General features: G+C 43.8%; 1 protein-coding gene and 1 pseudogene across 1 annotated transcript; one reads left to right on the top strand and one right to left on the bottom strand.

Annotated features, from left to right (window-relative positions):
• Positions 1-30,764: 30,764 nt before the first annotated feature.
• LOC124555973 (vegetative cell wall protein gp1-like) lies at positions 30,765-55,810 on the top strand. The gene is made up of 3 exons (XM_047130019.1): positions 30,765-30,861; positions 54,262-54,677; positions 55,685-55,810. The coding sequence occupies exons 1-3, from the start codon at positions 30,765-30,767 to the stop codon at positions 55,808-55,810; spliced, it is 639 nt and encodes a 212-aa protein (XP_046985975.1).
• LOC124557520 lies at positions 33,998-34,115 on the bottom strand (annotated as a pseudogene).
• Positions 55,811-72,089: the final 16,279 nt, after the last annotated feature.

The raw sequence follows: 72,089 nt of genomic DNA on the forward strand, positions 1-72,089 counted from the left end.
CAGGATTTGTGTCCTGAAAAGTAATAATTCCTTTGCTCTCTGTTATACAGCATACTATGAGAAGTGGAAAAACCTTTGCAAAACCAGTAGAAATTTCTATTGAGTGAACTTCTCACAAAACTCAGTGTGAGATCGGTTTCATTCCGCAAGTAGGTTTCTGGAAATAGTGAAATTACGGAGTAATTTTCACAATTTACACATACTGTCGATAGAGGTCCTAATCTATCACGTTAAAGGCAATTTGTGTGGGGGCTCAGAGACTAAATAAGTTCAGTGCGGAGAACAGTAGCGGCTAGCGCTTATAACGGACAGCGATATCGGAAACGGTTGGAACACGCGGTAACTGGCAGCAGCTACTACTTCAGGCGACTTCTTCGTTAGCGAACGCAGTGCAACAGCAGTGTCTTCGAGTACTCCAGGGTAGTCTTCGGTGTCGACTTCCACTACAACCGAAGGCATCACCATGGCAGAGGCAACCATCTCAGATAAGATACCTGCCTGCGCAAATAATGAAAAAGTGTTTGTCTGTGAAGTTCACGCTCCACTTCTACATCTCGCGAATATAAAACAGTCACCTAGTATGTGTAGTTCTGAAAACGGAAGTCAGCCAGTTAGTCCGAAATCAGAGTGCGAAAGTGTTACTGGTAGGAATTCAGGAAAGGGGAATGAATTTCGGGGAGATAGGATGTCTCAGCTAATGCAAATGAGCCAGGGAATGGCAAATAATAACAGTACAATTCGAACAGATATGGGTACAATGCGAACTGGAATAGGTTCCTTTGTGAAAGACGAAGCTGAAAAAATCATGGGTAACCTTGAAAAAGCAATTGATGAAAATTAAAATGTGTCAAAAAAAAAAAGGTTCAAATGGCTCTGAGCACTATGGGACTTAACATCTATGGTCATCAGTCCCCTAGACTTAGAACTACTTAAACCTAACTAAGCTAAGGACATCACACAACACCCAGTCATCACGAGGCAGAGAAAATCCCTGACCTCGCCGGGAATCGAAAAAATGTGTCCGAGTGGATATGGGAAAAATTACAGACGAAGTTGTAATAGTAAAATATAAAATCAAATCAGCGGAAAAAGATCTTGGGGAAAAATGGATAAGATACAGATAGAACTTAGGGGCAAGGTAAGCGACTGTATAAAAGCGCAAGATGCTCATAAAAGCGATGTAAATTTAGCTGTTAGTGACATTGTCAATCGTGTAGGAGGAGGAGGAGGAGGAGATTACTGTTTAACGTCCCGTCGACAACGAGGTCATTAGAGACGGAGCGCAAGCTCGGGGTAAGGGAAGGATGGGGAAGGAAATCGGCCGTGCCCTTTCAAAGGAACCATCCCGGCATTTGCCTGAAGCGATTTAGGGAAATCACGGAAAACCTAAATCAGGATGGCCGGAGACGGGATTGTCCTCCCGAATACGAGTCCAGTGTGCTAACCACTGCGCCACCTCGCTCGGTATAATCGTGTAGGTGAGGGGGAGAAAGAAATGGGCAAAATTAAAGATAAAATAGAGACCAGTATTACTAGGGAAAATGAAATTAAAAACCAAATGCAACAGATAGAAAGTGATTTAAATTCGTTAGCCTCCCAACAGGCCACGCCGGTTATAAATGTCCCTTGGGCAAATACCGAATCTGTGAAATGTTACACAGATGACGGAAGACACCCAGTAAATTTCTTGGCTGCATGTAGGGTCGCTTTTGTTCAGGGCATGTCGGACAAAGCGAAAATAAAATACGTTAAGCAGCATTTGGAGGGAGACCCACAGTCTTCGGCAAATATTAAATGTAGTTCGTGTGAATCGTAGGAAGAGTTCGAAAGTGATTTTTGAATAAATTTAGGACCAACGCCAAACAGACATGGATCCAAAATGAATTCTTAAATGGGCCAAGTTACAGGTACGGTAATGGGACGATGAGAGATTTTTGCAAGCCCGAACTTGGAAAGATTATGCATGTGAAAAATCCCTTGGGGGTTTTAACGGAAACCACATTAAAAAGGCGATTACCCAAAGATTTGCAGTGGGATCTTCTCCATAGTCCATGTGATTCCGTGGACGAATTTCTGGAATTTGCAGAAAAATTAGAGAGGGCTTTGAAGTTCAAACATCAGAGGAAACCGGGTGGTAGTTATCAAAATGGGAATCCAAATAATCACCCCCAAAATAATGATCGTGAGAGAAACCAAAGGAATTCTCAGGGAGGTAGTAGCTGAAATGACCAGAATGATCAGAGAACGAACAGGAGCGATAACTTCCGTGAACGGGATCCAAGTAAAGAATGCAGATTTAACAGGGGAAATTAGCGGCAAGTGCAATCGAATAGCAGCGCTTCGGGAAAATGATGTTCGCCACATCTCAGGTCCAGGGATGGCGATCCAAACAGGCGATGAAAAGAACTGTAGTTAATGGTGATGCTAGAAATGATAGGTTTGGAGACAGACAACAAATATGTAATATGGAGTATGTTAAAGAGGATGGCTATATAGGTGGCTCTTTCAATCAAAGCCGGCCGCGGTGGTTTAGCGGTTCTAGGCGCGCAGTCCGGAGCCGCACGATTGCTACGGTCGCAGGTTCGAATCCTGCCTAGGGCATGGATGTGTGTGATGTCCTTAGGTTAGTTAGGTTTAAGTAGTTCTAAGTTCTAGGGGACTGATGACCACAGATGTTAAGTCCCATAGTGCTCAGAGCCATTTGAGCCATTTTCAATAATAGCAGGCGCAAACAGAGGAAGCATAGCTTTGTAAGAGATTTAATTAAAGGTAAAGGGAACAAATTTGCAGGGAATGATGTAAGTTATGAATATGTTATGAATGAGTGTGTGAATGGTGATGAATGGAAAGATTCAGTGGTTCAAAAAGAAGTTAAAAAGGAGATGAATTTTGTGAAAGTAAATTGTGTGGAGAGTTCTGAATAGGCGTTAGCAAATAGTAGCAATGGCAGTAAGGAGGATATTGTAGCAGCAAGTATTTGTGAGTCGGCGAAAGGCGTAGTTTTGGTCTCGCCAGCTTCAAGTGAGGATGATTGTGTTTCGGCTGGAAGCGTCGATGTTACTAAGGGAGGCTTAGCGTTGGTCTCGCCAGCATTGAAGTTAAAAATGTATCGGAGGAGGTAGATGATTTCTGTTCAAAGCAACAGGGTAATGGTAATTTGCGTAATGACGTAAAAGCTACTGGTATTGATACTTCGGAGGAAGAATTTACGCGTTTCTAGTCACAAATGAGGGCGAAACGAAACTTATTGATGAATGTGTGGATCTAAAACGTTTGTCAGAGTGTGAATCTGAGAGTGTATGTGAAGTAGGAACGGAGGCTAATCTGGATGAAAAGTGTGTAGATATGGCAGTGTTTGCAATTTTTTGTCCGATCACAGCGGAATGTTGCAAGTCTGGAAGTCCCAAAATTGTACGACAAGGTAGCAGTAATTTGTGTATTGTAGTGGCGGAGGATAAAGTTGTATACGATTCACGTAAAGCTAATTTGTCGACGGAGGAAAGTAGGGTTTCTGAGGTGAATTTACGTAGTGATTCAAATAGTATATCAGCAGATAATGTTGCTGAGATGAATATTTTTGGTAATGATGGCTTAGGCATCGATGTATTATTTCAGGAAGATAAAGTGTTTAACAGCGAATTAATGTGTAATTTTGTTGAAGCTGCAAGTGTCGATATTTTTTGGGGGGGGGGGAGGGAGGGAACAGTAAAGTTGTGCATGCTGTGGGTAGTGAATCGGCGAAAGATGTGGAAACAGAAAACTTAGAGAGGGCTGAAGTAAATAGTGTGAATGGGGATAGTTTGTATAATGAATTCGTACGAATTGGTATATGAAGATGTGATTCTAGTGAGACTGATTGCCGTTGGTACGGTAGAACGTTATGATCGTTGCTACTGCGTATGTGGAAATGAGAGCAGTTTAAAATTGGTTAGGGTATATAGAGAAAGGGCAGAAGTGAAAAGCTGTTGTAATCTGTAATTAGTGTTAGTAATTTGGAGGGATAATTTATATGGTTATTTGGGGATTCATTAGTAATTTGTTACTTTATTGTGGCACTGTACATGCGTGGAGGTGCGATGGATTGATTAAAGTCAATTAAATAGAACTTGTGGGAATTTGAGCTTACTGGGATTCAGCCGTTTGCTTGTGACTTTGTTCCTACAGTATCGTTTTCCACTGGGGAGAATCTTTAGCGAGGATCTTGATTGGTTTTGTGAAGTGGTTTGTTGAGGGGTTTCCACTTTTGGTTTTCATTGTAGACAGAATTGTCACGATATACGGTGGAACTCGGAATTCCTAGGCAGACACGATTTCTGCGAGGCACTTGGTCAAAAGACTGATGTGAGTTGATCAATACTTCGTGCTAAAATCCGTGTGAGCATGTGAAGCGCAAAAAATAAAAAAAAAACTGATTCAGAGGGTGCGTAGTTGAGGGCCACACCACATTATTTCATTTAATGTTTTTGAAAGCCTGCAGACAGAAAACACTTTTTTCAATAAGTTGGCTTAACCTCCACATAGGGATCTCTCAGTCAATCATGGCGTACGCCATCACTAGAGTTTACTTCAGAACTCGCAGGTGTATTGGTGAGAAGGCCAAAATAACCTGAACAGCATGGGATTCGACGGGATCAAGGGCTACTGCATCTGGCCTGAGGCGTTGTCTTTAGCCCCTTCAACATGAAAGTCTCTTCAATCCTTATGACAGCATACTGGTGGTCCGACTGCTGAGTCGTGACAAAAGTGTCACTGCTTCCCTGGAAGTGAACTTCGTCGGAGTGAAAATTTCTGCCATCAGCGCATGCCAAATACGAAACCCTAGAACGGGTCTCTTCCCCCGAAGGTTACACTATCCTGAGAACTACATGACAGCAGTGCCGCTGCGTAGGTGTAATATTCCTTCATCAACGCATCATACTTCTCGGTGAAGAGACCCAGGTACTACTTCGAGCATTCCTAGTCGACCCATTAGTGTATGCCTCCACACCTCTCGACTGGGAATAAGTCCTACATGAGGCGTTCTGAGCTTACCAGCCTAGGCTCCATCGGATTGACTGTTCACACTACAGGTCGCCAAATTCCCCTTATTGATCCTTCCAGACATTCCAGCCCGCTCTGTGTATGTGAGGCCACGCTGCAGTGCCTTCAACATCTCCTGGGAGCCTTTACATTTACTTTCTTCAAATAGCCGACTAAACTCTAGTGTTCTTGGCCATCATTTCTTACTTACGCACTCACTGCTTATAAACCTTTGAAATATTTCAGACTGAAGGCTACAGGACATAGCTCCGTCATATACACTGGCCCCTGACGTATTCATAAGAAAAGAGCACAGGAACAAGTATCTGTCAGTTCAGCTGAAATATTTTATTTCATTTCTCAGTTTATGTTCGCCAGTAGGCACATCGATGACTACAAAGATGCTGCCACTGATGCATGCAGTACATGAGATTGCGTCCAACCAAATAGAAGTGTTCATGAACGGATAATTAGGAAGTGTCACTCCTCGCTCGTTTCTGGGGAAATGATGTGGAAACCTGAGTTTCTCACATTTCCGCGAAATAGAACCAGCAACATCAAGCACGAACTTTCTCAGCAGCAGCATAGTATTTGCACCTGGTAAGCTCTGATTGAAGTTTCCAAAACTTTAACTAGATGCGAAGTGTTTCTCAACTTTAGCATGATATTAGACAATCACGCCCTACAAAAAATTACTCACCCCCAGGACACATAACGCGAATACTAACATTGCCTGCTGCCTTATTAAAGGACCCTATCTGGCGACTAAGGGAGTCTATAATTTTCTTGAGGTGCGTCATATTTAGCTGTAGCCATTCCCACATGATATGGTCCCAAAGAGCTACCAAATTTTTGGGATCTGAACTGCCAAGTTTCACCCAGTGTTCCAAAAAGTTTCAGATGGTTGCTACAGGATTACTTTCAGGTTATCAATAAGACCTGGTGAAGTGCGCTAGTGAGTCTGATAGTTCTTCAAATCAGGAACGTCAAATTTCGGAGTGGCTGCTCCTCAGTCTGCTTACGACCTCAAAAAGTAGATGTCTTGCCAAGTGCTGAGAAGGGCAGAGGCCCAGTTCTGCCTACTAGGACATGGAAAACAGACAATGCTTTAGATCCTCAAAGGTTTTTTCATCCTGTCTTGACCCCAAACGACGCCAGGGTGATCTTTTTACATATCAAGGCGCCTCTTTGCAGATGAAGGTATCCTTGTCCAAATTTTTATCAGTTTCTAACGGTTGCCACTATTTTTATGAAAACAGTAACTGCTCACACAATGATCATAAGAAAGATTACAATCCAGAATTCTTCTCTCCAGCACATAAGGAATCTGGCTGTCATTCTTTTCTGTCTCTACACGTTCTTTGGAAGTTATTAATCAACATGCACAGTTATGCAGAGATAGAAACAACATTAATATCAAAACTTGAAATATACCAGCCTATTAGCTGCAGAGACAGGACCCATATTCCATAGAAATGTGAATACAATGTTAGATGGTTCAAAAGGCTCTGAGGGACTTGACATCTGAGGTCATCAGTCCCCTAGAACTTAAACTACTTAAACCTAACTAACCTAAGGACGTCACACACATCCATGCCCGAGTCAGGATTCGAACCTGAGACCGTAGCGGTCGCGCGGTTTCAGACTGAAGCACCTAGAATCGCACGGCTACAATGTTAGACCATTGGATCATGTGACGTGGCTGACTAAAGTGGTAGCATCGTATTTTGTAGAAAGGAATAGCTGGGATGAAAGGAAAGGAAACTAAACGGCACTGAAAGGAGATAGCAAGGAAATAATGACTTACAGCCGCTCATATCATTGCAGTAATGGGACGGCGAGAGTTGAAAATTCGTGCAGTACCTGGCCACGAATCTGTATGCCCTGATTCTCTACAATGGATGCCTTAATCGCCTTTCCCAATTTCTATTTTTCTCTTTTTGTCTCTTTTCTGCTCTAGTTTTTTCACCTTTCTGTTAATTTTTATTTTTTTCACTTGTGCTGTTCAGCACTGACTCAGCTAATTTGGTTTCTCAGTGTTAGTCGTGTTATAGACGTTAGCAGCGTGCCACAGTTGCCTTCTTTCTGCTACCCTTTTCGGCTTTTTTTCTTTTTCTTTTACCAAGGAAAGGCACAAAAATTGTCAGGAGGCAGGGGGCAATGTCTGCAGGCTTTGGAACCTGAGGCCTGGCCATGACATCCCAATCATCTGTGTCAATCCCTCTGTCAAGCTACGGATGTACAGAACCGGTCTAAAATGGGGAACATTACTTTTCTTATTTTTTAAATTCCTTTTTTTTGCTGTTCTCAGTAGGGGTAGGCTTCTGTAATGTCTGAAGACACACAAATTCTGGGGTTATTACAAGCAACAGAAACAGAATAGGAGGAATAAGGGAGAAGGAAAACAATGGTAAGGTGGAAGGCGTAGTGCACACTTCTTCGAGCACGCCTCCTGCTCATTGGTTCAGTATGTGCTGATACATCATATCATTCCAAGAACGTTCGTCATGATGTGTCAAGTTCATTGAATAAAAGGTACATGTAAATTAAGGGGGTGGGGGGTTCCATGTAAATAACTGGTAAATTACGGCAGACATTCGAGTGTGGAGTGAGCATCAGAAAGTAGTACCGAAAATCGACCTTGGATTGCACCCCATCACTGAAGGTGAAGGCAATGGTCAGGACCTTGAACTACCTTGGTGACTTGGAAAATGGGTGTACGGTGGCCATTATTAGCAGGGAACAGAAGAAACATGTCAGTAGCCATTGCACTAGTTGCCAGACACTGTGCACTGTCAATCACGTAAGACAATGCTCATCAGTATCATCACCACAGTGGCGAGTACATAATGGTGATTTGGACAGTAAAATATGGTGATATCACTGGTTGTTGAGTTTTTACTATTGGTGATGTGGTTCCATAGGCCTTGTGCACCACTTGTAAGGAAGGGCACATGAATTCAAAGGATACCTGGGAAGAGGATCTCCAATGTATTGGAGCATGTGCAGCAGAAGCAGCTTGTGAAAATCTTTCGCTTGTGGTGCATGTGTGATTCCAAGGGCATAGCTGAGTTCGACAAGGCGTTTTGACGTGTGGGACAATCTTGGAGGTATGTGGGCTGTGCTGACCGACGAGACAGGGGAGGCTGGTACAAGAACTACAAAGAGGCTGCGTGTAAGTGATGTGTAAGACCCACTCCAACATCCTGTCATACTAATTAAACATAAAGCAAATGTCCTGGTGTAACACTTATATCGATTAGAAGTAGGTTTATATTATGTAACTGTGTACCTGCAATTATGCAGTGTGTATTCTTTGTTCTTTAAAGTCCGTAATTTGTGGCAGGATGGTTAGAGTTTTGTAATGTGTATATGAATAAAGCAAAATGATTTGTTAAAAGATAAATTACTATAGTGTGGGTATGTGCATAAAAAGAAAATGTTTATTGAAAGCTGGTTCATGCTTAGGGCACTTGTACTTGTAATATATAAAAGATGTAGGAAAGTCCCTCCGCAACGGAAGTGGGCATGGCGCGATGTAAAAGGTGGTTTTAGCGGTCTAACTGAGCGCCTCCTTATTGTGAAACCAAGCAAGGTGGCGCAGTGGTTAGACACTGGACTCGCATTCGGGAGGACGACGGTTCGATACCGCGTCCGGCCATCCTGATTTAGGTTTTCCGTGATTTCCCTAAATCCTTTCAGGCAAATGCCGGGATGGTTCCTTTGAAAGGGCACGGCCGACTTACTTCCCCGTCCTTCCCTAATCCGATGAGACCGATGACCTCGCTGTCTGGTCTCCTTCCCCAAACAACCCAACCCCCTTATTGTGAACGGTACGCAGTATATGGCTAGCCGTATCACGGTACACTTTGTCGGGGCTAAGAGAGGCAATTGGAAGCTGCATTACAGTGGATTTGCCTCGCATGTGAATCTGGCTGTTATTTGGTATTCTCCTCTATCCATCTGAGCGTCTACCATGTAAGCAGGAGATCCGTGGTTCGAGCCCCGGTCGGGGTACACATTTTCAACTGTCCCCGTTGATGTATATCAACGCCTGTCGACAGCTTAAGGTCTTTATTTAATTATCATTTCATTCTAAGAGAGCTGCATGGCCATCGATGGTATCTGTTCTTTCGGACATGTCCGAAAGAAAATATACCATCTTCATATATTCGTTACACGAGGTCCACATGGTCCTGGTATATTTGTGGTTGTTCCTTCGTGCTTCCACACCACCGTCACATCACTAGCAGTCGACTTCAGCAGGTTTAGAAGGGCTGAATTGTCCTTGATGGATACTTTACACAGGTGACTTCCAATGTCTAGTTAAAGTTAGAAGTTACTGATCTCTCCTGTAAGATCCATTCTTATGTTACTTCTTCTGTACTGACAACAAAGTATTGCGTGCCTCCTTTCACCCTGTCAGGACCACCTCTCATTATATGATGTAGTCAATTCCGCACTACATATGGGTGCCAGGGTACTTTTGATTAGATAGTGTATATGTTGAAAAACCGTACTACAAATCGATTCAATGGTATGGATCAATGATATAGCGGATTACCTCCATTTCCTTTCTCGTGCATTGCTGTGACTTGTGCAACGTTCCAGTGTTTAGATACAGATCTCAGATCTTTCGTCGAGTGACCAGTTAAATACGGTTGCTAAAACTAGAGACAATTCATAAGCACACTCTGGGAGGAACGTAACTGCTGTACTTTCTGGACTGGAAGTCGGGCATATTCGAGAATACAACCGGCAACTTGTTATGATCCTTAATAGATTCGCAAATAAACGAAGTCGCCAATACTACCGCCGCTGATCAGAAAGCGGTAACACATCCATATGAGGATTGATTTACAATAGCACGAAACATTAATTTAAATCCTGCTTTAGCCTCACCTAAGTGTTTACGGTTGGAGGACACTGGCGATTTAATTATTACGGTGGAATAAATACTTGAATCGAAGATTTTGATTTGCTAATAACATTCATTTATTAGTTAATGAATAACACATGGAAAATATATTTTTTAGACATTGACTTTATAACAGAAACCAAGCAGAAAATTATTCGTTAATACGAACTAATATCGCCACCAGCGTATTGCTGCACAGTGCTGGCTGAATTAATGTTCTGTTACTTTCAGAGCTAGCAAATTAGTTCAATTATGGTTCGCTTTAACAAATTAAAACAGACAAGAACATGACCTGAGTGCATAACGTATCTATGAACGTAAGAAGAAGGAAATAACGATTTTAGCATGATATCAAAAAAATTATTCATAATTTCAAAGGCGATACACGAGTGGTGCTTACTTATACGAGGGTTGGAACTTAAATAGTGGCAACTATTTATTCACAACCGATACAAAAGAGTTACATGTTTGCGCCTGTTACTGTCCTGCAAAGTAGTCACCTGCATTGTGTAGAACCCATTGCCAGCGATGTGGAAAGCGTAGTATACCGTAACAGAGCCTGTTCTGTTGATGGTGCGAATGGAGCGGTCTACTGCCTGTCGAATCTCTGGAAAACTTCTGTACCGAATACCACGAAGTGGTTCCTTCATCTTCGGAAACAAGTCAAAGTAACAAGGACTTAAGTCCGGGGAGTATGGTGGATGGTACAGTACTTACCAGTCCCATCGACCGAACAGAGCAGCCAAGGCTTGCGCTGTATGCGCCCTCGCATTGTCGTGCAGAATGATGGGTGGGTTGCGCAGAAAGTGTCGCCGTTTCTTTCGTAAAGCTGGTCGCAGGTGATGCTCCAAAAACGAACAGTAATATTGTGCGTTGACGATCTGCCGTGGAGCAACATAATGCGTTAGGATAACACCATCACAGTCGTACACGAGAATCACCATAACTTTCACCATACTGGGGCTGTGACGCACTTTCGACTATCGCGGCGCCCCATAATGACCCCATTCGTTGGATTGGCGTTTCAGTTTTGGCTCGTACGATGTGGCCCATGCCTCATCCAGTGTTAGGATACGGCATAAGAAAGCCTCTCCTTCGCGCTCATAGCGCTCCAAGTGCGTCTGGGCAGCGTCGTAACGCATCCATTTCTGCATTTCCGTCAAGTTGGCTCTGAGCACTATGGGACTTAACATCTATGGTCATCAGTCCCCTATAACTTAGAACTACCTAAACCTAACTAGCCTAAGGACATCACACAACACCCAGTCATCAGGAGGCAGAGAAAATCTCTGACCCCGCCGGGAATCGAACCCGGGAAGCCGGGCGCGGGAATCGAGAACGCTACCGCACGACCACGAGCTGCGGACATCCGTCAAGTCATGTGGAACCCATCGTGATGCAATTTTTCGCGTGTCCAGGCGTTCCTTCGGGATTTGAATCACAGTAGTATGCCCTAATCCGGTTTCGTGGGCGAGCTCACGAATAGTATGGCGTCGACCACTCCACTACCGCGGCAACAGCATGCACTTCTACAGACACACTAGGACGACCTGCCCGATGCCTGTCTTCCGCAGTTTGCAGACCTTCGTTGAAGGCTTTTACCCAACGTGCCACTGTTCTGTACGGCAATGGCGATTCCCCGCACGCCTCTTGTAGTCCTTGATGACACTGTCGTGCCGTACGACCTCTGGCACATTCAATCTTGATCGAAATCCGTTGTTCCTGCTTCGAAAACATAGTGACACCGTTACGTTAGACCGCTCTCTCAAAAGTGATTGTGTTCCCCTCGATTGTGCGCACGCCGGTGACGTGGGACGGGCGAGTCCATTTGCTCGGAGGTAAGGTAGGTATGTCAACAACGTGTGCTATCAGCGACAATAGTGGATTCCATTGTATAGTGCCTCCACAGCAGTGTTGCCAGCATTTAAGTTCCAACGTACGTAGTTTCCACCAAATCAACAAGACAGGAAAAGAAGTATGCAAACAGTTGCATGAAGCGCATGTTACAGTAATCGATTATTGGAAGCTACTCATTCAAATTAAACCCTCTGTACTCAAACAGATGAAATTCCTGTCGCCGATTGATCGCATTGCATTGCGGGATAACTGTGTCTGCAATGAATCTGCGTGACGTCGTGACGTCGCCATACGTGGTGCTGCTGCAAGTAATAGTGCTACCTGGCGTAGGGCAGGCTGCTGTGGCTATGGCCATGGGGCTCAGTTGTCCTCTCAGACACCATCGCGAGTAAGCTAGTGAACTGTTAAACGAAAGTCTGGCCACTTGTCATAAGGCTGAAATCCAAATCTGGTCATCAAAGTCGCGGCGATCCTGGAATAGCGCACAGGGAAAAGTCTCCATTGAGTCCCATAGGAAGATCTCTCACTCGACACCACAGTGACGCTGCTCAGCGCACGGTCCAACGACAGGAGAAAACGGTAGTTCCCGCAACTGGTCACTCAGACCCCTTGGGACAGGTTAGGATCCTAGGAAGTTTCTACCTTTCCATATTCCTGTGCTTTCCTTCGGTATTATCTGAACTGGACACTGAGCTCACCTGTCCTCCGGAACGCTTTCGAAATGCCCGAACGTCGGACTGGGATGGCAGGGATGACTTGTGTTTACTTCTGCCGGTGCGGTTAACTCTATTTCTGAACTGCCGTTAGCGTGCCTTGTCCCTGTGAAAGGCTGATTCTTTGTCGAAATCTGGAGACTGCTGCAAACTGAAGGTAAAAGATACATATAGCCTTGTAAACTCAAGTAATGACAGCTTTCCCCAGTCCCAGAACTGTGTTGAAATAAAGTGATTTGCCGCCCCTGATTGCTCGCTTAGTTCAGCGCGAAAAAGAAAAATTGGTCATCTGAATCGAAAGAGAGAATAAAGGTGATAGGCAAGACGTATGCAAAACATTATTGAAATAGGAGTAAAGAATGTGAGAGGACTACCTGACACAAGCCAACGACTCAGAACTAGACTTTATTAACGGACTAAGATGTTCACTATCCCAAGGGAATGTACTTACAAAGTACTCAAGTTGGCCATATTGTAGATTGTAATGCATTTCACATCTTTTCAGAACACTATGGCAACACCAAACAATGAACTTTGTTTAACATCACGTCAACGTCGAAGTCGTTAGAGATAAAACTGAATCTCGGAATGGACGCGGATAAGGTTGGATCTTTGTCGTGGTGTTGTTTGTGGAAACTTCCTGGAATTTGCCTTACGTGAATTAGAGTAATCATAGATAAACTAAATGAGGAATTGGGAAATCGAGATTCTCTCTTCCCAGTGTCCTGTGTCGTATCTGGAAACACAGGTACCCTAAAAACCCTGTGAACGATGTTACTGTGGGAGAAATATAGCTCAGTTGGGAAACAGGAAAATTTTATTGAGTTTGATGAAGTTATTAGAGATGTAGTTCATATATGACGGCATGTGAAACGACCATACACAAAAGTAAGGAAAATAGGTTAGGGATTTATAGACAAGCGCTTATGTCTGACGCTAGGAGATTCTTGTGTAGTAAGCCGGCCACTGTGTCCGAGCGGTTCTAGGCGCTTCAGTCTGGAACCGCGCTGCTGCTACTGTCGCAGGTTCGAATCCAGCCTCGGGCATGGATGTGTGTGATGTCCTTAAGTTAGTTAGGTTTAAGTAGTTCTGAGTCTAGGGTACTGATGACCTCAGACGTTAAGTCCTATAGTGCTCAGAGCCATATGAACCATTTTTTTTTTTTTGAGTAAATACTGAATCCAAGCCCTAACAACAACAAAACTTGCAGCATTTTATATCGATACTTCGAACGTAGGGGACCAAAGCAAAAATTACCAATTGGACACTAAAAAAGGTCGTTACTATTTGAAGCCAGTATCATTAGTGATTGTGAAGCAGAAAAGTTGTCTGTTTGCTACTTGCGTAAACATAACCTGGGGATTGCAAAGATTAGCTTCTACTTTCGTGTCATTCAACTGTTCTGCTAAGAGAGCTACCTGTTTCACCACAACGAAGGAATTTTGTTTGATTATCCAGGTTACTCAGGCAATCGTGATAAAATGTTTTGCTTCTGTCATTGCAGGGAATGCTAGATATTTTTACAGATTCGTCGGAGTTTTCAGAAAAAGATATATATCACGGATGTATGGCATTAAAGATCAAAGTGGCAATACAGTTCTGGAAGGATCAAAAAGTATGGAAATTTGGAGGGGATATTTGATGAGCTTCTAAATGTTGGAGACAGAAGTGCAGAAATGGAACAGACTCAATCAAAATACAAAAAACAACAAAATTTCAGGGAGAAATGGCATAACACCTGAATTGTTTAAGAAGGGAGGAATAAAAATTGCAAAATCTGTGTGAGCAAATCATTCGATCGAATTTTCCAGAATGTTCTTCAAACCAGTCGTGAGTAATTATGGCCGAGTGACATCGTTATTTAGGAAAATGTAGTTCATGAATGCATATGGTCTCCAGACAGTCGGACATAACCATGCAGTCAATGATCAGTTCAGTTGGACAGAGGATTCGGTCTATTCCATATAAGTTGAGCTCACATCGTAATGCAGCCACCACCATTTTGCAGAGTGATTTGTTCAAAACGTGGTTCCATGCCTTCGTGAGATGTACACCACACTCGGACCCTACCATAAACTCTTACCAGCTGAAACCGAGACTCATGCGTCATGCCACTGTTTTCAGTCGTCTACGGTCCAGCTCACATTGTCACAAGCCAAGAAAGGCGCTGCAGGCGATGTCGTGCTGTAAGCAAAGGCACTCATGTTGGTCGTCTGCTGCCATAGCCCATTAACGTCAATTTTCGCCGCATTGTCCTAACGGATACATTCGTTTTACGTCCGACTTGATTTCTGCAGTTGTTTCACGTAGTGTTGCTCGTCTGTTAGCAGTGAAAACGCTGAGAAAATGCCGCTGCTCACGGTTGTTAAGTGAAGGCTGTCGGCGACTTTGTCGTCTGAGGTCAGAGGTGATGCCTGACGTGTGGTATTCTCGCCACACTTTTCACACTGTGTATCTCGGAATATTGACTTTATTAACGATTTCCGAAATTTAAAGTTCCACGCGTCTAGTTCCAAATACCATTTCGCGTCAGGGTCTAATGATTCTTGTTGTGCGGCCATAACCTCGACGGGCATCTTTTCAGATGAATCATATGAGTACAAAGGCAACCCTCCCCATGCACTGTCCTTTTGTACTTTGTGTACACGATACTACCACCATCTGTATATGTGCATATCGCTATACCATGACTTTTGTCACTTCGCTGTAAAACACTATAGGGAAATTTATTAAGAAGTGGTAGACATCTACGTTAGTGGAGATAAATGGAAATACACTCCTGGAAATGGAAAAAAGAACACATTGACACCGGTGTGTCAGACCCACCATACTTGCTCCGGACACTGCGAGAGGGCTGTACAAGCAATGATCACACGCACGGCACAGCGGACACAGCAGGAACCGCGGTGTTGGCCGTCGAATGGCGCTAGCTGCACAGCATTTGTGCACCGCCGCCGTCAGTGTCAGCCAGTTTGCCGTGGCATACGGAGCTCCATCGCAGTCTTTAATACTGGTAGCATGCCGCGACAGCGTGGACGTGAACCGTATGTGCAGTTGACGGACTTTGAGCGAGGGCGTATAGTGGGCATGCGGGAGGCCGGGTGGACGTGCCGCCGAATTGCTCAACACGTGGGGCGTGAGGTCTCCACAGTACATCGATGTTGTCGCCAGTGGTCGGCGGAAGGTGCACGTGCCCGTCGACCTGGTACCGGACCGCAGCGATGCACGGATGCACGCCAAGACCGTAGGACCCTACGCAGTGCCGTAGGGGACCGCACCGCCACTTCCCAGTAAATTAGGGACACTGTTGCTCCTGGGGTATCGGCGAGGACCATTCGCAACCGTCTCCATGAAGCTGGGCTACGGTCCCGCACACCGTTAGGCCGTCTTCCGCTCACGCCCCAACATCGTGCAGCCCGCCTCCAGTGGTGTCGCGACAGGCGTGAATGGAGGGACGAATGGAGACGTGTCGTCTTCAGCGATGAGAGTCGCTTCTGCCTTGGTGCCAATGATGGTCGTATGCGTGTTTGGCGCCGTGCAGGTGAGCGCCACAATCAGGACTGCATACGACCGAGGCACACAGGGCCAACACCCGGCATCATGGTGTGGGGAGCGATCTCCTACACTGGCCGTACACCACTGGTGATCGTCGAGGGGACACTGAATAGTGCACGGTACATCCAAACCGTCATCGAACCCATCGTTCTACCATTCCTAGACCGGCAAGGGAACTTGCTGTTCCAACAGGACAATGCACGTCCGCATGTATCCCGCGCCACCCAACGTGCTCTAGAAGGTGTAAGTCAACTACCCTGGCCAGCAAGATCTCCGGATTTGTCCCCCATTGAGCATGTTTGGGACTGGATGAAGCGTCGTCTCACGCGGTCTGCACGTCCAGCACGAACGCTGGTCTAACTGAGGCGCCAGGTGGAAATGGCATGGCAAGCCGTTCCACAGGACTACATCCAGCATCTCTACGATCGTCTCCATGGGAGAATAGCAGCCTGCATTGCTGCGAAAGGTGGATATACACTGTACTAGTGCCGACATTGTGCATGCTCTGTTGCCTGTGTCTATGTGCCTGTGGTTCTGTCAGTGTGATCATGTGATGTATCTGACCCCAGGAATGTGTCAATAAAGTTTCCCCTTCCTGGGACAATGAATTCACGGTGTTCTTATTTCAATTTCCAGGAGTGTATATAGCGTCTCACTCAAATATTATATTTTAACGTTTTTTTAAGTGATAGGCTGTTATCAACTGAGACATATAGGTCCGTTTCATATCTTAGCTTAAAACTTCCGTCTGTCAGTTTGTTTTTCCTCCTTTGCAGAGTACCAAGGGACAAGTAAGCGTATTGCAGAAATTTCTTCCCCAGAAATACTGGCTTTTTGGTAGAAAGAATTGTTGATACCACAACGTTTCGTAAATTCGGATAAATGGTTCACAATTTCCTACTACTTAATTATAATTCTACGGGTTAGAACTTCGTATGCTGGGTGTCCCAGGAGGAATTGTGCTTATTCCGGGATATGACACGAGCGATCACATCAAGCAAAAAAACGTAGTAAACGTGGGCTCTAAAATACATAACTTAACATCAATCAGTGCTTAGTTAGACGCAGACTTTTGTTTCACAGCGTCGAAGAAGAAGAAGTGCACATGACATTTAAGGTATGCATTTTAGAATGCATTATTACCAGACGTTTTTGAATCCAATGATAGTTCTTGTTATAGTACTGAATGTTAACAATTCCTCCTGGGACACCCATAGCTGTTTATATGACACTACAGTTTATTTACCAAATTCGACCTAGAAGGGCCGTATTTATAAAGCCAAACCGATCTGCACTTATACTCGTTTAATGGAGAGCTTTGTATAGATGGAAAGTTATTGCCACCGTTTGCGGGTTGTGTTATGAATCATCGTCACCGTTCCTGATTGATTACGTTTGTCATATTACAGACGGCACCGGACCTTCCGCCATATTGCTTTCACTTACGAATATTTATAGTTCGTCGGGAGTGTTCGAGCTGTATGTGAGAACAAACATTATCCAACATGGTCCTGCGATTGTTTAAAGGCCAGTCACTGAAATAATGTATCGATCACAGTGGTTGTGTGCAAAAAATTTAAGTGTAATTGCTGTGTCATACTTCATTACGCTTTCCAGAAGCAAAAAGTTGGGGCAAGACGCCATGAACTAACAAGCTTAAACTGTCTAGTAACAGACTGCATTGTCCCACATGATTGGATTGACAGAAGAATCGAAATACAACGTAGACACTATCCATCTGTCTGACAGTATAAATTGTGTTAACTCATACTTCAGAATTGTCTGAATAGTAGACACTAACTATGCTCTGTGCTATGGGACCACTCGTAACTCTGACTGAATTTGGCTAGAATTCTGCGCGTAGCATTCTATATACGTGACATCCGTTACTCCGTAAATAAATGCATCATTTCCATAACAGATCGCTACAGCTTTCGCGACTACTACGATCCGCGTATTTGACTGTGTCCAGCCCTTGCGTGAGGATTCACAGGTGACATTTATTTATTTTCTGTCACTTAAGTCTGACCTGTCGTCTAGTGGCTAGGACACAGCGTGTATTCACAAGATTATCTTGCACATGAACTTGAAATTAAGGTAATTTAGTATTAGTGTTTGTAGAGGGTTGAAATTTTATATATCTGAAAACCTAATCAGTAAACAGAAATTATTGGAGTTAACAATCAATGTATTAAGAAGAAAAAATAGGAAATGGTTTATGTTTGTAGACTGCGATCGTTGGTGCTCTGCATAATGGTGTACCTCATAAAATGATCGACATATCACTCCTGGGCAGATACACCCGGTCTACTACTAGTCCCCATCCGAGGCCTAGGACCTCAACAATACTTTGCGCCACTCACTCTCATCTACTTTATGTTTTATTTATCATCTATCCTACAGTGTAGAGTTTTCTGTCATTACTTCCACATCTGTCTTAAAATCTAATCTTACTGTCTAATGTACACTTCTCTCGTTATCCTACGGTAACTATCACCACACACATTCACTTAAAACCCTAGTTAGAGTTTTACTATTCAAAGTTAATTAGGATACCACGACTTGTGTATGTTGTGCTCTTGACAATGTGGTAGTAGTACTGTTTCGCGTCTGAGATACAGGTTTCACAAGCACTAGTGTTAGCAATTCTAGTGTACTACGTTGCCAATGTAAGTACATTACCCTTATATAAACACCTCCTGATCAAGAACATCTGGACACTCCTATTTAATGCGGCGTTGAGCACTAGATGCCTGAAAGGCGAATCTGCCCGATTAAAGGGAGGCGTGGAGTGTTACTTTGCAAGTAGAGAAGCAGTAACAGGAGAATGGGTCAATCAAGAGAACTCAGTGACTTTGAACGTAGACTAATCGTTGGACGTCACTTGAGTAACGCACCCATTAGGCACATTTATACCCTCCTAAAGCTGCCAAACATGACTGTTGGTGATGTGACTGTCAAGTGTAAATGTGGAGGAACAACCATAGCTAAACTAAAACTGGCAGATTTCATGTACTGACGGAAAGGGACCGTCGAGCGTTGCGAATTGTGGCTATAAGAAATCGGATACCAGAAGAAGGAATCACACGTCAGTTTCGAAGTGTGTAGGCAGCCAAGAAGAATGAGGTACTATGGTGGACTAGCTCCCCTTAACCTAAATATTTGCTATGTAACGCTTAGTGCTATGTAACGCTTGAGGTGATGTAAAGAGCGATGTCAGTGGACAGCGGTTGACTGAAACGGAAGACTTGAGATGAATCACACTGTACTATGTGGTAGTCCGATGGAAGGGTTCAGGTTTGTCAAATGGCTGCATCACGTTAGATGGTATCACGTATAGTGCCAACAGTGAAGTATGGATGGGCTGTGTCACGGTATCGAGGTGTTCCTCGAATTTAGGGTGTGGTCCCCTTAATTCGCTTAAGATGACGCTAAATGCAGTGTTGTATGAACACATTTTACAACATCCTTAATTTCTTACACTCGGGAAACAGTCCGGTGGAGATAATTTCTTGTATCAGCATGGCAATGCACCCAGTCATAAAGCAGCAGCTGTGAGGCAATGCTCTGTGGATAATAACATTCCTAAAACTGAAGGCTATGGAACGCCTTCGGGTTGAGTTATGACGTCGACTTCACTCTATAGCCCGGAGACCTGTATCACTACCTACTCTGATTTCGCTTCTTGAGGAGGAATGGGCTATCATTCTTCCATAGACATTCGGACGCCTCATTGAAGGTGCCTGCAACAGAGTTCAAGCCGTAAGGCAAAGGGTAGGCACTCCCCATATTAATGTCCAGTAATAGGGACCCGGATAGTTTTGATTTCTATGCTACGTCAGTTTGTCTTCGTCGCTACTACTGTTGCCTGTTTCGCCACTACCGCCTGCAGAGACATTCGTCACCTTGTTCGTTGACGCTGGTGCCCTCGACTCTGTAAGTAGTTTTTATGTAACGCTCTAAATATTATGTCTACACTGTTTGTAAGCTTCCTATATACTATGTATCGATTGTCCGCCGTTTTTAGTTTGGCGGTTACCACGGGAAGGGAGTAATGGTTACCTGGCTTTCTCTCGGAGCATGCTGCGGAACATGAAGATATTTAGTTTATTTGATGCGTAAATGACAATTATTTGGTGGCACGTGCACATGTGCGTCTCGTAATAGTGCAAATGGCACGTTCGCTGTACAATTTAAGCAAATTCGAGGTGCTATGAACTTATATTCGTTCACATCTGCCGTGTTTCGTTGACTGTGTACCTACGAATACCACTCATTAAATCCTGGTCCCTATTTTGACCGGGCCAGAGGTGTGAATCTTCCTACGCGTCAGTCTGGAGACCTGAAGATGTGGTAATATAATAATGGGAAATTCTGCGGAATATTGGATTCCGTGAGCCACTACGACTAATTTCTGGGAAAATACATCAAGGAAGGTCGCAGTCGGGCAAGAAACTGTAAAGCGTTGACAAGTGCGTTATCTGTCAAATGAATCTCAGAGTGAACTACTCTCTGGTTGTTCCAATAATTTCAGGAATGTCATCTTGGAACAGAGAGAAAATAAGGAGAATTATTCCTGATGCTTCTCCAGACTCAAATCGAGCTGGAGAGACAACATTAATTCTGCGTTATATTTATTGCCAGTATGGAATTGATAAATACGAAATAAATGAACAGTTTTTGAAATTAGTAGATAGTAATCAAAGAACTGGAGTTGCTACTGGTCATTTAGTTCGATCAATGCATGTGAAACTCTGAATTCCTATCGGTAAATGCCGCGGACAGTGTTATGATAACGGAAGCATTATCATAAGGTCTTACAAAGAGCTCATAAATGGAATCCTCTCGCAAAATTTTCTCTTTGTACTTGACATAGCTGTGGTGTACATGCAACGCGAGTCGTCACAAACAGGGACTTATTTCGGAGGGATTCTACTGCTTCACAACCTGTTCAATTGCAGTTCACTACGATGAGAAATTCTGAAACAGTGCGATGTAAGTTCTTCACATTCCATGTGTCACTTGGATAAGGCAGACATTACTGTTGACTCACTCAGTAAGTTAAATCTCTCAGCTGAAATACTCTTTGTGCTTTGTATTATTAAAGACATTTTCAAGTGTTTAATCATGGCGTCAGTTTTGGTAGCAATTGACTGCAAAAGCAAATTACTACAAGGTCAAAATACTACCATTGATGTTGAGGTGAGGCATTTCGAAAGCTTATTAAATGACTTAACATATCTTTGCGAAAATTGGGACGCCATTCACACTGAACCTTAGATGTCGCCAGTGTAATTAATACTGATCCTGAATTTCCGCAGGTGTGCACTGACAAGGAACCCCTCTGAGCGAGGTTGCAAAAGGCCAATGATATTTGCGGCATTCGACGCCCTACTTATTGACTACCATGGAGCCACGATATTGGCTGCTAATGGGCACAGGGGGCGGAGCTGGAGGTATCAAATGGTCAACACGCCATGACGTTACGGAGCTTAGCTGAAGTGCTTAGTCAACGAGTAACTAACATCAATGCTAAAATGCTGGTGATGCCGATACAAAGCAAAGTAATGGCAATGACAAACAAAAGCAAACACTGCTTTATGCCTACAACTACAGTTGCCGAAGTTGATATTTCGTTAGAAAGGAGCTGAAAGAGTTTCGCAGAGTGAGGAAGAAGTGGCCGATGAAATATTAGAGTTTCTGCAAGATGAGTCAGTGGAACTTGTTGTGTCGTATACGCTCGTCTGTGCGAACTATGTATCTGAGGAGTTCAATGATGACGATATGTGCTAATAAGTATCGAGCTACGTATTAAATCATCCTTGTCGGACAGGGAGCCACAGATTCCGCCCCAAGTGAAACGTTGTACAGGACAATAATTGTCCAAGGAGCAAGCACTGAAGATACACTGAGGTGAAAAAAGTAATGGGATACCTCCTATATCGTGTCGGACCTCGTTTCAACGGCGTAGTGCAGCAATGTTGCATGGACTAAACAGGTCGTTAGAAGTCTCCTGCAAAAATATTGAGCCATGGTGCCTCTATATCCGTCCATAATTGCGAAAGTGTTGCGGGTGCAGCATGTTGTGCATGAACTGACGTCTCCATTACGTCCCATAAATGCTCGATCGGATTCATGTCCGGCGATCTGGGTGACCAAATCATTGTCCAGAATTTTATTCAAAGCAATCGCCAACAACTGTGGCCCGGTGACATTACATCGTTGTTTGGGAGCATGAGGTCCATGAATGCCTGCAAATGGTCTCCAAACAGCCTAAGATGACGATTTACAATCAATGATCGATTTGGTTGAACCAGAGGACCCTGTCCATTCCACGTAAACACAATCTACACCATTATGGAGCCACCACCAGCTTGCCCAGTGGTTTGACTGCCATGCAGCCATAATACTTTCTGCTAATGGTCACAATGGAGGTATCAAATGGTCAACACACATGACCGCATCCAGCCAGGCAACAGTATTCAAGTCGTCTAGGTCCAGCCGATATGGTCACGAGCCCAGAGGAGGCGCTGTGGTGTTATTAAAGGCAGTCGCGTCGGTCGTCGGTTGCATAACCCATTAACGCCACATTTCATCACTTCGTCCTAACGGATACGTTCGCCGCATGTCCCACATTGAATACTGCGGTTGTTTCTCGCAGTGTGTCTACTAGCACCGACAACACTAAGCTAACGCCGCTGGTCTCGGTGGTTAACTGAAGCCGTCAGCCACTGCGTATCCGTGGTGATACATAATATCTGATGTTTGGTATTCTCGGCACACTCTTGACCGCGTGGATATAGGAATATTGAATTTCCTAACGTTCTCCGATCTCTCCAACTGTCTTTGTGCGTTCAGAGTCTGTTAATTTCCGTCGTGCGGCCACAATCACGTCGGAAACCTTTTCACTCGAATCACCTGAGTGCAAACAACAGCTCCGCCAATGTACTGCCATTTTATACCTTGTGTACGCAACACTACCGCAATGTCTGTATGTGCATATCGCCTTCCAATGACTTTCGTCACCTCAGTTTTATCACATACGTGGAAGATCATCCGCAGCATAGTCAATAAAACAATTAAGAACAGATTTCGAATCAGCCCGCAGCAACTTGATCGTATAGTGCAGACACAAAACTACGGATATTCGAGGGAGGGAAAGGTGCACTTGTTACAAAAACTGGTGTTTCGCTTTTCAAGGATGCTCCACAGAATCTGCAGGATGTTCATGATAGTGATCTACTTCGTGATGCACATCATAATTGTGCGCGCGACATAGATTACAATGTTTTCAAGGGAACCAGATGGGTAACTTCAAATAGCCTACAGAACTGGAAGACGCAGGATATTGAAATTTTAAACATAGCTTCAAATTGACGATGCATAGCAAAATGCGGTCCGAAAATTTGTAGATCCGATTAAGAAACTTATCCCTTTTATCAGTACACAAATTGCTTTCAACTCCGAACAATAGGCATTTGAAGAGGAAATACATATGAAATGAACCTTGCAAATTAGGAGTACCATGAGTTCTATCAAGATCAGTGCAACTATGGTATGAGCACTATTTTTGGCCAACAGCTGGTCAGAATAACCTGCTTCTTCTTGATTCATAATCTGTGTACAAAAATGATACTCTTTTAGAGCGAACTATCTGTTTTGAAAAGTGTGTGACATTGGTAATGATATCTACAGGAACCACTGGAGTAATTCAGTCTGTGGACGTTTTTTTCCGTGCCTATTAAACATATTATCATGCTACCTGCAGGTACGACTTCAAATAGCCAGTTACACGTTAAGCCCCATGACAGGCTATTTTGCATTCGGTTGCTTGCCATCACATTCCATCAGTTCTCATCCCCCCGTTACAACAATATGATTCTATATGCATTTCTTAAGAGTGGATACCTAACTCAACACCCTGCACGCTTTGCAACTCCCAAGGACGTTGTCTTTGATCTTGACGGTGCGAAACTTTGTGATCACTGTGGCGCACCATTTTTCATTCGGCGTTCACATGCAAATTAATGGTCTTTTCTTAACATTTCTTGAATGTCGATGATGTCCATTTTGTGAAGTGTATACTTGTATCCCATAGAAGATTGATCTCTGCACCTCCCGGGCACTCATTTTCCGTCGCCTTCCTGGAGCACATGGTGAGTCATTAGCAGCTACTACTTTTCCCCCCACAGTTGTTAATACAACACTTTCAAATGAGCCTCACTAAAGACTGAACTTCCGACCTCGCACTCAACTGATTCGTTGTAAGAAGAGGAAATCATTTCATTAGGAACCCAGAAATGAAGTGACAGATGTTAATTCAGAAGATTTATCCAAGAGAAATGTTTTATTATGCCGTTATAGATTATCTAGGGTCTAATTTGAAAACCGCGAATGAAACAGTGAAAATTGTTTAATGAAAGAATTGGGTATTGACTGAGATACACAAAGAAAACTAACGGTTTGTTCACTGAGGCTGTCTAGTTATTTATCAGTGAATACCATGATATTGTCTCTAGAGATTTATAAAAGTAAATTAAGTATTTGAAACCAATTCACGCTTCAGACTTTGAGTACATTACTTTCGCACCATTAGACTGATTGAAAAAGATGCACGAATTAAAAATATCAAGCCTTTTTTCAAACGTATGTGTAGCTACGCAAATCTTTTACACTCTTTCGTTGACTCTGACTGAACGAGGGTGGTCTAGGAGCACACACGATCCTGTTAACAATAGTCACAGTTAACTGACATCGACAACGTCTAAGAGATTTTTGTACCTTGGCAGCTGAATACAAATTGGAAAGAAAATTAGACCTTGATGTCGTGATCCAAACAGCTGCTGAACGAAATCATCGAAAAGGGCCATTAACAGTGTTGTAGTTAAATAAGTTATAATATGTTATCTGTTGCACTACAAACGTGCACCTTACATCACAGCGTACTGATGCCAGCGTACCAAACCGTGTGAGATGCGCCGCGATAGCTGCGCGGTCTGCCCGGCAGATTGTCTACCGAAGTGACGTGGGCTGGACCCCGACGGAGATTCTTCCCGGCAGAGGATTGGGAACTGTGCAGTCCTTACGTTCGTATCGTCATAATTTACACTTCCTTATTAAGATTACTATATGGACACATCTCCAAAGCAAGTAATTTTTTAAAAAATCATGTGAACACAATAGGTAACGAGCGGGAAGAGAGCACTCCATGTCGTAACGTTATTGGTAGCAGACATTTCAACAATGGGAAAATCAATGGAATAATTAGATTTTTGTTTTAAAATGAAGTGAAAGAAAAATAAACTAATTTAAAAAGCAAAATTAAATGGGGCACACATTCATTTTGCAATACTTCATTATCGAGCAGCGTTTGAAGACGAACTTTGAATTTCGCCAGTGGTATCAGTATTTCCTCTTGCCTTGTAGGTCTCGGTCGAGTTCCCCAGTTTCAGTGGCCTTGAGTTCCTGATAGCCGTCTTTATCACTACTTTTCAAACAAATATTTATTACTATTGTTTTAGTCTTCTACTCCGTTAAAGGCTCACGATGTTGGTAATCTTTCTCAGTATTTTAACCTTTGGACACTCATTCATGATTGATTCGATTTATATTTTAATTATTTCAAAGAGGCATTGGACAACTAAAGACATGGGTTACGACTATTTTTTTTTTTTTTTAAATTGGAAAGGATTTTGACTGTAATAGAACTTAATATAATGTATATCATAATAACAACTTATAGTTTTCTAAAATAATTCAGGATATGAATCTTAACATTTTTGTTAATGAAACAATGCCTGTAATTATTAGATACAGGCTCCCAGGTAGATGCTATTTTTCTTGACTTCCGGAAGGCGTTCGATACAGTTCCGCACTGTCGCCTGATAAGCAAAGTAAGAGCCTACGGAATATCAGACCAGCTGTGTGGCTGGATTGAGGAGTTTTTGGCAAACAGAACACAGCATGTTGTTATCAATGGAGAGACGTCTACAGACGTTAAAGTAACCTCTGGCGTGCCACAGGGGAGTGTTATGGGACCATTGCTTTTCACAATATATATAAATGACTTAGTAGATAGTGTCGGAAGTTCCATGCGGCTTTTCGCGGATGATGCTGTAGTATACAGGGAAGTTGCTGCATTAGAAAATTGTAGCGAAATACAGGAAGATCTGCAGCGGATAGGCACTTGGTGCAGGGAGTGGCAACTGACCCTTAACATAGACAAATGTAATGTATTGCGAATACATAGAAAGAAGGATCCTTTATTGTATGATTATATGATAGCGGAACAAACACTGGTAGCAGTTACTTCTGTAAAATATCTGGGAGTATGCGTACGGAACGATTTGAAGTGGAATGATCATATAAAACTAATTGTTGGTAAGGCGGGTACCAGGTTGAGATTCATTGGGAGAGTGCTTAGAAAATGTAGTCCATCAACAAAGGAGGTGGCTTACAAAACACTCGTTCGACCTATACTTGAGTATTGCTCATCAGTGTGGGATCCGTACCAGGTCGGGTTGACGGAGGAGATAGAGAAGATCCAAAGAAGAGCGGCGCGTTTCGTCACTGGGTTATTTGGTAACCGTGATAGCGTTACGGAGATGTTTAATAAACTCAAGTGGCAGACTCTGCAAGAGAGGCGGTCTGCATCGCGGTGTAGCTTGCTCGCCAGGTTTCGAGAGGGTGCGTTTCTGGATGAGGTATCGAATATATTGCTTCCCCCTACTTATACTTCCCGAGGAGATCACGAATGTAAAATTAGAGAGATTAGAGCGCGCACGGAGGCTTTTAGACAGTCGTTCTTCCCGCGAACCATACGCGACTGGAACAGGAAAAGGAGGTAATGACAGTGGCACGTAAAGTGCCCTCCGCCACACACCGTTGGGTGGCTTGCGGAGTATCAATGTAGATGTAGATGTAGATGTAGAATGCCTCGTTTTGAACCTGTACTGAGATGAAGCAGTCTATATATTGTAATAAAGGTGCTGGAAAAACCTGACCGCAAACCGAGTGCGAAATGAAAAATTCATTTTGCAACGGACCTACTCATCGAACTAAGATAGAAACAGATGTTAATTTTTAAAATATTGTGGTGTTCTGTTGTTCTGGGATGAGTGTATTCATCATATTATATTAACATATGGGCAATGTACTCATCAGTTAGACAGCCACTATAGTTTGGACAGAGAATTAGCAGTATTCAGAAAGAGGTTTTCACTCTGCAGCGGAGTGTGTGCTGGTTTGAAATTTCCTTGCAGATTATAACTATGTGCGGACGAAGACTCGAACTCGGGACCTCTGCTTTCCGTGGCCAAGTGCTATATCAGCTAGACTACCCAAGACCGACTCAGGTTCCATCCTTGCAGCTTTACTTCTGGCAGTACCTCATCTCCTATCTTCCAAAGTTCACAGAAGTTCTCTTGTGAAACTTGCTACACTAGCGGTCTTGGAATGAAGGATACTGCGGAGACATGGCGTAGTCACAGCCTGGGAGATGAAGTACTGGCGGAAGGAAAGATGTGAAGAAGTGTTGTCAGTCGTGCTTGAGTAGCTGAGCTGGCAGTCTGCTTTCGACAGTGGTTAAGCGATCACGTCTCGTTTCTCTCTTGGCGTGCGTTTTTTTACTTCTGTTTTGTAGTTTGACTACGTGACGGGATTCATCGCCCATCATGCCGTTATCCTATCGCAAAGCTACGATAAAATTATCGTTCCCTTTGGATCATGACTGACCAAAAGCCTATTAATTAGAACGGTTTACGTGGGTCGAAATGCGTCTTCCGCCGCAAGATGATTTCGGAATTAATTTTTCATCATTAGTACCACTACATACATACTGTTGACGAATGATGAGCTGTGCGCCAACCTTGTGCGGCGCCATGATAACGATCTCAAGTTCGGATTCTCCGACGGCTGCCGTGATTCACCATGCTGGTGTTGGCCTCTAGACGTTGAGAGTTTTCGTATTCTCGTTTGAGGTACCGTCGGACGTTGTGGTGGCCGCCATTAAACCTTACGGCAATGCCTTCAGACTAGTTTCTGAAATGTGGAAGATGTTTGAAACCTACTGTGTCTTTAATGGCGTCCGTCAGATAGAAACTGAACCGAGGAGATACGCACGTCTTTGCTTGGTTACTCGCAGCTGCATGATTGTCGTCATGTATGATGCCCAGCCACGCACTTGCTCAGGTTGTGGCGAGGAAGACGTTGTCCATTCTGAATGTCTCTGTCGTAGAGTGATTCAGACGCCGATCGGTGACGTCGCTCTCCCTGCGGCGGCCACTGTGTCACCTCTATCCTACGCGTCCACAGCGGGCCTGCCTGCTGTGCACTCTCAGAATCAGCCGGCAGTGGCAACGTCTCCTCTCGACGACTCTTAGGACATTTTGTATGCTTCTCATACGCTGCCACCGGAGGCAGTAGATAAGGACTGTGACTGTCAGCAGACGCCAGCCTTCTGTCCTGACACAATGATTCTTGGTGAAGCGTCTGTAACGACGTCCACCTTTCTGAAGTCTGGCCGCATGTCAGACGACAGCCGTCCGCCGTCCGACAGGGAACAACATATTAGAAAGCAACGGTCCCCGAAGAAACGGAAGGGACAGCGCTATATCCCTTCTAAATACTACCTCCGTCAGACGTGTGCACGGTATGACGACCGTGTTACTGGTGCGTCTCCAATCGCCATCCAAGTGTGGAAACCGACCACATCTCATTGCGTCTGTTGCGGTTGCCCACTGTCTGTGACTGACGCTAACTGTGGGCGCAAGTCTGATAGTGTTCCACTGAACCATCCTAGTGAGACGTCTGTCTCCAGGGTGGGCGATGTTGATATTGAGGCTGGACGGTCTGGAGGTGTACAGGGTGATGGAACACTATTGGTGGGGTCGCCTCCCTCCTTGTCACAGTAATTTGCCCTTCCGCAGGGGCCTAACAGTGTTCGGTGGCAATATTGCATAAGGATTGTGGTCTAACAGAGATGTTCACACATTGTCCAATTGCAACTTGGCTTCTGGATAGGGTAAGGGTGTTTTCTGTGCAGTGGAGAATATAAGCAGAGATTTGGTTGGTGTGACAGCGTTGGAGGAATGTTAAATTAAGGATAAAGGTATGGACATTGTATTAGACATGGTATGCATTAAAAGATGTTTATTGGCAGGTAGGGAGCAGATGTTGAGATAAAGGATTTTGTAGTGCTATTATGTCATTATAAGGAAATTAGAGTAGCGTTTGTGGAAGAGGACTAGATGGAGCTTAGACTAGGGTGTCGAGGTGAGTGAAGAAGTGGACCTGGTTGTGGGAGTAAGTTGTTTGGGTGTAGGGATGGAAGACAAAGCGAGCAGCAAGCGAGATTTGTTGATAGGTATGTGCACATTGTAATGGAATGATGTTTTGGTAGATGTATTTGATGATGTCTTCAGCAGTGGTGGCTGGCTGAAGTGAATTGTTGGAACGAATTGGGGTATCAATGGGCGGAATGGGACTATGATTTCTCGGTTGATTGTTTGAGACTTGGCTTTACATTTCAAGGAATAGGTCACTACACTTGTTGCAGGTTGGGGGGGAATTTAGGTTAGGGCAGCGTTTAAGGAAATTGAAGGCTTTGCAGGATGGACAGGTAGGTGGGTTTTTACAGTCTGCAATTCGGTGATCATTTTAGCGAAGACACTTTTGACAGTGGTAGGACTAGGGATGGGATTTGGAATGTTCGACCTTGTAGTGGTGGTCGTATATCAGAGCTCCATCTTTAAGGAAAAGGTGTGTGGCGGCGGGTGAGTCAATAAAAATACTGATAAGGCGAGTGGAACAGTGAACATTCTTGATTCAAAGTGCTTATTGAACTTTTAAATTCTGGGTGTTGTTTATTTCAGACTCCTCTTTCTCATCAGTGATCTCAAGGCTGACTCCAGTGATAACTGCAGTGAGAGTGGGAGGATAGCGGGGAGTTGGGTTTTTATGGCAAGGGATACCGTGGTTAGGGGTGTTATGGAGACTCTGGGGCCAAAGGTAATGTGAGGATTTTTGGAGAGTTCACTATGGAAACAGGGGTCGAAGGATTTAAGTGATTCAGTGCCTTTTCTATAGATGACTTCTCGGCTGTGGAGACTTGGTAGATATTTGTAGATTTCGAGGGTGAGGGATTTGAATATGAGGAATTTGGGATCTAGGTTGAGGAGCGTGAAGGTGTGGAAGGTAGGGAAGGTGTTGCAGGGGGAGGAGAGCTGCCCATACGCTGGTTGTCATCAGGATCAGTTTGCGATTTCTTTCGGGTGGGAGTGGGACTGATATCAGAATTTTGACGATGCGTTGGGTTTTTAACAATGTGGGATAGAAAATTGTTGTGGGTTTGGGGTGGATGGAACGTGTCGTTGTGTTGAGGGTCACCTGAGTGTTTCACAGGTCCTTCAGAACGCCATGCGTTGGTTGGAATGATGAGGCTTGATGAAGTGATATCGTCTGTGGCAACTGTTACTCTGCGGGCTGTTAAGTGTGTGTCGGTGATAGATGTGGTGGCTGATGAGTAGTGACTGAAAAACAACATATCGGAGGAGCTGGAACAGAGAGCAGTGTAAGGGAGGATAGATGTAGGGGGTTGATGGAGAGGATGTATTCCATGTGGTGACGGTTGGAGCAGAACAAAGAGAACTATAGATAATAGTTGTAGAATGATCCGCGGGCAGTGAAGGGCGGCGTTGATTGAGATGAGTGGCTGCCGAAGTGAAGCTGTTGCCAAGGCGACGAACTATGGTGGAGTTTTGGACAATGTGAGCGTCTCCTGTGTGAGAGGTAGGGAAGCAGGTATGTCTGGGGTGATGCGGTGACGGCAACAACCAGATGGAAGTGGTGACGGCGATGGCAGTCGTTGCGCGATAAACTGAGGGAGATGGCGGCGTCGACGGCAGCGGTCGCGGCTAGATGAAGAGGGCAGCAGTGAGGACGCACACACCCGATGACGCAATAAACTCTCGGAAGGAAGACTAGATAACAGACAGAAGGAAGCCTCGGCTACACAAGCAAATTACACGGACGAACAAGTATGGACGGAAAGCATAGGGGATTCGTCCGTACCGGTCTATGCAATACAGAAACCAGTAACAAGTGAACAATTGCTAGATAGTACCCTATCCGTTCGTGGTGATGGTCGCCAAATTATATGTATCACGATATATAAATCAGCTGTCACGTATGTAAGTGTGAGAAGATATATGCTGGAGATTTGCAAGTCGTTGAATTAAATGAAGTTCTGACGTAAATTAGACAGCCAAAAACACAGGTGTAAGCATTATTTTAGTCTATCTAAACATCCGATATGTGGCTATTGATACAGAAGAAGAAAAAATCGTCAAAGGATAGTTTTATTAAGGAATGGGCACTCAGATCATGAAATTAAATGGGCTTTGAACTCAAAATCAAGAAAACGTGAAGCTGAGACTGAGACTGAGGAATAGAAGCCACAAATTGCTTAGCTAGCTTTTGCTGGCGCAATATCCGGAAAGATCGATGAGATCTAACGGAAATGTTTTTCCCTCGCTTCAACTAAGATAAAAGTATTCTTCATAATTTTAAAAACAAGCTAGGTATCTGAAAGCCGGTTGTGTATCTCATTCCATACGGATGTGACACGTCTCACGTGGGACAGAGTATCAGAAGAGTCGTGGACAGATCCAAGGAACATCAGCGACAAACCCAAGTAAAACAGCCAAGAAAATTCACTGTCGTCAAGCACAAGCTTGAACATAACCATAAAACTGAATACGATGATACGAGTATCGTGGTGCAACATTCACTTTCTGGTTGGGGTAGGGGCAGCTAGTACACACAACAGAAAATCTCACTGTACCGGAAAAAGACGGCTGGGTAGATCCTCGAAATACTGTGCATAAACATGAAACAGCTCGTCAGAAAATCCGGCTATACATCATTAGCCAATAGCGCGGAGGAAACCTGAGATATTTACATTTTCATCGACATCTACGTGATTACACCGCAGTTCACACTTAAGTGATTGCAGACCGTTCATCGATATGTGTTCAAGTCGTTTCTCTACAGATCCACCCTCGAACAAGTAGCGGGAAAAACGAACATTTCATCTTTCATTCGAACTCTGATTTCTCTTATTTTAATACAATGAATGTAAGAGCCAAAAAATTATTTTCGCCTTTGGATTTTGACTGAAATTTCGTGAGAAGATCCGGCTGCAAAGAGAACACACATTTCTTTTAAAGATTGCCACTCATCTTGCGTTATCATATTCGTGGAAGTCGCTCTCGTATACCACGATAACACCAAATGAGCTGGTATCCTTTGAACTTGAAGATATCAAGTCATCTTGCTGTTCATGTGTCCCAGTAACCCTGCCATTCTTGTAGGAACCATGCTAAAATTGTTCTTAATTTGCCGTAGATTTTTGTATGATTTCCTTCGCTCGTTTCTTCTTCCAGTACCCTGCACCTCGTTTCAGACAGAAGGGGTGGTGGTGTAAAGCAACAGGTTACCGGATTTACGCCAGTATCAGGGATTGAATTCCAAATGACTTGTAAAGTGTATGTATGAGACAATGTTGATGGCGATCCGTCTGCAGGATGCGGACATTAAGCTCGGCGGCCCAGTTTGTGGTACCTGAGAGAAGTAGGCTATGTGCCGGTACCAGGTTTCATCCTCTCCTTTCTCTCATCATCATCCAACACATAAATGACACAACACTTCCACACCAATTACAGTCAACTAAACTGATCAGTTACACATAAACGACACACATCGCTCAGACTTCGTGAAGGGAAGGTGCCTACATGTGTGAAGGGCAGAAAACAAGTTTAACAACTCAGTTGGCTGAAGATGCCCTTCGGGATTTCCAAGTGAATAATGGCATACGACTATACTTTACTTCGGGACTCGCAGGTAAATTGGCTTGAGATCCACAATTACCTGATCAGCAAGGGATTCTACGGCAGCAAAGGCAACTGGACGTGGTTGTAATGCGTCGTCCTTAACCCCTTGTACACGAGAGACTCATCAATGCTTACGACTGCATACCGGTGGTCCATGAGTTTGTGATGAAAACGAATATTACGAAATAATATGGACTTTTTCATTTCCTTTACATGCCGTACAGAATAGATAATATGGCATAAAATTTCTATACGTTTGTTAGTAATGGAGTAAAGGGGACAGACTTGCGTTTCGCCTCCATTGATGATGTAGTGGTAAAGGCATCTCAGGCAGATAGGACGAATGTTATTTTTTATGAGAAGTCTTCCACCATTCAGTGTCTATGGAAGCCCACTGAATCGTGACAACAGCGACACCGCTTCCATGGAAGCGAACTTTGTCAGAGTGAAAATTTCTGCCGTCATCATATGCCAAATGACAAACCCTAGAACTGGCCTCTACCCTCGAAGGGTACACGGTCCTGAGAACTACCTGACTATAGTGCCGATGGCGTAGGTATGATATTTCTTTATCAACGCATCATACTTCTCGCTGAAGAGATCCAGGCGCTACTTCGAGCAATCCTACTCGACCCAGCACTGCACGTCTCCACATCTCTCAACTGGAAATAAGTCCTACATGAGGCGTTCGGAGTTCACCAGCACAGCCTGGATGGGATCGACTGTTCGCACTACCGGTTGTCCAGACGTTCCAGCCCACTCTGTGTGTGTGAGGCCATGCTGCAGTACCTTCAACAGATCCCGGAAACCTTTATGTTTAAAACTAAACTAAACTAAACTCGTCCCACACAGGCCATGAAGGCACAAAGGTAGCGACCGGCCGCCTTGTCATCGTCAGCCCACAGGCGTTACTCGATGCGGATGTGGAGGGGCATGTGATCAGCACACCGCTCTACCGGCAGTATGTCAGTTTCCGAGACCGCAGCCGCTACTTCTCAATCAAGTAGCTCCTCAGTTTGTCTCACAAGGGCTGAGCGCATCCCGCTTGCCAACAGCGCTCAGCAGACCGGATGGTCACCCATCCAAGTGCTAGCCTAGCCCGACAGTGCTTAACTTCGGTGATCCGACGGGAACCGGTGTTACCACTGCGGCAAGGCCGTTGGCAGCCTTTATATTTACTTTCTTGAAGTAGCTGACTAAATGTAGTGTTCTTGGCCATCATTTCTTACAGAGATACTCAATTCTTATAAAACTGTAAAATACTTCGGATGACTACACGAGGTAGCTTCTTTATATACACTCACTCCTGATGTATTCATTAAGAAAAAATCCTGTAAGTTCAGCTGAAATATTTCGTTTCTCAATTTATATCCGCCTTTTGCCACATCGATGGTTACAAAGATGCTGTTGCTGATGCATGCATCATATGAGATTTCGCCCAACCAAACGGAAGTATTCACAAACAGGTAATTAGAAGGTGTCGCTTATTGCTCGTTGCTGGGGAAATGATGTGATAACCTGAGTGTTTCTCGTTTCCGAGTAGTAGAAACAGCAACACCAAGCAGGAATTTACCCAGCAGCGCGATAGCCTTCGTACCAGATTTAAGTGATCTGTGATTGAAGGTTTCAAACCTTGAGGTAGATGCGAGGTAGTCCTGGAGTTCGCATAATATTAGACAAACACACTCAACAAAAAACGATTTACCACCAGTGGACATCACGGGAATAACGTCTCTCGTTCCCTGTAGTCCTAAGAGCGCTTTCCATTTAGCGACGAAGAGAGTCTATAATTTTCTTGAGGTGTGTCATATCTAGCTGTAGCCTTTCGTTCATGATTAGACAACAAATAGCTAAAAACTGTGGGGATGTGAACTGCCAAGTTTCATTCACTGTTCCAAATACTTCCAGACATTTTCAATACGATTAAATCAGTTTATTAATTGGTACTGGTGAAGTGCGCATGTGTGGCTGAGTGTCCGTCACACCAGGTACGTCATATTTCAGAGTGACTGCTCCTCAGTTTCCTTCCGACCTCAAAAAGTGGATCTCTTGCCAATTGCTGAGAAAGGCAGTGGTCCAGTTCGGCCTTCTTGGACATGGGGAGCAAACAACGCTTTAGAACCTTGGAGGTTTTTCTGCACTGCCTTGACTCGAAATGAAGCCAGAGTGGACGTCTTTCGTATCAAGGCGCTTCTTTACAGATGAGATGTTGCCGCCCAGAATGTTGGACAATCTGACATGTTGGAGAATATCCTCAGACATGACGTCAATCTTGCTTGAGGAGGGTGGAGATAAGCTGTTGACAACGACACCGATGTTTGGACATGGTATGGAGCACAGATGGTGTTTCCTTGGGCACGATATCTCGTCTGCGTGATCTCACCACCGTACCATGTAACTTACTGCGTGTCAATGGAAGTACTTTGGCCTTAATGTATTGTCTTTACCTGTGCGTTTCGGGTGGTGGGGGAGGTTACTCATCGTGTTCCCCTGTCACAGTGTAGCAAATTAACTTTAGAAGACGAACCGTTTCTGTGCTTAATGGACGACCATGTGTTCCACTTTCAGCAACGTTTGCGAGACGAAACAACGATAGTAATCTAAGACACTTACCACATTTTTTACACTTGTAATTAATGTGGCAACGATGCTGTGAATTAAAATAGCCACTAAACACGATGTTTTCACGTCAAATATCACATACTCAATCGTTCCACTGATCGTCCTCATCATAATGCTCTATGACGACAATCATCATTGGGCTCTGTTAGCTGTAGACGTGGGGAGATGGAACACATTGTTTCACACGTTTGTTCCGGTAACGCGTATGTGATACACATCTGGGCATGATTTGTCATTCACACTATTATTTACCAGGTGTGCTCTGCATGTTCTGGAACCGTGTAGGGATAATGTGGAAGTATCGTGTAAGGCCTAGCAACTGAACAATGACGACGCACGCGTATGTTAGTAATATGACGCACTCTTATTATAGCTTTACTCTGAAACTTGAGTTGATTGTAGTTCAGATCAGAAGGAAAGGTTCTGGAGCACAACAAAGCATGATACATGTGAAAATACGCTTTTAAATCAAGAATGTATTTCATACGAACTGCAGTCTCGAAGAACCCAAGACGTTTGTGTTTGCCGTGAAAGTATTCATCAGATTGTCTGCATTTAACAGAGACATGAAATTTCCACAAAAGGAAGGTTATTTTCATCGCATGCGGGCGCCGTGCAACATGCAATGCCGTTGCTGTGTTCCCGTCTGTCGCCGTTCCTGTCTGATTCCTGTAGTCTTATCACATGCGGCCGCGGACCTTCCGCTCTAATGCTCTTTCACTACGCCTATTTCTACTGCAGCTTGCTGCAGTCGGCATGGATTCGAGAATATAAATCTCCTTTAACGTGAGGATGTTCGGGGACAGAGTTTTAAATGATGTGTTATCTACATCGCAGCTTCCTTAAAGGAAAGTAGAATGATATACCCATCTGGAACGTCAGTAGCTGCGTCATTGCGCAAATAGCCGACCCGCTCGTTGGACTACGAGCTTTATGTTACTTAACAACAGATGGCGTTAGTTTGAAAAGTGTGCTTCACAAGCTCTTCTTTAAGTGGAGTCAATACTAATTTACTTTCTATCAAAGTAAAACACTAATCCCGTTGCGTGGACTCGCATCCGCTCTTTGTTTTATTGCTGGTTTATTCGTGATTTGACATATGAAGCAAAGGAAGATGTAGCAGACTATTAGTAAAGAAATATGGTGTGTTGTGGACGAATATGCAACTTTGAATTCCATCGCCCAATTCATTGTACAGCAACTGAAAATTTATTCTTAGCGATATAATCATGGGAATCTACACCTGCATGATTACTTTGCAGTTTCGGACTTACGTGTTTGGCAGAGGTTTAATGCATCCACTGTAAGACACATAAGAAAAACAAACTTCCACATAGTTCTGCGACAGCTCTAATTTCTCTTATTTTATTACGATCGGCATTATTAAGTATGTAGGTGAGAGACAGAAAAATATTTTCACATTCGAGGGAGAAAATGAAAATTGCGACTGAAATGCCACGATAAGATTTGGCGGCTGCGAGAAACTTGTATCTACCCGAACTCGTATGTTTTATATGTGACACTCACTAGCTATTTCGTCATAATATTGCAAGGGTTCTGCTAATAACACGCAGTCTTCCTTTTATTTTCCCTACGGCAATTTCAGCAGAGTGGTTCCAATTTTAGTTGCTGGCGGGTGTAGTTCCTAGGAACTTATACCAATCGACTGTCTTCAAATTTAGCGTTAATCGAAATTTAAGAGAATTTTTTATGCTTATGTCGAGGTAGTCACACTTTTCGTTGTTCAGGGTCAATTGCCACTTCTTACGTTATGCATATATCTTGTCTTAATCACATTGTATCTATAGATTTATGGACGAAGTACTGTATTACACGGTCATATTACTGTGGATTTGTTCGAAATCAATTCTTTCGCTCTCAATCACTTTGTTTTTAGTTTTTTGTTTATAATCAGGTTTACTACCCGCTCCATGGACAACTATTGTGTTTTACTACGTTTCACTGGAGACCTGATCTGTGTCTCCCTGGCCGACAAGCATGATGACCTACATGGCTTGACAGCTGTTTCAGTATCACTTTCATTTGTTAAGCACATATCGTCATCATTGCACCGCTCATCTGCACTCTACGCACAGGCGAGCGGTTACGAACCGCACATTTCACTGACTCTTCTTGCAGAAACACAAATATTTCTTCTGCCACTTCTATCTCACTCTGCAAAATTCCTTGGGTTCCTTTCTGATGAAATGCCAGCTTCGGCAACTGTTGTTGCACGTGTAATGCTATGATTGCAGATTTAATTCACAGAGATGACGGGTACATAGAGTCCGCTCATTAGCTTCAAGTGACAATACACAGAGGTTAGAAATAAATGGCATATGAAAGCATTAACATAATAGCAGATGCGAGTCTAGTCCGCACATTGTTGGTGCTTGTAGGTAGCCGTAGCGTTTCGTGTTTCAAGAGGCAACATACCGCAGATCTGTACTGCATACAGGAAAAATAGGAAAAAAGTCGTCTGCTGAGTCACAACGGCGACGAAAGAGTGTGTTGAGTGGTTCTGACATACGGTCATTGGAGGGGATCGTGACGACATCTGCAAAAGTCACTGCAGGACTGAATGCCGCGCTCGCGAATCCTGACAGAACCAAAACAACACGAAGGTAACTCAATAAGCTGGGAAAGGCAGGACGATCGGGAACTGCAAAACCAAATACATGTGACGCCAGTTCCCATAAAAGGGAAATGTGTTGCCGAAACAAGAATACCCAGACTTAGGAGAAATGGAAGAAATCGTCTTGTTTCACACTATTTCCAGTTTCTGGCCGAGTTTCCATCCCAAGAATGAAACTTGGTGAGGGTTCGGTAAAGGTTTGGGCAACAATATCATGTGTAACTGGGTTTCCTCTTTTGATGCTAGTCAGTTGTCAGGATGAGCATTACTGCAAAGGGGATTTGATTCTAAAGCATTATGTCAGGGTGAAAAACATCAAATAAATTACTTTTTCTCTCTTAACAACATGTGGGCATGTTGGGTTCTTCCTTTGCTCGGGTATGAGGTAGAATGAAACAGCATTTTTACATAAGATTACTTTTATTGAAAGTTTTGTACAATGGTTTCCTTACTGGATTATTCTGGCTGGGAGAGCGGCAGCTGTGTCGTTTGCGAAGCCATCTGCTGGGGTGGCGGCAACGTCTGATTACGCCTGGCGGTGTGTATCTCGTGTCGCCGTTTCGCCCAGTTGACTGGAGACGCAGATCGTACGGTGGCCCGTTTCATTATTGAGAACGAAGTCGTGAAACGGATGGTGACACCTTACATGTGGCGTCCCAGTGTTTCTCTTCTCTAAGCGGCCGCGTGTATTGTGCGTCGGCCAGCGGAGCGGCGCGGCGGGGGAGGGCCAGTGTACCGGACTCGAACAACGGACTCCGTCCTGCCAGTCTTCGGCTGTCCTATCTTCATCACCAGCTCACAGGTGACTGCTGATGTGAGGCCGTCTCCTTCTCGTCCTCACAAGTCACCCGGGTACGAAAAATCAGTCTTCAAATACCTTCAAACTTCTGGCGGCGAGGCTGCTGCTTGCTATTCCATTACAGCGGCGGACTTGGTGCTTCTGTGTACGATGTAGTCTCTTCCTGCATGGCGGTCTTCAGCACCTACTGCACTATACTGGAACTGAAAACTACTCTCGGCCCCACTACGTCTCGCGTATTTATTTACTTCAGTTCACTGGAGGTGAACGACTTCACGATCATTGCCTCTTCTGTCACGTTGAAAAGCTTCTCGAAGAATTTTCTTAACGTCGGTCATTGGCTCTTGGAATGTAGGCGAGGGCCTTTGATCACATGTGACAATTGAGAAACACGTGAGCCGGTCGGGCGATGCCCTGACGGCTGAATCGACAGCTTCAGCTTATGTGGAGAGGGCGATGGCCTCTTCTGTCACGTTGAAAAGCTACTGAACGTACTGACTTGCAATCGCCGGTCTTTGCAACTGAAGCTCTGCCCGCTGTTTGCCAGTGTGTAATTCTTCTAAACTAAACTAAGCTTTTCATTTATTTTCTAATTTATACTTCACATTGATTTCACTAATTTATTTACCTATCTTAAGTACCACTGAACACATGGTATCCTGTGGGCCACATGGTTACCCTGTAAGGTCGCATTACGGGCTAGGTTTATTTGCCCACTTCGATTATTAAGGTCCCTTCCACAATAGAATGTTGTGTGAGCGTCTGGCCACTACTGTCACCAGATCTCAATATTATTGAGCCTTTGGAGAGAAGGCTGCGTGATCGTTACCCATATCCATCACGGTTATCTGAACTTGCCACTCTTTGCAAAAAAAATCAGTTTTGCAAAAAGAATAGTATGATATCTCCTTGAAGACCGTACAGGTCCTGTATTTATCCAACCTGAGATAACTGGTGGTAAGTCTTTTGTGTGCCAACGGATTTCCTACACCGTATTAGGCAAGTTAGGTGTTGTGTGTTTGGTATTTCCATATTTTTGTCCATCCCCCGTATGTTCGTGGACTTTGTGTAAAAATAAAGGATATAATGTAATTTGACGAAACAAAATTGCGCAATGTCCAACCTAGAGGTATGGGCGATACTTCCAGCAACTTGGTTGGAGAAAGACAAGAACAAAATCGAAATTTACATTCATGATGGTAATCTGGAATCCGTTTGAGATCATACCTGTTGAATTAAACCAGTATAGACGGATGTGACATAAGTCATAGGAAACCTCCCAACATCGTGTTTGACCTCCTTTTGCCCAGTGTAGTACAGCAGCTTGACGTGACATGGACTGAACATGTCGTTGGAAGTCCCAGCAGAAATATTGAACCATGCTGCCACTATATCCGTCCACAATTGCGAAAGTGATGCCGATGCATGGTGTTGGGTACGAACGGCCCTCTCGATTACGCCACATAAATGTTTGACGGGATCCATGTCGGGAGATCTGGGTGAAAAAATCATTCGATCGAATTTTCCAGAATAGTCTTCAAATCAGACACGTGAGATTGTGTCCTAATCACATCGTTATTTAGAAACATGAAGTCCATGAAAGCAAATGGTCCCCAAGTAGACGAACATAACCATTTCCAGTCAATGATAGGATCAGCCGGACCAGAGGGCGGAGTCTATTCCGTGTAAACACAGCTCACACCATTATGAAGCCACCACCAGCTTGCGCAGTGACTTGTCGATAACTTGGTTCCATGGCTTCGTGGGGCGTGCGCCACACTCGAACCCTACCATCAACTCTTACCAGCTGAAACCGGGACTCATCCGACCAGGCCACAGTTTTCCAGTTGAAACTGATAGCTCCCGAGCCCAAGAAAGACCCTGCAGGCGATGTCGTGCTGTTAGCAAAGGCACTCACGTCGGTCGACTGTTGGCACAGCACATTTACTCCGTACTGTCCTGACAGATACCTTCGTAATACGTTCCACATTGCTTTCTGCAGTTATTTCACGCGGTGTTGGTTGTCTGTTAGTACTGAGAACTCTACGCAAATAACGCTGCTCTCGATTGTGAAGTGAAGGTTGTCGGCCACTGTGTTGTCGGTAGTGAGTGGTAATGCCTGAAATTTGGTATTCTTGGCGCACTCTTGACACTTTATATGTCGGAATATTGAGTTCCCTAACGATTTCCGAAATGGAAAATCCCATTCGTCTACCTCCGACTACCATTCCGCGTTCAGAGTCTGGTAATTACTGTCTTGCGGTCATAACCACGTCGGACACCTTTTACGATGAATCACCTAAGTACAAAGGACAGTCCCGCCGATGCACTGCCCTTTTGTACCTTGTGTGCGCGATACTACCACCATCTGTATATGTGCATATCGCTAACCCATGACTTTTGCCACCTCAGTGTAAAACTCAACTGGCAAACTTTTATGTTTATGGGGATAAATGGAAACAGATAGCATCTATTTAAAATATGCTATTTTAAAGTTTTTGTAAGTGATAAGATGTTACCAACGGAGGTATGTAGGCCCGTTTCATGTCTTAACTGACCGGCCGGAGTGGTTCAGCGGTTCTAGGCGCTACAGTCTGGAACCGCGCGATCGCTACGGTCGCAGGTTCGAATCCTGCCTCGGGCATGGATGTGTGTGATGACCGCAGGTTAGTGAGGTTTAAGTAGTTCTAAATACTAGGGGATAGAAGACCTCAGACGTTAAGTCCCACCGAGCGAGGTGGCGCAGTGGTTAGACACTGGACTCGCATTCGGAAGGACGACGGTTCAATCCCGCGTCCGGCCATCCTGATTTAGGTTTCCCGTGATTTCCCTAAATCGCTCCAGGCAAATGCCGGGATGGTTCCTTTAAAAGGGCACGGCCGACTTCCTTCCCCGTCCTTCCCTAATCCGATGAGACCGATGACCTCGCTGTCTGGTCTCCTTCACCAAAGCAACCAACGGTAAGTCCCATAGTGCTCAGAGCCATTTGAACCATATATTAACTCAAAACGTCCATCTGTTAGGTTGTTTTCCATCCTTTGCAAAGTATGTCGGTAGAATAAATAGCTAATGCCTCAAGGTTTCGTAAATTCACATAAGTGGTTTAGGATATCCTTTTACTTAATTATTATTCTGTGGTTTAGAATTTCGTATAGGCTACAGGATGCCCCAGGAGGAATCGTCAGAAATCAGGTATATGACAGGAACGATCACTTGAAGCAAAAATGCCTATTAAACGTGCCCTCTAAAATTCATACCAGTATCGAGGATGAAAAACTGCACATAGCTTTTAGGGTATGCATTTCAGAATCCGCGATTACTAGACTTTTTGCCTTGAATGATCACTCTTCTCTAGTTCTGAGCATTGGCCATTCCTTCTGGGACGTCCTGTATCTCTTGATAAGAGAGTAAAGTTTGTTTACCAGATACGAACAGAAGGGCTGTATTTATAATGTCAAATCAACATGTACTTGCACTCGTTGGATGGAAACCTTTGTGTAAAAGGGAAAGTCATCGTCACCGTTTGCGGGTTGTATTTGAACGTACGAAATCAGTTCTAACGTGAGTGTGTCACCGTTCCTGGTTGATTCCTGTTGTCTTATCGCAGACAGCACCGGACCTTCCGGCAATTCTGTTTCTCTTCAGAAATGTTTATAGTTCTGTATGGAGTGTTCGATCTGCATGTGAGAACACATATTATCCAACAAAATCCTGAGTTTACCCACTGAAACAATATATTGATCACAGCGGCTCTGTGCAAAAACTTAAGTGATAATGCTGTGTCATTCTTCATTACGTTATCAGAGGAAAAAAGTAAGGGTTAGACGCCATGAACTAATAAGCTTAAACGGTCTAATAATAAATAGCCTTGCATGTGATTCGATCAACAGAAGAATCGACGAATAATGGTGACATTATCCACCGTTCTGTAAAATGAAAGTATAAATTCTGAAGTTAGGCTACAGAAATGCCGAATAGTGGGCAGTAATTATATACTGTGCTATTGATCCACTCGTAACTGTGAGTGAATTTCACTAGAATTCTGCGCACAGCATTCTATGTATGTGACATCTGTCACTCCACAAATAAATACGTCAATAGTACGCATTATTTCCGTAAGAGACCGCTATGGGTTGCGCATCAACTACACTCCACGAATACGACTCCGTCTACCTCTTCCGTGAGGATACCTAGATGACATTTATTTATTTTCTGTCACTTAAATTTGACCTGACGTCTATTGGCTAGGACATTTTGTGTTTTCACAATATTAATTTGCACAAAGTAATTTGGTTTCTAGTGTTCGTAGAGAGTTGCAATTTTATGTACCTCTTAACTTAAATCTAATAGTAATCAGTAATTATTAGAAATAACAATTAATGTATTAAGAAGAAAAAATAGGAAATGGTTTATGTTTATAGACTGCCATCACTGGTGCTGTGTATAAGAGTGTACCTCTTAAAGTCACTGAGCGTAGCGGTCTTGAGATGTTATCACCTGATCTACTGCTACCTGCCATCCGAGGCCTAGCTCATCAGCAATTTTCTGAGCCACTCACTCGAATATACATTATGTTTTATTTATCATCTATGCTACAGGATAGAGGATGTTGACATTACGTCTATATCAACCTTACACTCCAATATTGCTGCCTAATGAACACTTCTCTCGTTATCCTCCTGTGACTATCACCAGACACATACAATTAAAACCCTATTTGAAGTTTTACTTTTCCAAGTTAGTTAAGATGCCCCATGTATGTTTTCTGCGCTATGGATAACGCAGAAGTAGTACTGTTTCACGTCTAAGATACAGTTTTCACAAGCCATAGAACTATCAGTTCTAGTATACTATGTAGCCAGTTTAAGTACATTACTCGTAAATACACACTACCTGATCAAGAGCATCCGTACACTCCTTTTTAATGCGGAATTGATCAGTAGATGTTCCGAGGGGCGGTTCCCCCAATTTAAAGGACTGTGTAGGGTACTGTGTTGTCAGTACCGAAGTAGGAACAGGAGAATGTGTCGGTCAGGAGAGCTCAGTAACTTCGAATGTGGGCTATTCGTTAGATATTACCTGAGTAACATACCCGTTAGGGACATTTATACCCTCCTAAAGCTGCCAAAGTGGACTGTTGGTGATCTGATTGTAAAGTGTAAATATGGAGTAATAATCACAGCCAAACTAAGACCTGGCAGATATCATATACAAACGGAAAGAGACTATCGAGCGTTGCGAAAGATGGATGTAAAAAAATCACATGGTATCAGCAGAAGGAATCACGCGTGAGTTCCAAAGTATGTAAGCAGCTGAGAAGAATGGATTACAATGGTCGACTATCTCCTCAAACGCCACATTTTTAAGTAGTCAATGCTAAATGACGCTTGAGGTGATGTATAAAGCGATGTCAGTGGACAGCGGTTAACTGGAAACGAGTCACTTGGAGTGATGTATTACACTATACCATGTTGCAGTCCTGTGGCAGGATTTGGGTTTGGATAATAGCTGGAGGATGTGACACTGTATCATGTGTAGTGCCAGCAGTGAATTATGGAGGAGGCTGTGATACTGTATGGACGTATTTATCGAGTTTATTGTGTGGTCCCCTTATTGCTCTTAAGATAACTCTAAATGCTGAACTGTATGAGCATATTTTACCGCATTTTTATTTTCTTACAGTAGAGTAACAGTTCGACGGTAATAATTTTTTGTGTCAGAATGATAATGCACACTGTGATAAAACAGCATCTGCAAATCAGTCGACAGTGGATAATAACATTCCTGAAATGGGCAAGTAGACCCAGATTCATAATCTGATGACAAAGGGAAATCTTCGAGATGAGTTATAACGTCGACTTCACTCCATACGCCGGAGACCTATATCACTACCTACAACGATTTAGGTTCTTGAGGAGAAATGAGCTGACAATGACGGTGTCCCCAGCGGAGTTCAAGCCACCGTAAGAGCAAACCGTAGGCACTCCCCATATTAATTCTAGATATAGTTGTCCACATGCTTTTGATCTCTATTCCACATCAGCTCGCCTTCGTCTGTGTAGCTATCGCCACCACTACTACTGTCACTGCACAGCGGTTGCCTGGAAACAAATGGCTTGGAGTGAAGAGTCATGCTATACCATGTGGGAAGCTGATGGAAGGTATTCGGTTCGGTGAATGCCTGAAGGACGTTACATGGCACCATGTGTAACATGGACAGTGGAGTATTGCCTGCAGAGTCACTCGTCACCTTGTTCGTTGCCGCATGTACCCTCATCGCTGCAAGTAGTCTTTATATAAGACTATAGGTATTCTCCCTGCACTGTCTGTAAGCTTCCTATTGTTCTACATATCGATAGTTCGCAGTTTGAAGAAGTTTGGCGCTTCATCTTCAGACGTTACAACGAAAAGAGAGTAATAGATATCTCAGTCGCTCTAGAGGCATGCAGTGGGATGTGAAGGTGAAAGGTTTATTTGAGTGGTAAAAAGCAATTATTTGGTGGTACGCGCAGTTGTGTGTGGAGTAATAGTGCAAACTATACGTTCAGTGCACAAATTATGCAATTCAGCTTCTATTTCACGGAACTAGGAACAATGTGATTATGCTCAATAGAAAGCGGACAGAAGACGAGCGGTTTGGCTCTCAAAATGAACCAGATTTATTTTCACTTTCCGTTCAAGAAGTTCCGAGGCTGATTTTGTTACTGGTGTATAAGCAGTCCTGACGAGCGGGTGAGAGACGTACAACCCATGGAACCTAAGGCCCTGCCGGTTTCGGTTGTGCCAAGATATTCAATTGGCAAATATCACACTGCAATTGTAAAATAAGTTCTATATCATGTAATGAATAAAAGAACATAGTTCCAGCACCACTATAGGCAATATGTTCTTTCTCTCCACTTCATTACTTGACTTATATTATTCATGCAGGCCAAATACATTCAATTCAGTTTAATTTCATGTTTAGTGTTGAATGCACAATATTGTGATGGAGTCGAAAATGCGCTTCCTTTAAATTTTGTTGAAATCCTACCAAAACATTTCTCCAACAAATGCAAACGGCAACAGCTGTTAAATACCATAAGAATTTGGTAGGATGTGCAATAATATTAAATGATAAGGCACTTCCAATTCCATCACAAGACGGTTTTACACGAAATATAGTGTTAAAATTTTGCATTCAAGAGTAAATTAAAAATAAAATATGTCTAGTTGTATATAGTTGTCCTGGAAGAGTAGTAAAAGTGATGAAATGGTATGCCGTGAAAGAGGTACTATGGGTAGGCTGATGCACAGAGGTAAATGGGTAATGTTCTTTCATTCGTCCATAGAAGAGCCAACTGACATGGGATCTCTCGTGTTAATTCGTGTGACATTACGTCTTGGTGAAAGAAGGTTGGCCTTTAGAGGCTCATCTCAGAAATTTCCAGATCAAAATAATGGAAAATTCCTCGGAATACTGGAGCTCTGAAGCCACTATCATCCATTTATTTCAAAACATATTAGCAATGTCTGAGACGGACAGGAACCTCGAAAGCACTGACAAGTGTGCTATCTGTCAAATGAATGTGAGAATGCAGCAAGTCGCACTGTCTCCGGGAGCACGTGTCCAGGTGTTATACCTTCCTCAGGGCAGGCCAGAGTGCGCCGAATCCTCCTGTTGTGATTTTTGAACGGCGTATTTGTATTTATGGTTGCCGGCTGTCTCCACGTATTCCAATGACGAAATATTATCGGTTGAACAGCCGAGTGGTAGCGTCGTCTCGTCGCAAACTTTCGATCAGTTTGGTATCCAACATCTTCACCCGAATAGTCGGGATGCTGTGTTCCACCTGTCAATATAGTCGCTCGCCCAGTGTCCACTTCTACAGTTGGCTGAACCACGCTCCTCCGGAAGGGGATACCGCGTCAGTAGTGGGGGAACGCGGCGCTACAGGTGGTGGGGTCACGGCTTGGCCCCGCACGGGTGTCGAGTCCTGGTTGCTGCCCAGTCTGCCTGCGGACGCCGCCGCCTTCAGAACGGAGTGTTATTCTCTCCATTGGGGAATGCCACGCTGGGTTAAGCTAAAACACGTTATCACGCTTTACTAGATTGAGGTGTAACTTCTTTCCACTGCCTCTTTGACAACCGATTCCCAGAAACAATTGGTGCTGCATAGTTACTTCGTCTTTCTCAAATTCGAAGGTGCGTCCTTCGTCGATGCTATTGTCTACTACCACGGTCTCGTCTGTCTGCCCTAGACGTACGTTCATGATGTGCTGTGAGACACATTGCTATACGGCGCTGTAAGATACATTGCTGTATCTCCTCGATGTGCCGCAACCCACATTCATACTGCAGGTCTATATGATCGTTGGTCGTGTCAAGCATGTCCTCAGCTTCCTGCGTTGCACGGAAGACTGTCGTTATTCGGCGTTGTCTTAATATACTTGCGGTCTTGGCTCTCAGCGGCCCAGCAGAAAGCCACACGTTTTACCTCGTCTTCTTCTGGTTTGTCCTCCCACATTTTATCTGTTTGTAAGGCATGTCGTATTTGTGTCTCTTTGTACCTGTTTTTATGGAATGTTTCCGGCAGATGGAGTAACTTCTGCGGCAAGCTCTTTCTGTTGCTGATAGACCTGACTCTTTGTACTGTGGTGTTTACTACCGAGTTACGTTGCGCTGGATGGTGGCAACACACACCATTAAGGGATAAGTCCATGTGCGTCCTCTTGTTTTAGACTGAGTGTCTCAACGTACCGTCCGGATTTGTCATAATCAGAATGTCCAAGGAGGGTAGGCATCCATTCTCTTATAGGTCCACGGTGATCTTGATGCTGTTATATATGGCATTTAGGTGAGGTAGGAACTCTTGCGGGTTTTCCTTGCCATGCGGCCACTCTACAAAAGAGTCACCTACGTACCGATGCACGGGGTAGCCTCGCAGCCTAGGGCTCCTTGTCAAGGTCCGCGCCTCTCCCTCCGTCGGAGGTTCGACATCTCCCTCAGGCATGGGTATGTGTGTTGGCCAAGGCATAAGTTAGTTTAAGTTAGATTAAATAGTGTGTAAGTCTAGGGACCGAAGACCCTAGCAGTCTGGGCCTATAGGATCGTATCACAAATTTCCAAATCTAAGTACCTGTAGAGCTCCTTTGGTTTAAGGTACACAGTGTCCGGTGCTACATCTTAAAAGTGCTCCATGTAAAAAAAAGTTGGCGTTACCTGGAGATAAGGGATATTCCATGGAAACACCATCTATTAGCTCATAGACACTCTGCTTGAACATGATGAGTACGAAACTCATCGAAACGTTGCGACAAGACACCGCCAACATCGACCCGATCACGCAACACTATTTCATCAGTGCGTTCGTATTATTAACTGAAACTTGTTTCAGAAATCAATTTACGTTGTACCTCTCCCTCTCGTACTACCAAGCCCATATTCTCCTGTAACTCATTCTTTCGTCTACTACCACGTTCCAATCAACCCTGATTATCTCTCCTTTTACATGCAGAATTACCTGTTACATATTCTCATATAACTTCTAGATGTCTTTGTTTTCTGCTTGTTACATATTCTCATATTACTTCTAGATGTCTTTGTTTTCTGCTTGTTACATATTCTCATACAACTTCTAGATGTCTTCGTTTTCTGCTTGTGACATCTGCGGGTGAAGATGGCTTTTGTTGTTGGCAGTTGTTGTCTATCGATTCGGATGAGTGCAATCGCATGACTGAACTTTTGGTTGTAACTCATTTCCTATACTACCGTCCTATTCATTTTCTTCTGGTTTGCGATTGTGCTGTATTCGTCTGACCAAAAAACTTATTTTCTTTCCAGCACACATCACTGACACCTATTGTCTCTAGATTCAGTCTTTGCATTTCCCTTTTCTAATTTTCCAACTTCCCTACCACATTCAGAATTCTGACGTTCCACACTCCAACTCCTGAATTATTACTCTTTCCTTGGTTAGCCAGTCTTCCCTCATGGTTACCTCCTGTTTCGAAGTCCCCTCTCAGAGAACTGAAAGGGGGTCTATTCTGTAATGTTTTTCCAGTGGAAAGATAATGATGATGACCCGTTTTCAGTTACAGGCTGCATGTCCAGTGATTATTTCCTATATCTTTTATGTAGTGGTTCACATTTTCTTCTGCATCCTCATAACGTCGACCATAGCCGATTCTTCTACCTTTTAAGGGAAGTTTCCCATCATCGGGAAAAGAGATTGTACTAAAAGTCTGTTCCCTCCTCCACTATCGTCGACAAGGCCATGATTACAAATGTGCTGTTCATTATATCGGATGCCATCAACGGATATTGCTGATAATTTTTATTCAGATTTTAAGCAGTGGCCTTAACTGAACGCTGGGTCTAGTCTGTTTCAATTGTTAGTCATTGACCACGGGTGCTGGAACGTAAAAGTAACACAGCAAATCAAGTTATTTAGTTCGTCTTCGAACCGCAAATGGTGTGTTGCTATTCTATTCCGATGCCATATTTCGGCCTCCCTTGATATTTCAGTTCCTTTGCCATGCTGTGTTTGTTATATCCTAGCCAGTAATGCCACCCGAGCCCGCTGCCAAAAGGTTGGCAGCATCAATGTCCGGACGCCGTCCGCATAAGCAGCGCCAGCGAGACAGGAAATCGCCGCAAGTCTGCGCGCGCCACCGCTGGCTTCTGGTTTCTTAAGCGCTGGAGTCGCGAGCGCTAGGACAGTTCTGTATTCGCCGCTCAGTTGTATACTCGCCACCGAATTGTGTACTTGCTAGTCAGTCGTGTGTTCATCGCAGCAGAGTTGTTGTTTGTCGTCAGCCGACGCTGACCTAGCCGCTCCGACTCGAACTAGACAGATTTCTGTAGACACGGAGTTCACTACTGTGTTCTGTATCTTCGTTAATAAAGACAAGTACCGACTTTTATTTAATCAGAGTGTTTGGGTTTTCATCTTTCTGTTCACTGTTCCAGCGGACCGGTCGGCCCGCTATTAAAAGCGTGGCGGTGACTTCGTAAGCCGTTTCTACAGCGAATTGCTTGTCGCTACGAACGCCGCCACAAAACTGGCGACGAGGTCTTCCGAACTCGTGTGCAGGGCTGGTTCAACTTGTTTCTGGTTATTCTAATTATAGCGATAAAATTTTGGGGGCTGGTTTAATTTGTGTTCACTATGTCTGCCGAATTACAACAGTTGATCTAGTTACAGAGTCTGGTGGAAGCAATCGCCAAACAAGCGGCTAATCCTCCAACACAAAAGGAACAAGCACAGGCAGCACCACCTTTCCGTGCTTTTGATGCTTCACGAGAAGAATGGCGAGAATATTTCGCGCAGTTGCAGGCGCACATGACAGTCAACAAAATCACAGGTACTGAGCGGCAGCTTTATTTAATTTCCACTGCAGGCGTGGAAGTCTATCGACTACTTTGTAAGTTGTTCCCGGAATCCCAGCCAGAAGCTTTAGACTATGACGTTGTTGTTAACAAGCTTGCTGAGTATTTCGAGTCGCGAGTTCATGTGGCAGCAGCCAGATTCAAGTTCTTCAGATTAAAGAAACTGCCACATCAATCTAATAAACAGTGGTTAACAGATTTACGGGGCCTCACCCGTCAGTGCCGATTTAATTGTGTGTGTGGAGCTTCCTACAGTGATGTCATGTTACGAGACGCTATTACTCAAAACATTGCAGATTCTCGTATTCGTGCTGCTATCTTAAAGTTGCCTGACCCGTCATTAGAGACAGTGACGAACATCATTGAAGCCCAAGATACTTTTGACTATGCTGAGTGTGAGTTAGATCAGCCATGTATTTCTCAAATTGCCTGTGCTAAGCAAGTTATGTCACGCCCGCGGCCCCACCGGCAGAGTCAGACTGTAAACACTAGCCGGCCGCGTCATGTTAAACACATTCGTCAGCCGCGTGTGCAAAATGATAGAGTTAAGTCTTGCCCTAAGTGTGTTCTTGCTCATCCTCGTGAACTTTGCCCGTTAAGAAACGCGGTTTGTCACTTTTGTCAAAGGAAAGGACACATCCAGACTGTTTGTTTGCGTAAACGCAAGAACAATTCTAGTGCTGCCCAGCCCATGGATATTCATGTTCTTCAAAGCCAGCCCGCCCAGAAGGTCGCGTTTAAAGCCTCTTCCACGGTTCGTGTGGGTAATAAACTTGTTCGCAATAAGCCACCCACCCAGCCCTCTGCTATGTGACCCAAGCGTAATTCAAACGCTGTAAAAAGTAATGTACAGACTGCAAGTGAAGCGGGAGTTGTTGTTCCACCCGCCCAACCCACGAGTTGTCGTAAGCAGCGAACACGCGCTAAACGCGCTGATTTTGTGTCTTCCGCCTCCACTGCACCGATCCAGAGACAGTGTAATAAACTATTTGTGAAGCTACGCATCCAGGATAAGACCTTCAATTTTCAATTAGACACTGGTGCGTCTGTGACTCTCATAAATAGTGCTACGTATGCGGCTAGCGGCCGCCCTAAACTTTCAGCGGCAAAACATTCTTTGGCTACTTATAGTGGAGAACAAATTCCTGTGTTAGGTGTATGTAGCGCGCCAGCCACATTCCGTGGCAATACAAAAACAGTTTCATTCACAGTGCTCCGCGCTACAGACAGTGTAAACATTTTCGGATTAGACTGTTTTGACTTGTTTGGCCTGTCTATCTAAGACAATGTGTTGCAAATTAATTCTGTTGTTGTTCCTCAAGACAGCATAACCGATTTGTGTAAACAATACAGTGACATATTTAAAGACGAACTAGGTTGTGCTGCGAACTTTGCCGCTCATATTACGTTAAAAGATAATGCTCAGCCTCGATGTTTTCGTGCTCGTCCAGTGCCTCACGCCCTCCGGGCACCTGTAGCAGATGAACTTCGTCGTTGGCAAAACAACGGTGTTATTCAACCCGTTTCAGCGAGCCAGTGGGCTTCTCCCTTAGTTATTATAAAGAAACCGTCTGGCAAGTTACGTTTGTGTGCTGATTCTAAGTCGACAGTTAATCCTCAGACTGTCATTGATTCTTTTCCTTTGCCTAGACCGGACGAGCTGATGGATAAGTTAGGGGAAGCTCGTTTCTTTTCCAAAATTGATCTCCGTGAAGCATATTTGCAATTGCCCCTCGACGAGCAATCACAACAGTATTTTGTCATAAACACGTCGTTGGGGTTGTTCCGTTTTCTGCGTTTGCCTTTTGGTTGTGCGTCAGCTCCAGCTGTTTTTCAGCGTTTTTGTCACAACTTCTGGCTAATGTGCCATCGTGTTGCAACTATTTAGACGATATTGTTGTGTCCGGTCGGACGCCTGCTGAACATTTCCGTAATTTGGAGTGTTTGTTTAATGTGTTGTCTCAGGCAGGCCTACGTTGCAACATCGATAAATGTTCATTTTTCCTTACGGAGTTGGAGTATCTGGGACATGTTATTAATGCTCAAAGCATTCATCCCTCCCAGTCACATTTAGCAGCTATTCGTGATTTGCCCGCCCCTCGCAATCTGCATGAATTGCAAGCAGTTCTTGGCAAATTGACATATTATATTAGGTTTACACCTAATGCATCACAGATTGCTGCACCGTTGCATCGTCTCCGCCGTAAGAATGTTCCGTTTGTGTGGTCAGCTGATTGCCAATCAGCCTTTCAGCAGCTTAAAGAGACTTTATTGAATGATCGTTGTCTGGTCCATTACGACCCTAACAAGCCTCTGGTGTTAGCTTGTGATGCCTCTTCTTTCGGCCTCGGTGCTGTGTTGTCTCAACGAGTCGGTAACACCGAACGTCCTATTGCGTTCGCATCTAAATTGCTAAACAAAGCTCAGTGTAATTATAGCCAATTGGACAAGGAAGCGTTGGCTATTGTGTTCGGTGTCACAAAATTCCATCACTACCTCTATGGTAGACCATTCTAATTAGTAACAGATCACAAGCCCCTGACGTCACTGTTTCATCCGTCTAAACCAGTTCCTCAGCGGACAGCTCAGAGACTACAACGTTGGGCTCTTTTGTTATCACAATACCAGTATGAGATACTGTATCGCCCTACAGCTCAGCATGCAAACGCTGACGCGCTTTCTAGATTGCCGATTGCTGCGGATGATGTCTTCGATTCCTCTGACGACTCTTGCCATCAGATTGACGCCGATGAGCATCAATCCCTCCGGGATTTTCCGATTGATTATCGTCAGGTGGCACGTGAGACAGCTACGGATCCTCATCTGAGTTTACTATTACGTTTTGTTCAACGTGGTTGGACGTCCAAGGCAAAGGACATATCGGATCCTGTGGTTCGTCGCTATTATCCGCAACGTCATCTGTTGTCTGTTTCGCGCGGAGTTTTGCTGTTACGCACCGAGAATGACCAGCTTCGTGTAGTGGTTCCCCAAGTGCTCCAATCCAAGGTCCTCGACTTGTTGCATCAAGGTCATTGGGGAGTGGTCCGCACCAAGCAGCTTGCCCGCCGTCATTGTACATGGATCGGCATTGATAAGCAGATTACGCAGATGTCTACAGATTGTTCGACGTGTGCCGAACACCAAGCTGCTCCGCCTCAACGCTATTTTGAGTGGGCACGCCCTGCCGGTCCCTGGCAGCGAGTACATATTGATTTCGCTGGTCCATATTGGCATTCTCGTTGGCTCATCGTGATAGATGCATTTAGTAATTTTCCGTTTGTTGCGCCCATGCAGTCTACAACGTCTGCACAAACTATACAGGCGTTGACTTCAATTTTTTGTATTGAGGGTCTTCCAGAAGTTTTAGTGTCTGACAATGGTCCACAATTTACCTCTGCTGAATTTGAAAGTTTTTGTTCTGCCAATGGCATTCGCCATGTTCTTACTCCGCCGTTCCACCCTCTATCGAATGGTGCAGCGGAACGTTTTGTACGCACATTCAAGGATCATATGGACCGCCTTCGTGCTACGCACTCTCGTCAGCAGGCCCTCATCACGTTCCTGTCGTCGTACCGGACCACGCCACGCGACGGCCCTTCGCCTGCGGAGCTTCTCCACGGCCGTCGTCATCGCACCCTACTACGGTTGTTGCACCCCCCGGATCGACCCGCCGCTTCTGAGCATCGCACGCGTTTTCAGCGCAACGACGCCGTTTTTTTCAGAGTTTATCACGGTCGCCGTCGTTGGGAACGTGGTACCGTGATAAGTGTCCAGGGTCGCGGTTTTTATACTGTTCAAGGTGCTACTGGGGTGCACAGGAGGCATCAGAACCAGTTGCGCCGCGCTGGCCGCCCGGATTCTGCCGCTCGTTCTTTGTCCACAGATTTGGTCCGCGGCGGGTTCCAGCCGCGCCTTCCGACTTCGCTGCCGCCCCCAGGGCAGCAGCAGCAGCCGTCGCCGCTACCACGCCGACAGCCCGTCCCGTTGATGCCTCCCGCGCAGCTTCAGCCGGGAGCGCCCCAGGTGGTCGCTCCGGCGCCTGCGGTCCCTCTTCAGTCGCCACCGCCTTCGGGGCTGATGGACGTCGACCCCTCAGCCGGGCCGCCTTCCCAAGCGGTGGCTGTGCAGCCTGTCCTGCAGCCGCTTTCCTTGGGCACCCCCAAGGAGTCTGACACCGCAGCGCCTTGTCCGGCGCCCACTCAGCAGCCGTCGACGCAGCGTCGGGAGACGCTGCCTCTCTTCGAGGGTCCCTACGCCCCGTCGCGTCCAGTACCAGAAGCTGCGCCCGTGGTCACAGGCGTGCACCCTGACCTCGGTTTTCAGTCGGTGTTTCCCGAGGCCCCGCGCAGCCAATGCTGGGGTGCGGACCGGGGACTGCCACCGACAACAGTCTCAGGCCCCGGTCTCTTCTGCTACGCCTGCGGCCAGACCTCTCCCCCACCGTCGACGCTCGCCACGTCATTATTCAACGACGGTGCGGCGATTTGGGGGGGAGGAGTGTTATATCCTAGCCAGTAATGCCACCCGAGCCCGCTGCCAAAAGGTTGGCAGCATCAAAGTCCGGACGCCGTCCGCATAAGCAGCGCCAGCGAGACAGGAAATCGCCGCAAGTCTGCGCGCGCCACCGCTGGCTTCTGGTTTCTTAAGCGCTGGAGTCGCGAGCGCTAGGACAGTTCTGTATTCGCCGCTCAGTTGTATACTCGCCACCGAATTGTGTACTTGCTAGTCAGTCGTGTGTTCATCGCAGCAGAGTTGTTGTTTGTCGTCAGCCGACGCTGACCTAGCCGCTCCGACTCGAACTAGACAGATTTCTGTAGACACGGAGTTCACTACTGTGTTCTGTATCTTCGTTAATAAAGATAAGTACCGACTTTTATTTAATCAGAGTGTTCGGGTTTTCATCTTTCTGTTCACTGTTCCAGCGGACCGGTCGGCCCGCTATTAAAAGCGTGGCGGTGACTTCGTAAGCCGTTTCTACAGCGAATTGCTTGTCGCTACGAACGCCGCCACAAAAGTGTTTTTCTGTGTTAACGAGTTGTAATCGTGTCCAGTTGAACTTTAGCCGTTACTCGAGAAAAGCATCGTTCATTCAAAACATTTTACTAGTCAAGCTAATGTACTAAAGAGGTTGCGTGCCTGTTTATATATCTCACAGCACATATATTACATCACGCACACTGAGTGCACAGTTTCTATGGCAATACTGAAATTCTCGTTTCATGTTGTCGTAATTTCACGAAGAGTAGCTAAGTAAAGGTAAATCTGCCAACAGTTTAGATGAAAGGCGGGAAAATGTGCTATTGCAGGTAGAGGCGCCCGTGAGTACCCACGCTACTTGCCCATGGGTTCTGTCAGCCAGCAGTTCCCCCGACACCTCTTTGCTAACAGCTTGCTTTAACAACGATGGGCGGGCGCGAGCGCGGTACCCGTGAATGTGGCAACACGAACTTCTTTACTTCATGCCGTTAGTGTTGCATGTACATATAGGGAGAAGAAAGAACGCCGCAATTGGCGGTTGACACGCGATTCCTCATCCCATCTCAAGGCAGAAGTGCATCTAGCAGTACCTAGTCCCGCGAATAGGTTTGACAGAAATGTGAATTACAAACCGAGCCTCTGGCAATGCTGTAACTGTGTACAGCGTTGCCAGGGACAGGTAGCATGAACTCTGTGCGTCCCGATTCAACCTTCTTTCCCAGCATGAACGACGATGCAGTTCTATGGCTCGTCGAATGTTATGTTCATTACGTGGTGGGGAGCGGGTATTACACGGTCCCGTGTGACTTTTATCAGATTATGATTATAACCCATTTCACATGGAAAAGGATGCAACGCTATCACGAGCTTTTTGCGTCGTATTTAATCTTCAAGGAGTTGGATGTGTAGATTCCCTTTTCTTTTGAAATTTTCATTCCTGTTACATTACTTTTGGTAAAAAGTTACAAAATAATGATTATGGCAGGTATTTTACATGCATAAGTCCATAGGTTCCATTCTCATCAGGTGCCTGATGTTTTTTTCTTGCTTTGTTTTTAAAATATTTTCGCAGTGACTTTGATCATTGTTTTTGTTCAGTTAAGAAGAAGTTGTAAATGTATTGCTGGAAATCGAGAGGTTGGAGAAAAAAACAAAGTAGGCTGTTTGGACATGAAACCCACATCCACCATGGAACTACGGCTCGAATCGTCGTGATTCCTTTTTTAATATTTAGACGTCCGTTCCATAGTTTTTGTCGTCTATAAGGACATCATTTTTTCACGTGTCTTTCATATAAAATTAAACGTCATGCATGTGTTTACTAACATCGCAGTGCACACCCATTACTGGTTATGTCAGGTTCGCGTAGGGCGGGTCCTCCATGCAGTACACAAAAGATGAATGCATCGATATGCTTTTGGTGCTGGGTGCATCCGATAACCAAGCTGTTGCTGTTGCTGCTCGTGCATGTGCTGCACAGTACCTTCAAAGGCACCGTCCCGATAAGAACGTTTTTTGTACCCTGGAGCAACGCCTTCAGGAAGGTGGAGATCTTCGTTCACTAGTAATGGACACAGGTCGTCCAGGGATTAGATGGACTCTACAGAGGACACGATTCTTGCAACCGATCACCAGTCACGCCATACTCTATGTAATCAAAAGTATCCGGATACCTTCCTGAAAATGACTTCGTGGCGCCCTCCATCGGTAATGCTGGAATTCACTATGGTGTTGGTCCACCTTTAGTCTTTATGATCACTTCCACTGTCGCAGGCATACCTTCAATCAGGTGCCGGAAGTTCCTTGGGGAGTGACAGGTCATTCTTCACGGAGTGCTGCACTCAGGAGAGGTATCAATGTCAGTTTTTGACGTCTGGCACGAAGACGGCGTTCCAAAACATTCCAAATGTGTTCTATAAGATTCAGGTGAGTACTCTGTGCAGGCCAGTCCGGTGCAGGAATGTTATTGTAGTGTAGCCACTCTGCCACAGGCTGTGCATTATGAACAGGTGCTCGATTGTGTTGAAAGATGCAATCGCCATCCCGAATTGCTCTTCAACAGTGGGAGGCAAGAAGGTGCTTAAAACATCAATGTAGGCCTGTGTGTGATAGTGTCACGCAAAACAACATCGGCGCAAGCCCCCTCCATGAAAAACACGACCACACCATAACACCGCCGCCTCGGAATTTTACTGTTCTCCAGTACACACGCTGGAGGTTGACGTTCACCGGGCATGCACCATACCCACACCCTGCTACCAGATCGGCACATTGTGTACCGCGATTCGTCACTTTATACAACGTTTTTCCACTGTCTAATCGCCCACTGTTTACGCTCCTTACCCCACGCGAGGCGACGTTTGGCATTTACCGGCGTGATGTGTGGTTTGTGAGCAGCCGCTCCACCATGAAATACAAGTTTTCTGACCTTCCACCTAACTGTCTTAGTACTTGCAGTGGATCCTGATGCAGTTCGAAATTCCTGTGTTATGGTCTGTATAGATGTCTGCCAGTTATACTCCACGACCATTTCAACTGTCTGTGGTCTCTGTCAGTCAACAGACAAGGTCGACCTGTATGCTTTTGTGTTGTACATGTCCCTTCCTGTTTCCACTTCACTGTCACATAAGAGACAGTGGACACAGGGATGTTTAGGAGTATGGAAATCTCGCGTAGAGACTTATGACACAAGTGGTACCGAATCACCTGACCACGTTCAGAGTCTGTGTGTTACACGAAGCGCCACATTCTGCTCTCTCACTATGTCTAATGTTTACTGATTTCGCTGATATGGAGTACCTGACAGTAGGTGGTAGCACAATGCACTTAATATGAAAAACTTTTGTTTTTGGGGTGTCCGGATACTTTTGATCACACATGTGTTACAAGGCAGTTCCACATATTTCGAAGACTTGTTTTTGGAGTGTTGTACAAGGAAGAACAGAATCCATATCATGATACGTTAACTCGACACCAGCAGCCAGAAGACCTCATTCGATGAGTAGAGTTTTGTGAAAGGCTTTTGCACCATGTGTAAGATAACGAACATTTTATAAATAACGTTATATGGACCGACGCATTTACCTTCACCCGAGGAAGTACTTTCAACCTCCACAACAGTCATTACTCGTCGTAAGACAACCTACATGTCACCCATGAACACGATCACACGCACTCTTTGGTATAAACCTGTGGGATGGAATCGGTCATGGAATACTTCTGTCGCCGGACAATTTTGTATGCGTCCCTGTATGCTACGTTACTTTGCAATTCGACACTTTATAAAACGTTCCAGTTGTCGACGATAGGTATGGTTTCACGATGATGGTGCACCACCACAATTGTCGATGGAGCCAGCTTCCATCGGAAAAGTAGGTAGGCTGACACTGCACCAATCAATCCTCCAGCCTGTTATTAGCCACAGGGAATTCACAGGGGAAACACGATTTTAAAATATCCAGCAACATAACAGCATTTTTACAAATAACTGACATCAATAAGAAATTCCCTAATATGCCTTAATTTATTATTTATCATAACATCATCAGCTGGAAGGGCTAAAGTTGAGCTGTTAGTTACCTGCGTACGTGAGGACATGTTTAACTAGTGCCTCGAAGAAATAATGCCAGATAACCTTGCCCAATAACCATTGTAACTTCCGGGACACCATCGCGGGAAGGGAAAAAAACTTGTGCCACAAAATACACTTTGCTCAATACATAGGTTTGCAAGACGCGACCCTCATGAAGTAACGAGAGAGAGCGACTCTCGTGTTCAAGGACCACTCCTTGAATCCTATCCGTCTTGGACTTCCAATTTGTTGTACACATCTTCAGCGGACACGATCAATAAAAACACCCAACGACTGCTTCAGCACATGGAATCTCTGCGGCGTCAGATGTCCATAGGTCGTTAACCTGTACTCCTGTAAGCCGACAATATCCACCCAGAACGTCCCTGATCACCAGTATGTCATCATGAGTACGAAGATGTACCATAACGTTATCACCATTCATTCAGGCGAGAAACTTTTCTCCATACAACGTCCAGTCATGCAGTCGAGCAGCTATGAACGGCAGTAAGGATTCCAGAAAAAGCACGAATGACAACGTGGATAGGGGACTCCCTTGCAGGACACCTCAACACATTTCTATGTGGGAGAAAGACGAAAATTCACAATAGACCCCTAAACACCAGTAATTAGAGAGGTCAACATCCGTCTTGTAAATCATTAAAACCGACATCCATCAAATCTTATGACAGAGAATCATGAGTAACTCGGTGAAACACATGATTAAAATCGATAAAAGCAGTGCCAGCAATCGAGATGAGGTCACAACATTCAGCAACGGGAGTCATGGGAGTACGACCCTGGAAACAACTTCAATAACACACGAAAATCTCATCAAGAAAAACCGACAAACGGCTATTTATCGGGCGCTCTATGATTTTGCAATCGAAATGAAGTGGCGTTATCGGTTGGACGTGACCCACGGACAGACGTCCCGTCTTCTTGGAAATTAAACCAGCTTTTCTGGCCTTAAAAGAGGACAGGGTGTATCCCCCTTACGCCACTTCATTCAACTTAGATGTTATCGTATCTGCTATCAGAGGCCAAAAACGAACATAAAATTCTTTTGAAAGACCATCTAAACCCGGAGAATTGCAGGAAAAAGAGCCGACAAAAATGACATCATGGTGAAAAACTGCCAAAAACTTTCCACGGGGAGCTGGAGGAACAACAATATCAACAACTATTCCAAAGGTTCTAGTAAGTTTAATCACCAATAACACATTAAAATCGACTTATGTGTTCTTGTAGCGCATTACAAGTATATCAAATGAAAAGCCTTCACTCTGTGTTCCAAAATCTATACTTTATTAATAATATTCTTTAACTGGTGCTAAAGATTGCTGTCCAAGTTTTTAAGAACAGTTGACGATTGGGTCGCAGTATCCTAGCTCTGTTTTACTCGTAGCAGTATTTGTGGACATCATATGTGAGCTGTTGTAGCAGATACTTTGGACGTACTCTCATCATCTTTACAAACTGGTATAATTACGATCAGATACGCTCAACAAAGGCAAGGAGTGGTGGAACGTTTTCCCTTAGCCAAAATTTCCCTTCTTAAAGAGCGACTGGACTTAAGAATCATTTAATCACCAGCTTCTTTAGAAGTATTTATTTATATAATTATTTAACTCTATGTGATTGGTGCTTTCAGGTCCTCTCTTACATCGGAATAGAGTGTCGCACATACAGTAACTTTTCAAATCATAGTTGTCTAAGAAATAATGATTTCAGTATTACAATTAGTATCAAAATGTGATTCTTCAGTTTCTCCCGGCGTATTTTTTGCTAGAACAATCCACGGGTATACTGCCGGTTCATAGTACCGGCAGTATACCCGTGGACTGTTCGAGCAGTATCAAAATGGTTTGAATGTCTTAAGTTCTAGTGTGAGTAAGTTACACTGATTATGAACAAATAAAATTAATACAGTATTGCTTATACAACTGCACTAACAGTAATAATAATAATATCAGTAATAAGATCAGGTTGGAATGAAGGATGTGTGTAAAGGGACAATGGTGATAATTATTCTTGTTTTCGTAAATATGTCATTATCTGTCTCCTGAAGCAGGAGATGTTATTCAGATCTCTCACACAATGCGGTAGGTTATTACAGAGTCGGATTCCTGGAGAACTTCGAGAAAGTGGCTGAACGAATGAGTCTCACAGAAATGATTTTGCTCTGATGGCAGCGGACGTTTCTGCCAAATTGTTCAGACAGGAGCATCAAGGTCGAGGAGAGATATAAGGGACAGTGCTCATTGATAAGACAGTAGAGAAGACAGAGGGTATGGAAATCTCTGCGCTTGTCTGCACGCAGCGTGGATAGCTCTCCATATGATGGTGAAATGTGATCAAAGAGCCTAACATCACAAATATAACGAACACAGGCATTCAGAACCAGTTCCAGTCGTCGTGAGCTTTCCTGAGAAAGAACTTGCAGGATAACTTTGCTTTAATTATTAAATGGAAATACAAGAGTATGTACAAGTTTCTTTTTCAGATCAAGATGGAGGAGCTTTTCATATTTTTGCAGGACATGAAGAGATGCTGATGCCTTCACGCACATTGCAGTTACATGCTCAGACCAATTTAGATTTTTATCTGTTACTACTCCTAGTCTCCTTGCTGAAGGAGAAAAGATATTTGTCCCATTAAAAGTTAAACCGCTCGAGTTTTGGACGGTTGAATTTTAACTCGGTATCCTGCGCCCATTTTGACTGTGCACACAGATCGGTATTGAGGTTCTTTGTAGTTGTCTTCGGGTTTATTGGTTTTGCATTTAGATACGACTGGAAGTCATCAGCTTACATGTGGTATTTAGAGTGGAACATAACTTGTCATATCATTTACGTACAATGAGAAGAGTATAGGACCTAATATCGAACCATGGGGGAAGACTGATACTACGTGCCTCCATTGTGACTTTACGGTGGCTGGGTAAAATCAGGTATGAGTGAAACTACTGCACTGCAATTTGCGAGAAATTTAGGCTGCTACGTTTCGTACTTAAAATGTCATAGTCGACAATGTCAAAGTCTATGCTGAAGTCTAAGAACCACATGACAGTTGCCTCTTTTGCACCCATGTGAAGCCTTGGGCCATATTTCACCTTCATCAAGGTAAGTGTTGTGCTGCGATGTTTACGGAAACCTGATTGGTATTCTTCTGGTACGTTATTTGAAGTTAGGTAGCTTGTTAGCTGGTCGTGGAGTCTGCATTACAAGGCGTTGGACACTGCAGGAAGAATGCAAACAGGTCGGTAATCAGAGCATGCACGCAGCGTCCATTTAGGTAATGGCTTCGCTAGTCCCTGTTTCCAGGCCTCAGGGAAAACACTTGTGCGTAAGTAGTGGTTGAAAGTATCTGTTGCAATGTGCAGTAGTGGGTCAATAATAAGCTTTATCGTTTGGAATGTGATGTCATCGTCTACAGTTGATGATCTAATTTGTGATTTAATTGTGGTTGTAGCTTATGTGAAGTATCGTTTCAGTCGATTGGCCGGGATGATGGGAGAACCAGTTCCTTTTACTTTGCCTATAACAAGACCAGGCATGTTTTTCCGTAGGAGAAGTGGTGCATTTCTGTTGTCGGTTATGTATTGGCATGTCTGAATTTCGTATTTCTCACAGCTTGGCGACTGTTCCGCTTCTGCTTGCAAGTAATATCATTTTCAGACGTTGGGCGTAGTTTGTATGCTCGATGTGCAGAGTCTTTGAGATACATGAGCTATTTCAGTTTTTTAGTTACCTATGTGCAGGTTTTTTCCTTATGTTTTCAGCTGTTAGGAGGCATATTTGTCATGTAGGAGAGTAAGGTTGTTAGTAAACCCATAATGTTATTCGTTTATGTCAGAGAATAGAACAGAAGGCGTCCCCCACACTATTTCGTGCACCTAAGCTACAAGTTCAGATAAATTAATGCGTTTGAAGCAGTCAGTAAGAAGAGGTAAAAGTCGATGAACTCCTAATTGAGTCAACAGAGTAAATATTGGAGTATATGGCACATCAAAGCACTGTGTTTCCCTATTAAGAAAGCTGTTTTGTGTGGAGGAACAAGCCTTAAATTTTGACCTACTGGCTTTCTACTGCGTATTTTTTCATTCAGGTTGTCCCGCACGTTTGCATCATTACCGTTTAACTGTTTCCAAGATAATGAAAAATATAGCTTTCGCTTCCAAGAAAACGGTAATGTGAAGTAAATATCACCACTCTGATACATGGCCATGGGATTCTCCTACAGTGTTGATTGCTGTTTCATTTTTGGTGTAGACTCGTGGATCCATGTAGCAGACACAGTTACAAAAGACTAACATTGTTACCTTGACTGTTATGAAAATATCCTTTCGTAGACGAAAAAATCGTTTTTGTACAGTAATTAAGAAATCGCGCAGCCATCTTGCACATCGCTTACACGTAGCTAACTCCTTACCTAGAGGCGTGCAACATTTCCTCTGATACACCAACGACGTCAGCTACTTGACACCGCCTTAATAGCCAATACAACAAAGTGCAGTTTTTCGGAAACTGTCATCTGTGGTTACAATTTTAGGACGCCTTTCACGTAGGTCAACTCCAAGAAACATTGAACTTGGTAAGAATTCAGCTGTATAGTTACTAAATTTTGAATAATTATGATCCTTCCATATCGATACCACTTTCAGGTGAATTCGCGTTTCCACAAAAAAGGAGGAAATTTTGTAGTGGGACAGTATGACAGTTATTCCATTAAAATAACGCCAACATGTTTATTATAAAAAGATGTATAAAACACATTTCTCATATCAAGTAGGCACGTGATTTATGTCATTGCGCAACAGAACCATCACGAACTTAGTCATCATTATGAAGCTTATCCATTACGGATATTTTAGAACCCGTGAGTATTAACTGAATGTAAATACATAAAACTGCAACCAGTCACGTTTTTTGAATAATTAATTATTATTCCATGAATCGGTTTTCGAACCTTTTCAAGTTCATCTTCAGATGGTTTCTGGACGTTACATCATTATTTCTAGCATAATGGTGGGTGCTAGCATGCGACAGATGAACCTGAAGATGAACCCCAAAAGGTTCGAAAACTGGTTCATGGAATAATAAATAATTAGTCAGAAAAGTGACTGGTTGCGGTTTTATGTATTTACATTTAGTCAATGTTGATGCAAAACAGGTTCATTTTGTAATTTTTTTGTTAAAGACTATTTAACGTGTATGTAATTTAAACACTGGTATGACTATGACGAATAACAACATACTATGAAATTCATTTCTTCTTATTAATAAAAGAAGATGGTGGCTGGTACTAAGATTACTGGGAAGTGTCCATGTGACTGTGCACATTCAGTTTTGTTTTTTGATTCCACAGATTGGCAGGAGATGCCGACACTGTTCTCAAATAAACTCTCTGCTTGACAATGTGAGGACAGTTATCACAAATTGTAAAATTTAACGAATTTTAATATCCTATACATTTATGTGGTATGTCCTTATATGAGGACGCCATGCCCAAAAATGTCAATTTCAAGTTCCGTAAGCATTTCTGCAACATCAGTCGAATGGCGATAGAAAGAATGTGTTTGCAGATTAGATAGTGTTGCATACCACCTAATAACTGAATATGAGAGGGTATGTTCACTGTACTGGAGACTGCATTTTGTAAGGGTGGAGTGGAACACTGGTCAACAATGGAAGCAACGGGCCGGTTACTCCAGGAAATGTGGTGCGGGCGGCTGCAGCTTTCATGTCTGTAAAGGTTCCCATTCACAATCCGACTGGCCCGCTGTCCCGTCCGCCGATTCGCTCGCCAACTCGTCAGAATGTGTGTGGACACAGGCGAGTGTTTGGCCGACCCTACCTGCCTGCACTGACGGAGTGTCGGCTGGCAGGTAGCGGTCTGGGTTAGCAGGTAGAAGTCCGCTGGTCGGACCGACTGACCGGGACCGTGGACCCGACCACGAGCCCAACGACCACACACAGTGAAACGGATCTGGGAGACTCGCTTGGCGGACGAGTTGGGGCACTGCCAGAACGGTATCGTAGCCAGCGTGAGGGTCACAGCCCCCCTCCCCTCCCTGTGCGATGTCTGCCGAGGGGGGAGAGCGGGAATACGACAGCAGTAAATCAGACAATCAGTTCTATGACCTGCCTTTGGGTACGAGGCTACAACCACGACGCAATTTAATCACTAATAAACAGAAACGACGATGGAGGAAGGATGCAGGGCAGTTCGCATATATTTATCTCGGAAGTTATCCCAAGTACTTCATTTAATAATGCAAATAGCAACGAATAATAACGAAAAGGTAAATAGATAGCCTGTTGGGGGAAAGGTGCCTCTAGGTTGATCAGTTTACACCTCTTTTCTTTGGGGACAGAGAAGAGGCGTTTCGAACGTCACTTGGCCTCGTGATCTGGCTTCAGAAGAATGTTTTTCAGAGTGACGGTAAGGAATACAGCATAAGCCCTGAGTTCACGATTTTGCCAGTCAAAGCTGACCGTTTTTAATGTTGATCTGTGCTTTCGTAAACCATTTTTGTCTGTTAATCACCTGTAGGATATGGAATATATAGTATTTTCAGTTTAAGACTGGTGTGTTGCAATGATGCTACTACCTGCGTACCTCATTGTTTGTCTAACGAGCATGTGAATAAATGAATGTTTTACGTCGATGTTTTCATTCTGGTAAGTATCCCAGTTGCACTCCTGGGTATGAATGTAATGTGACCGATCAAACTGTTTCAGAGCCGTTTCCCATGGCGACCTACCTTTCCTCTCACGACGCAGCAAAACATTCCCATCCACAGACTTCAAATTTTTCAGGCGCACAGACTAGTTGACAATGTTTCGGAAGAGCAGCTGGTAATCCAGTAGAACAAAGGTGGCTATTTTATCTGGGTTCCTGCCAGATAACTTAAGGTGACGCATGTAATCCTGACCCCGGCTACTCACGTGACATAATTTATTACCGAGCTATACTCGTTTCGAGAATGTGTCATGAACCGATCAGTCTGCCATAATGTAGCGCCCTCGTTGGCGAAAATGGAAAACTCATCTGTCCTGTGGTACCTGATGAACGCCATTGTATGTATATACACAGACAAGGCTGTCCGCTTTAAGGTTTATTTTTATTTTCACCAGACCGACATCGGGCTACACGCTCATTTACAGAATTTCCGTAGATTTATTCGGAAATTTTCTTTAACTTTTAGCTGGCTTTTAGTTCGTCATCGTTGAGTTAAAGTCAAGTTTCCAAATTAGTTTACAGAAATTCTATGATGGCACTATAGTAAGTGATACTACCGCTGAATATACCACATAGCCCGATACCAGTCTGGCCAAAATAAAACAAGAAGCCTTGTCTATATGTATACGTACAATGTCATACATCAGCTTCATGTAGGCTGAAGGACATCGTGAATACCAAACGTCCAGAGGGGTACTGCACGCAGTGGCCCTCTGCATGTTCCATCGTGTTCGCCTAGGGCGAACAGAGGAAATAATGGGATTCAACGCGTTACAAAACCGAAAGCCTCTATCGCCGTTAATAAGGTTTCTACCGTGCGTATTTCCAAGGTCTCTTTTCTAATGCAAACCCAAAATGAAATAGCAGTCGCCATTATACCACTGTGTCCCCGATGTATATACAATGTTTTACTATGACACACCTTGTGGTTTGCAACGGTGAGAGAACCATAGATTTTCTACGCAACATTTTCGAATGGTACGTTTGGTGTGACCTAATGAGTCAGAACCATGTGTTCACTACACACCGCGAGTCCGAATGCCAGCTGGTGGCGTGGGCGGATACGTGATGCAACAAGGAAAGTACGAGGACTACTTTTTTTTATTTTCAACCTCCGATTGGTCGCGAAAAGGAAACAACAGAGAAAATCAAAAACGCCCTATTTGCAACATTTAGCTACACCTTCCAGCTACTTCCCTACACAGACGCCGCTCAGATTTAGACATCTGTCGTGGCGTCGTGCCAGCTTATCAAAATCCTCGTCATAGAAAGGAGCCTTCTGTGCTTTCCATCAATTCCCTACCCTAGTCTGCAGCTCGTTTTCTGTGCAGAAGTACTGTCGTAGCCAGCGCACCAAGTGCGTTGAATACCAGAGAGAGTCAAGTCTAACCTGTATGGTGGGTGATCAAACACCTCTCACTAAAAACGCTGCAGGAGCTCCGTTCTTGCCTCTGAAGTGTACGGCGGAGCATTGTCATGAAGAGGGACACTCATGACAGTTACGTTGTGTGTGCTAATCAGGCTGAAACCCTCAGCAGGACTTCGCAATTGGCGGGAGACACTATTAGCTACGCATCTTTACACGCTCACTGTGGGCTCAGAACTGAAAAGTGCGACATGAAACGATTGAAGAACGCACTAGACACACTGCACAACCATGAGGTGGGCACGGGATCATCGAGATTAGACTGTGCATCAATGGAATTGCGTCGGATGGGCGTATGTGGTTGACTTTTCTTATTGTACGAGAACCATGGTCGTGTTCAGCTGCGCCGTCATCGAGAAGAACAGCTACTCTAAAAACTTATTGCACCACGGACGTAGTCTGGTGGGAGCTGTATTATGGTATGGGCAACATTCACCTGGGCTTTCAAGCGACTTTTGTTACTAATCGAAGGCTCGTAGACTGCTGTGGATTACCTGAACATAACTGTGGACCACTTGCATTCTTTCACGCTCGATATCTACTCCGATGGTGAAGGTACATAGCATCTGGGTAGTAGTTGGTGCCATTAGGACAGAGTTACGCTCCGATGGAGTATGATACCAAACTCACATTGAGGACTTGAACCTGACGGAACACACCGTGACGCCATCTGGCGCCAGCTCTGCGACCAGAAGCCACAGGCCTGTAATGTACGGAAATTGCGTGACCTATAAGCAGACATAAGGTACCACAGAGCTCCAGAAAACTGCCAAGCACGTATCAAATCCGTGGCATACAAAATCGCTATTGTATTGGGTTTCAAAGATGGCCCAAAATTCTATTAAGGAAATGGTCGCATTCTTCTGGCTCATCACTGTATGTAAGCCATACCACAAAGGCAAGGAATTTCGTATACTCAAGCCTTTTCCAATAATAAATCGTCCTTCCCCAGTGCAAAAACGTCTCGTCAGAAAACCACTTTTAGTAGACATTTTTGAATGCCCCGCTTGTCTTGAACTAGTCGTTGTTAATAAACAGAAGAAAATATGTTGACTTTGCCGGCATATTATCCTCCTCCTTCCGCTGCTGACTTTCTGCTTTAACTGATAACCAGCTGTTGATCTGCGAGGCGGAGTATCCATTTTCCCAGATGATTACTGTAGATGGTCGATCTGCACAGGCAAACTTTCAGAATTGGAAACTATGTATGCCCTATATGCTAAAGCCTTTTACACACTTATGCTACGTGACGATAATTCGAAGACTGTAAATATAAATCCAAGTGGCTGGGCTGATGGTACAATTAGAAAACCGAGGAATGGCGAACAAACATATTTTACTGTTTACGAGGTAAAGTTGGAATTGTGCTTCTTCAGGCTGCAATTAGAGTTTTTTTCTCTTAGATAATAAAAACTCATGTGGAACAAAGGAAAGAGCAATGGTCAGATAGACGTTGAATGCACAAATGCATAAAAATACCAGTATAATTGTTGGTATTTAAGAAGTTATAATAGAAGAATAATATTTTCACTCGGTTGTTTCCACAATTCAGCAACTGTACTGCCTTCTCCTGATGCTTCGTTTTTTGAGTTGTTTTACGATTTCTCTGACTTCCTCTATTGTTGTTGGCTTTGAGTCGATTGTATACGGGTAACGTTATCAAAATGAATTTCTTCTTTTGGTGAATGGCAGCTGTGTAGTTCTTTGAAATAGCCTGCAAATCTTCTGCAGTTCTCGGAGTTATTATAAGTAGCATTCTGAGTTTTTCGAAATATACGCTGTGCACTTTGTAATGTGTTCTTCTGTAAACTATTTTTGTTTTGAGTGTTTCATGAAAATCCCTGTTCATTTTTGTGAATAAAATTTGCTATAATAATGAAGCTCACCTAGAATACTGATATGTGACTCGTATTGTCTAGTATTCTAAATGTTCTAGCAAGTTTAATCACCAGTAACACATTAAAATCGACTTATGTGTTTTTGTAGCGAATTACAAGTATATCAAATGAAAAGCCTTCACTCTATGTTCGAAAATCTATACTCTATCAATAATATAATTTGATTGGTGTTAAAGATTGCTGCCCATGTTTTTAAGAACAGTTGACGATTAGGTCGCAGTATCATAGTCGGGTTTCACTCTCAGAAGTATTTGTAGACATCATATGTGGTCTGTTGTAGCAGATACTTTGCACATACTGTCGTCATCTGTACAAACTGGTGTATTTACGGTCAGATAAGCTCATCACAGGCAAGGAGTGATGAAACGTTTTTCCTTGGACAAAATTTCCCTTCTTAACGAGCGACTGGTCTTAAAAATCATTTAATCACCAGCTTCTTTAGAAGTATTTTTTTATATAATTATTTAACCCTATGTGATTGAGGCTTTCAGGCCCTCTCTTACATCGGAACAGAGTTTCGCAAATACAGTACCCTTTTAAATCATAGTTATCTAAGAAATAGTGATTTTAGTATGACAACAAGTATCAAAATTATTTGAATGTCTGAAGTTCCATTGCGAGTAAGGTAACACTGACTATGAACTAATAACATTAATACTGGTATTTGTTGTGCAGCTGCAACTTCTGCCACTAACAGTGATAATAATAGTAATAATAATAATAAACCCCGTAGAGGCCCGGGAAAAGAATAGGCCTCCGGTATGTTCTGCCAGTCGTAAGAGGCGACGAAAAGAACAAACCACTAATAGGGCTAACCCCCCTTTTAGTGTGATTAGTTGGTTCAGGACAGAACTAAAGAAGACTCGGACAAGCGCCGTCATGGTCGGGGATGACACTTGAACACTATGCCCGCCCACAATGGTAACGACACTGCTAGCCAACTGGAAAATGATTTAAATCCAAATAGAGGTGTTTTGCAGGATACGCTTCCTGCAACCACCCTAGAAGGAAAACAAAGACAGAGGATGAGATGGTCAGATGAAGTTAATCGACACCTCATGTTCTGTTACCACCAAGCAACAAACCTAGGAACCAACACAACTGGATACAGATCACAAGTATATACAACATTTATTACCAGATACCCAGAATTAAAATTTTTGACAGTACAACGACAAGCTGATCAGATCCGTGTAATAATCAAAAATAACAGGATACCCCAGTCAGAATTAAAAAACATCAAACAACAAGTACAACAAGTACTGGAACAAAATAGCGTGCAATCAGAAGAAGAAGAAAATACAGTAATGGATTCAAACATCCCAGAGCAAACAAACAAAGAACAACACTCATCAATTAAACAATCAGAGGAAAACGAAATCTAAGGACAGCCACCAGAACAAGCACCAATAGAACATGAAGTGACACACATATTAGATATAGAAGAAGAATTTCAGCTGATATATATAGAATACAAAGACACAAATACAGACATTAGACCATTCTTGCTTAGACCACCAAATAACCCACAAGTCGAAACAACAATAAAAACTATCAACACAATCATACACAACAAAATAAATGAAAACACAACTATGGAAGAGTTACAACTACTGGTTTATATAGGAGCACTCACTACACTAAATATACACACTAGGCAGCGATCAGAACCAACCAACACACACATGAAACCCACAAAACCAACATGGCAACACAGGCTACATATCAGAATAGAAAAACTTAGAAAAGACATCGGACAGCTAACACAATTTATGTGAAATGAAATGTCGGAAAAAAAACGAAAAAGGTCAGGTAAAATCTCACAACAAGAAGCGATAAAGCAATTAGATGAAAAGAAGCAGAAAGTACAAGCATTGGCCAAACGAGTTAGAAGATACAAAAAAAGTGAAAATAGAAGGAAACAAAACCAAACATTCAACACAAACCAAAAGAAATTTTACCAGACAATAGATAACACACACATTAAAGTAGACAATCCACCAAACATAACAGACATTGAACACTTCTGGAGCAACGTATGGTCAAACCTGGTACAACATAACAGGCATGCACGGTAGATACAAGCAGAAACATACACATACAAGATGATACCACAAATGCCTGAAGTGATCATTTTGCAACATGAAGTCACCCAAGCAATTAATTCTACTCACAATTGGAAATCCCCTGGAAAAGATAAAATAGCAAATTTCTGGCTAAAGAAGTTCACCTCAACACATTCACATCTAACTTAATTATTTAACAGTTACAGTGCAGACCCACACACATTCCCTGATACACTTACACATGGAATAACTTATCTGAAACCTAAAGATCAAGCAGACACAGCAAACCCAGCTAAATATCGTCCCATAACATGCCTACCAACAATATATCAAATATTTACTTCACTTATTACACAGAAATTATGACACATACAACACAGAACAAAATTATAAATGAAGAACAAAAATGCTGTTGCAAAGGAGCACGAGGATGTAAAGAGCAACTGATAATAGATGCAGAGGTGACATATCAAGCTAAAACTAAACAAAGGTCGCTACACTACGCATACATTGATTACCAAAAAGCTTTTGATAGTGTACCCCACTCATGGTTACTACGAATATTGGAAATATACAAAGTAGATCCTAAATTGATACAGTTCCTAAACATAGTAATGAAAAATTGGAAAACCACGCTTAATATCCAAACAAATTCAAATAGTATCACATCACAGCCAATACAGATTAAGCGTGGAATATACCAAGGAGACTCATTAAGTCCTTTCTGGTTCTGCCCTGCTCTGAACCCACTATCCAACATCCTCAATAATACAAATTATGGATACAATATTACTGGAACATACCCACACAAAATCACACATTTGCTATACAAGGATGATCTAAAACTAATGGCAGCAACAAATCAACAACTCAACCAATTACTAAAGATAACAAAAGTATTCAGCAATGATATAAATATGGATTTTGGAACAGACAAATGTAAGAAAAATAGCATAGTCAAGGGAAAACACACTAAACAAGAAGATTACATATTGGATAACCACAGCAACTGCATAGAAGCGATGT

The sequence above is a fragment of the Schistocerca americana genome, chromosome X (assembly GCF_021461395.2).
Source record: "Schistocerca americana isolate TAMUIC-IGC-003095 chromosome X, iqSchAmer2.1, whole genome shotgun sequence".
NCBI classification, from domain to species: Eukaryota; Metazoa; Arthropoda; class Insecta; order Orthoptera; family Acrididae; genus Schistocerca; species Schistocerca americana.

Excerpts from the sequence above, each read along its gene's own strand:
- LOC124555973 (XM_047130019.1), top strand. The coding sequence starts at position 30,765 with ATGAGTGGCTGCCGAAGTGAAGCTGTTGCCAAGGCGACGAACTATGGT. Across the intron at positions 30,862-54,261 it reads TGTGAGAGGTAGGGAAGCAG|ATTTGGTCCGCGGCGGGTTC; the intron begins GTATGTCTGGGG and ends CTTTGTCCACAG. Across the intron at positions 54,678-55,684 it reads CTGCGCCCGTGGTCACAGGC|GTAGAGGCGCCCGTGAGTAC; the intron begins GTGCACCCTGAC and ends GTGCTATTGCAG.